We start from the raw sequence: 68,933 nt of genomic DNA on the forward strand, positions 1-68,933 counted from the left end.
AACTATTAACAACCCTCTGCTCGCCGCAATCCAATCATGTTGTTTGGAAAAAGCAAGAGGCCTGTTTCTGGTTGTTGGTATTTTCCAGTCCTATAATTTAGAAGTAAACATACACGATGTTAACATACATATTAGGCAATAGCTCATCAATTTAATGCAGGGCTTTCATTGTTTGTATTCCTTTTCTCCTTACAGATCAAGAAAACGAACATACATGCTATACTTTGCATAGATCGAGAGAGACATGTAGACAGTGCTTAGAAACAATGTTTTCCTAATGTTTCTGAAAGTGCAGTTGCAGCTGTGTGGGCCCTGGAGGCTGCAGACAAGCTTTAACAGTCTTTTAACCTCACACAGGGACGGCAGGCTCTGGGGGCATCTGGGTATTGGTCTCCAGGCATCCATCTCAGAAGAACCGAGCCAGGCCACTGCAGAGAGAGCAGCAGCGCCACCTACTGACTCGCCTGCCTGCCAGCGTCTCCAGCAGACATCCAACACCTGGTAAGGCTGTACTGCATTTACCACAGCTGCATTATAATGAATGAACTGGACTTCACTGGACCGCCGTACATAAACACTTCAGGGAAGATTCAAAGTTGTCTCTGGGTGGGTGTGAAATCATGGAATCGAATGGATGTACTCAGGCAAGCTCAAGAGCCAAGAGTGCTGCTGAGGTGTGTTTCATCTGTCCCACGTAATTGTATAATTTATTTAAAGTTTTTAATTTATTTCAATATAAAGTTTATACTGGGACAAGAAAAATAGTGAGTTGTCTCCATCTAGTGGTGGAAACACTAAGTGCATCTCTTACAGCCCCACTCTTTCTGTGTTCACATAATTTGACCATCAGATAAAAACCTACTGACCCCACATCGTCCCAGACCGCCGTGCCGGACGGGACTGTTCATACAGAGCAACCGGCATGAAACTGCTGCCTCTCTGTGACTCTCAGTTACTCTGCAGCATGAACCAGGTGCAAGGGGAAACTCTGACCCAGGTTGTGAGTAGATCGTTTTCCTGTGTCCCTTTAACTCTGTGTCACATGTAAACAACACCTGTGTGAAACGATGTCTGCGGTGAACTTGTGTGCTCACGGGAACAGCCACAGTGATGCTGTCTGTGACTTTGAAGGTCGTCACAGATGTGCAGAGACCAGACACTGCCGGGGGAAGCGTATAGCAGATTGGAGGAGATGCATCTCTGGCAGCCTGCAGGTGATGCCCAGTATTGAAAGGCCAGGACGTTGAGAGGACAGACAGACAGGGGGCATTTATTATTTTCTGTCTTTGTAACTGAGGGCTGAGAAGAGATGGGATTCAACCACAGTGTTTAAAAACTTTAAAGGAGATTATCTGGGAATCCATGCAGCTAGAAGAACTCTGGCACTCGGGTGGAAACTTGGTAAAAGTTAATTCTGCACTGACACCAGATAACCCTATATATTTTTTTAAATACAGAGCATTATGAATGCATGGAATAAATTACCAGGCCGCACTGTGGGGGCTGATAGGCCGGGATATCTCCAAGTGAAGGCCAGCATTGATGGAATAGCGTGGGGGAGGCGGGGAGCACTAATAGGCTGTGGGGGCTATTCGGATTACATTTTCATTCGGCAAATTAAATGTAATGTAAATTGAAATTTCAACAGGTTCTTCATTTTAATCTTTGTACTATCAGCGGACGTGGGGGAGCTGCTGGAAAATGAATTAAAAGCATGCGTGGGAGTCGGGCAAATCAGATTTTACTCATTGCACCCCCCCGTGGAGATGTTCTCAATCATTGTCTTGATCAACTCCATAGCTTTGAGGAAAAAAAAAAAAGAATAAAAACTTGTCACAAGACCCAGGGTAGGATTGTTTTTTATTTAACACAGACCGTCTCGATTGTTAAGAACAATGCGTGCATTCCAGCTGCAAGAGGCCGTCCTAGTGTTCAAGTGCGTGTCAGAAGGCCGGGACCCTCTGGTCCATCCTGCAGCGAAGTCCCGCATCAGGTCTGGACACAGCTGGCCAGATGTGAGCGCTTGCCGATGGAGTTTGTGTTTAGCAACGGTCAGACAAAAGAAATTCACAGTCCCACACTAGATTAAAAGGTCACAGGCCTGAGCAAAATAAAACCTGATTATGTACAAATATCAGACACAATAAATACCACGCTCTCCACCCTGTGTAGTAGGTTAATGTTCTCCAGTGTTCACACCGCTATTAATGTATCTAGGCTTTTAGGCAAACGCTATGACAGCTAATAGCTTGTTACACATCACTTTCAACTGACACCAATTGCATTAGACGACATTAATTAAAGTACTATTTTAACAACAGCCACGGTGGAGGTACAGTACGTGAGTGGACCACGTTGGCACAGACTGAGGGGGTGTGTTTTGCAAGGGAAGGCGGGGGGGAGGGTCCACGCAGGCTCCAGTAGTGCCCCCCCACCCCCATTCCCTCTGAAGAGCAGCCAACCCCTCCCTCGGCCGATGCCTGGAGCCTTTATACAGATTTAATTTAATTGAACTTCATTTAAATGAAATCGTCGGTCCGTTTTCTCCAGCATCGTAAACAAAAAAAAGAGTCCGTCTTCCCCACAGCGGCTCCGCAGACGAGCTGTCGTCTCCGGCCCGGTCCGAGGGGCGTCTCTGGCCGTCCTCTCCCCCGACTCCTCAGGGTTTGTGTTTAAAGTGCGCCTCCACTGCACAGAGAAGACATGGAGATACATTAGTCTGAGGGGTACAAGTGGCACTTCATACAAACACAAACAGACATTGTGTTAATAACAGACTATCATTAGCCGAGTCCAGTCAATAGGGTTATATGATACTCTGTTGGTATATCTGGGGATATAAATGTGCCCTAACCGAGATATTTGACTCTGGGTTGGTTTTACCTGGTTTCTCTACATAAGTAACAAAGTGACAGAGACTGGAGTCGTTTTACGCCCCCTACCTGCGTACTCCTGTGGGAGCATCGGCCGGTTGATGACTTTCTGGAAAGCAGCGATCCAGGCGCGCTGGTCCAGCTCCGTCTCGCAGGCGAAAAGGAACTTCCTGTCCGGAGTGACGATGGTGATGCCGAACTGCCAGTGCTGCCCCTGCGTGGAGGGCGGGAGGCCGGCCAGCACCGTGTAGTTGTTCTCTTTGCTCCCGATGAACACTTCCCCGCGAGCGTAGGCGTCCTGCAACAGCAAGAACAGCGCTGCGTCTCAGAGCGGGCCCAAACACCGACTGCTTTATTGTACGTTTGTTTGTTAGCAGTCACTCCAAGTGACTTGCACGCGAAACCAAAACTGGGTAAATGTAAAAGCCTAGCAAGAGTTGATAAAAGGAGATGAGGCTACAACAACAGAAACGCAGTGGGGACGGAGGTCAGACCGGAAGCTGTGTGCAGGTCAGTTTAGGTGATTGTCCTTCTTTCACATGGTGACTTACCAAGGGATCTTTGAAGTACATTAATCTTCTGTCATCCATCGTGAACCATCTCTTCTTAAAGCCCTCTGTGTGCTGGAAAGAGACACAGTTACCCAGGATGCTTTGCACTAGGCCATTTGGGGGTCTGGGCAGCTTCATCTCCACAGTACACATTAAGGCTTAAATGTACAAATTGGGTAAGAGGATATGAAATAAATTAAGCTACACATATTTTTCACTTCAACATAGCTTGCTAGATTGTTTGTTTTCAGTCCCCCCCACCCCCCCACAGTGGAATCAGTGAGAATATAAAACATATGTAATGGTATCAAATGAACAAACCTTTGGACCGGTTTTCTCCATGTAACCCTCTTTCAGGAAGTTTCTGGTCAGTTTCGTCACCAGCTAAAAAAAATAATAATAATGTGCAGAGCAGAGTTTGAGAGGAGTTCAGTTAGAGATTACAGAAGCCTCGCCTCGGCCTCCTTAAAGACACACTGAAGATTTACTGAAGAGGACAATAAATAAATAAAACACTACCTGACACTGGGCTCACTGGGGAGGCAGAGCAGGAGATGCATTCACAGTGTGATCACATTAAACTGTCCAATGCTACACGAAAAAATTGTAATTACCACTGAAATTCTACATTGGTTTCGCTCTGCTCTTTTGGTCTTTTTTATCGTTTTGTTTTTTTATGTTGAATGTGTACAAAACATGAAAAAAAAAATACTCCTGATTAAGGCCTGTAATTAACAGCAACGTAAACAAGATTAAAGCAGGCGTTTAGTGTCAGCACTCACGTCCGCATCGCTAGCCCCAGGAAACGCCACTTGTAAGTAGTGGAAACGGGCAGCTCTGATGGCGTTGAACCAGTCGACAATTTCCTGCCAAGGACAGACAAATAAAACGGCATGTGTGGGAAGAAGCATGACAGAACGACAGGGCGATACTTGGCCTACGCACAACTGTCACTGGGAGAGCAGGATAAACCAGCACAATCTGTCCAATCCATAACTAATAATCAACAAATCTCATGCAGCCAGAGGAAGCCACTAGCAGATGTTTATTCCTAGGACACAATCACAGGTGAAAGCCTGCTGGTCTTTGCAGGAAACCTTCTTTCGGTGCAGTGCAGCCTGTGGGCTTTTTTTACACCAGTCAATCTTGCTCTGTTCTTACTGTAGACCCGTTTCCTGCTTCATTAAAGGCCTTTAGCTCCCTCTAGTGCCATGTAACACAGATGGAGGTAAAGGCGTTTAAATTCTCTGGCTGCAGCATTTTATTCATCCTTCGGTCAGGGGAGCTTCTTTGAAAGGGAACGGCTTTAATTTGTTTCTTCTCAGGCTAGACAGTGACAACATAAAACACGTATTCCTACAAAGGAACATAAAATAATAAATGAATGTGACTGAAATCAGTTTCATGCAGATTGTCAATGTCACAGAAGAGCCTCCAGAGGGCGCACTCTGCCTCCTGTGTGAATCACTTCATTACATGCATCTCGGTCTGGAATACATCATTAAAACACAATAATGGATTGGCTGACCCTTGACCTCTGACGCCTGTGATATGTGACTGCACTGTTCCAGAGGGCAGGAACGAAGACAGACAGGCAATAACTAACACAGGCTGCATATTTACAGATATAATAGTGATAAAAGGCCATAAATTATCACTCTGCAACCAGGTCCTTATTTCGCCCCTAAAGGCAGAGCGAACGAGGCCCGAAGGAGCAGTGATGTCATGTGCGGACATGCGCTGACCCTACCTTTCCGTCCTCGTGGTACACGAAGATGTTCCTGGTGCTGTTGTCCTTCAGGTAGGTGATCTGCAGCCCGTTGGCGTTTCCAATTTTGGACGGCAGGAAGGTGGCGTTCAGGCTCTCGATCTTCATGAAGGCCTTCGGCTCCCTGGCCTGGGTGGGAAGCACAGCGGAGAGACCGTCAGCCGCCCGTCAGAGCGGGGGCTGCGGTACAGTGGTCTGATTCAGCAGCGGTGACTAAATACTGCAGCGCCTCAGCGCCAGACTGCACCACACGGCCTCAGACCCTGCGCACGCAACGCGCCTCGTTAACAGCGCTCATCGTTTATCGGTCCTCAGGGACGGGGCGGAGGGCAGAATATAAATACAGAGCAGCTCACGGCGAAGCAATGAAAAGTAACATTTCATACAACAGTAATTATCCCCATTGTGAAATTAGGCCAAGGGACAAAGCATCCCAACTAAGGCTATCCAGATTATGCTTCATTGATCAGGATGAAATACATCCAGGTGTTGGCGATAGAAGGGTGACCACAAAAACCTGCTGGACAGAGGCTCTCAGGACCAGGGTTGGAGACCACGGACCTAAACAAAACCAAAAACACATCTAGAGATTTTCTTTTAATTAATCCAGGGAAATCTCTCTCATGATGAACTGCATCCTTCAGGAACTGGCTGGAGGGGGGTGCCCGAGTGTAACCGCGCGTCCCTCTGTAGGGCCGCCATATCATGCGAACGAGCCGCTCCACGGCTGCCATTGTGTTACAGTCGAGGGTGCGGCCGCAATCAGACCGACACTCATGCTCATGTCTGGCGTCCAGAACGCAAAACAAGACGCACGTCATGAACGCTGACATTTATCTGCTGTACCTGTGGTTTCCTGTTTGTAGTTGCTCAGTCTCAGTGTCTCGGCTATTTAAAACATGGTCTCTGAAATTACAACTTCACTTCAGAATATGTTTTAATTTTCTCTCTCTGCTTGCGTATTTCTGCTTTTGCTTCGTAGACCATTTAGAAAAAGCAAGTTGCAGTTTTATCCTCACTTTCTAAAACATTGATATTATTTTAGTTGAAAGTACCTGAGGCTAAATCTTACTGTTAATGTGTCAGTACATCTTTACATGCAGAAAGTACTTAGAAGTTATTTAAAGTTGTTAGAAAGTTGTTAGAGCTTTAATCTCTTACAATGGCTGGAGTTCTCCATACTGGAGAGATATTATTTTTCATGAATATCTTCTTCAAAACTCAATCTGTTGTTGAAATGTCAGGCTGCAATTGCAATCTGTCCTCGGCTCAGCGACAGATAAGTATCTAGAAACAGGACTTTGTTTGCTCGCCTTGGTTTCCAGTGTTCAGGTCTGCCATCTAAACTGATCCCAGACCAACAGGTCAAACATCAGGAACGGGCACCTCCTGGGCTCACACTGGCTCAAACCTTATTTCATTGAACGAGCCAGATTTCCTAATTTCCCCAGAGCAGCGCTTAAATGCGATTATACAACACCCGCCTGTCAGAGACTGATAAGGATGTCTCAGGGCCATTTCAGTAACTTGTGTAATCTGGTCGTGGTTTGGAGTTTGGCACAGAGTGATTGTGGAGTCTCTAGGGACCTGCTGAGACGATGCTTACGTCATTTTTGTTGAAGTACTTCAAGGCCCCCTCACGCTCGGACAGGATGAATTTTCTGCTTAAAAACTGTCCATTGTCTCGGCCTCGTTTCCACAGAAACCCTTCTCTGTATCCTGCAAGACAATAAGGACGAGTTCAGCCAATCACGAGTTAAACTGCTTAAATGAACAAGCATGGGGCACGTTTAAACACAGAAAAGCAATCTTCACTGTGAAACACCGTCAAGAAAAGAACTGAAAGAAAGACGCTGTGCTGGCAACGTGACATTACACCAAGGTAAACTTCATAAAGGTATGGAAGGTGAAGTAAAACATAAATTGCACGAATCCGCATTAGTAAATGAACATAAATGTGTGACATAAATCATGCCTGCCTTTTTTTTTTTTTTTTGAAGCTGCACCAAGTACTTTCTTAATTAAAAAAAAAAGTGTTGTCCAGAATACTGTGCAATTAATTATGATAAAAAATATATCCCCTGCAACCAGCACACGAGCCCACCTCCCTCAACTGGGACGAGGTCTCTCCTGAGAGAGGATATGAATAATTCACCCCAGGTTACCTCAGCGATCAATACCCTCTTAAATGCTAAATCAATTCTGAAATCAATCCTCTCCCTGGCAGCAGCCTGTGAGCAACTGCCCCTGCTCCCGAGATTTACCTGCGATGGATTTCCTGCTCGCCAGTGACATCACTCTGAACGATGCTGCCACACACGCCAGCAGCAGACCGTTTAAAGTGTCCGTAGTGGGATGGGGGACTGGGCAGGCTGGGTCACTAGCCACGGCAGACGCTTTCTTTCAGGATGGGGTGAGAGTGTTTTATGGTCGGCTGTAGTGGAATGTGTTTAGTGAACTTCTCCGACAGCAAAGGTGTGTGAGATCGCAGCCCTATGGTGCTCAGGAGGGCGGCTTTCGTCGTTTTTATTTCGCTCGGAAAGAGGACAGCTCCGAGGTATTGAGAGAAGAGTTTTGAGACAAATGCGTCTGTGAGGGAAGAACGGCTTTCCTTTCGCTCTTCTGAGGCTCGTTACGGATTGGCGTTAGAAAAGGGGCTGAAGTCATTCTCCACTCCACTACCTTAGTGGCCTGGAGTCGGTCAAATAAACTGTCACCAAGCTGTGGTCTTAACTCTCCAGAACAGGAGCCCAGTTCTACACAGTCCACCGACCACACATGGCTAAAGTGGAGGACACAGAGAAATAACCGTCTGAGAAACACGGGATTTCATTAAAGGTACCGCTGTACACAAACACAGGCCCATCCTCGCCGCCTCACATGACCACATCGGTGCAGGTTCACAGGAGGTAACTCTTTTCCCTCTGCTTGTTCTGGGAAATCATCTCCGGACTATTCATCATACCACAGCCTCTAGTGTGGTCTAAGAGAGGCTAAAGACGCATCACTTAATATGGGTTTGCCTGGAAGCATTCCCTCAGGGTGGGCTGGAGAAGTAACCGTAAACCCCGGCCAGAGTAAATCACGACCGGGAGCTGGTAAGAGGAGACGGAGCACAGCAACGAAACAAATCAATTCACAACCGTGGGCTCAGCTTCCCTGCTGTCAGTGGCATTAATTCCCTTTTAAAATGAAGGATGTGTGAACCTCCCGGGAGGGCTGTTCGCTGCGAAATCAGTTCCCAGAAATGCTGTGTAGGATCCCCCTTCCCATAAAACAATGATGTCATCAGAAACGGGACGCGATCTCGGCCCGTCACGTAATGTCTGCCTCATACATAATGCATGGCCGCTGAGGAGGAAATTGAGCGTGTTCAAGAGAAAGAGCTCATTCCGCGCTACATGAAATTCCGCTGTTTTCCTAGATTAGATTTTAAGGGATGCTGTCAGAGATACCCATCAAAACCCTTCGTCTCGCTGTAATTTGCTGGGGGATTCAGTTTTTTGACTTAATATTCCCGCGCTATGTGGCGTACAGGCTTAATATGTGCCGTGCGATTGCTTATGTTGTATTTATTTTAGCAGTCCCCTTAAATGAGCTCTGGGATTAATCTCAATTAGTTCTGCATTATGAAAATATGTTCATCTACCCTGATAAAACGAACAGCCCGTCCTTCTCGCAGGCCGACACACTCAGGCGATGGAGAAAGGTAAACACCGTCCAGCCACGGCAGCGCATTCATGAATAATTCAGCAGTCACTGGACAGGCTGGAAGAGAGCGGGGGGAGGCTGAGTGGCAGCGTGGTCCGCCCGCTATTAACTGCCCCGTGTGTCTGACTGACCCAGACGGAGAACTAGCGGGACATGGCGCCACAGACCAGAGGCAGCGTCACTGCGTCATTCTGGCAATCTCCGTTCCTCCAGGACCACAGCTGGCTGCTCAGGTCTGAGAGTCGCCACACTTCGGCCACTTACATGAGGGGAGTCCTTAAAACGAGACATCTGAATGTCTGTCTGGCCAATTAGACAAGAACCAACATCAAGGTCCCCCCGTGTAAATGACCTCCAGCCCCACCCGCCTGTAATGGCCAGCAGCATGCATCTTATCAAAGACTGCATTTCCTCTCGTCTCACTGAGCCACTTTCAGACGACCTCTCTGTCCGTTACAGCTGCGGTTTTCCACCTGAAGTGTTCGCAATTTCACATGCATACAGGTCTTATTAAATGCATATCTGTCACCTGCCGGCGGTCATTCCAGCTGGGCTGAAAGGCATTTGAAAGTGTCAGAGCCGGGCGAGGAAAAGTGAAGCAACGCGGGGATTTCAGAAAGTCTTTAGGAGTCTTTAGGATTTGACGGCGTCCGCGGGCGATTGGTTTGCTCAGACGCTTCCATTTGAAGAAGGGATTATTGTGGCTTTTAGGCCCAGGAGCTGGAAGGTTAATTGAGTGGAAAATATTTGTAGTGGAAATAATTACTGCAAACATTTTCGTGAAGGGGAAGCAATATAGAAGCTGTGACAGACCAGGCCGTTTCTTTGGGGCCGATTGGTGCAAACTCAGATACATTTCGCCAGCTCAGCTTCATAGTCTTTAATTGTCCTGTTCTTCTGAGTGACTGCCTCCTTATGTGGGGCATACTTTCATACTACCTGCAAAGCTGTATTTAAAATAAAGATTTAGCGCTTCTTAATTATGCATATGGTTAGCTTAGTAAATAGGGCAGAAAATCATTACTGAATGCATGACCAGGCAGCGATCCTAGCTTTTTCTGCCACTTAGTCTACAAGGCCTCGTTTCTGGAGCCGCAATATTACTATATTGCGTTGCCACATACACCCAAAAGACTGCCATGTCTTTATAATATGAAACATGTCCGTATCCATCTCCACTGGACTCCACAGTGCTCCCCCTACCTGCAGAATAGGGCTCCTGCTTCTCGACATGCACAAACTCGTTCCTCTCGTAGCGGGCCCGGATCCACTGCTCCCGTAGGATTCTGTGAGGAGTAGAGCAACAGAAAACAGGAGGGGAAGATCAGAGATGCAGAGGGGGTGGGTATAAATCAACTAAAATGTGACCACCAAAATTTTTTTTTTTTAAAGTATGTCAGCACCAAACTTCCCAAAAGAACATACAGAGACAAAATTGTAATGAAGCACCTGTGAGACTGAAGGCAATAAAAGTCCTACATGTATGACCTCACATGAGCAATACCCGGGGCATTGTTATCTCCAGAGCAACACCCAGGAGTCAACTTCTGCTGGACAAGACAAACAATCTGGATCCGTTCTCGTCCAAGAAGATCTGCACATCAGCGATCTGATGTTGTCAATAACAGGAAGTGACATAAGAACTTCGCTACAGGACTCCAGGCTGCCTCTGTAAGGGTGCGGGGAGGATCGCGATAAAACATGCCATGTCAAAGTCTCGTTAATGGAGGGAGGCGTCTTTGAGAAGATACACACGGATGCCAAGTACTCGGCACGTCTCTCTGCACCATCTCACGACCGAGTAGACCCGATGAACAAGCAGAGCCGAGTCAGTCGTCCCTCCGGAGTCTAATTCATCACTGAGCAACACAAGACGCTGACCGAATCGCCCATTAAGACGCCAATGTCGTTAACAAGGTTTCTGCAGATTTGTGTAATCTAGATCTCTACATATTGAGCTTCGGGAGACCGTGCCAATTACGGAAGTTTAATTAGGGAGCGAACCCTAAACCCACGCATTTGTGCTCACTCAGTGGGTCTTAAGAGTCTCGGTCTCCTAACTTCAGTGAAACCTACATTTATTTATGTAGGTATTTATTAATTAAACTAAAACAAATCAGTGATTATTCATAGTACATTATAACTCACTCCTATAGACCAAGAGTCTCAGCTCCTTTTGTTTGCTCAGCTTCCCATCTGATTGTAGTTGATGAAAAGCTTGGTATATAATCATTATGATGTATCCGTATGTATATAGACAGACATTACACACTACTTTGTTTTCTAGAGAATCCCCATAACATATTTATTTGTTCTCACAGAAGTGAAAATGTTTTATAAACCCGAATATAAAATCTGTCGCTGGGCCCTTCACATCACGTCTGCCACTTCCACCTCCAGTTGTTATCAGCATGTAACACAATGAGTATCCACCATCACACGTCTACCCTCTATGCCAGATTGACAGAGCGGCGGCCACAGTAGGGCAGGAGTGCAGGGCTCGGGGATTGCACTACTGACAGACCACAAAATTGCCAACCCGATGCTACCGAGAACCGCAGGAAGGAAACCTGCACTTTGCCCGCACTGCTGTTCGTTTATGGGTCGCTTATTTTTGGTCAAGCTGTTGCTTTGTGGCTTGCATATGGTAGAGGTAATGTTGCCATTATTCAGACTACAGTGGCTGTGGCAGCTGAGAAGACCTGGTTAAGAAGCAGCAGCTGTGATCTGCGATTCTTTTCACAGGATAACGAGTTTACTTTAAAACATGTAATAGCCGACACCGAGCGCAGTGCCTTCTGATCACGTGCGGCGTCTGCAATGCATCCGGGGCACTTCGACCAAGGATGGCTTGCCACTGGATTCAAACCTCGTGGCAGCAGTGGGTCACGACATCTGGAGCTCGGGATCGGACTCAGAGAACAGCGGGAGGAGAAGGAATGTGTGAGAACAGGCCCACCAAGAGGTCGTTCGAGCCCTACGCTCGGGGACTCTGACTCTGGCGGATGCCTGGCGGATCTCTGAGTGACCCGGGCTCAACCACGCAGCTCCCAAAACCATCCCAGCCGTTAACCCATTTGTGCGGCAAACAGTTTCCAAGGCATTGCTGGATGAACTGAGGTTTTTCTTTATTATTATGATTAATATTATTCCAGTTCATATTTTGCTTACTTTGGTTAGGTCTCCCCTCAGCTCGTCTAGTCTGTCTTCGTGACACAACCCTGCAGTTTTGGAATAGCTGCCCTCAGCATTAACCTCCCAAGAGGAATCCACATTCCTTTCATGACAGAGTGGTGCTTAGACTCGCTGTGGTCCCACTAGTCTGCGAGACACGACTGACTGCCGATCTCTGTGAATCCCTGAAGCTCTCCGGCTCACGTGGTGCTACTGTGAGTCGCGCCCCGTCCAGGACTGCAGTTGTATATTTAAACCTCACCTGCCGCTCAATGTGGGTTCAGACTCAATTGCCCGGTGCTGCTCTGCTCTGTCTGTACAGGAGGTACCCCCCCTCCCACAGCAGGCAATTCTGCTTCCGCACATGATGGGTTACTCTACACTTTATGATAATATTCATGATTATAATATGAATCGCAGTAGCAGAGTGATGTTTGTAGTGTTATCAGTCACAGTCAAATCATAGGCAATTTCATAAGCAAATCAGAAGTCTTTATTCAATCAACAGCGATTCTACCGATGGGTGCGGAAAACAAATGAACAAGAAAACAAAACACACTGGCTGGGGTGCCCAGCTGCAATATGTGTGGCAGCCATCAGACGGTGCTAGAAAATAAATGCAAACGTCTTCCTAATATTCTTAATACTGTCTTGCGGGGGGTGTTGGTCGGTGTTACGCAGGCTATGGTCTATGGTTGGACAAACCAGAAAACCGTGAGAAATGCATTACACAGCGGTGAGACGTCTGGGAAGATAGAAAACCGGGAGCTTCACGGGTAAAACGTGAGACTTGTCAGGTATGATATATACACAGCATGCATATATTGATATGTGCTACTATGGCATTAATACGGTTCTTGTAGGAATATTATACAATACACTCAATGACAAAAGATGTTCGTTTGGTTGTTGCCTGGTAATTGAAAGTGTCGCTGGGTAAAAGAACTGCACCTCTGAAGCAGCTCAGTCCAGTTCAGCGTTTCTAACTTCCACCCTTACAGAACTCTGTACTCCTTGTAGTCTGAATGGTGAAATGGTCTCTCTCTTTCTTTTGCCATTACTTCTATGTTTATGAGTCCTCTCCTGTGACTGCCAGCACGTCAGCACCACCCCACGCCAGGTGCCCTGCGGGACAGACAATGCATTGTCGCTCCGTGTTTACTGATGTTTACTTTTCCCAGAACTCCGTAAGTGAGTAGTGCTGTGGGAAACGCAAGTCATCTGCCCAGGCCCTGCAGCACTCAGGCGAGCCGTAGTGACGCCTGTTGACCTGAGGGTGGCAATCCTAACCTCCCCCCATCCTTTCCTCAACACCAGGAAAACCGAGCCGGCAGACACGGCAGAATCTACTACGGGCATCTACTCTGCTCAGCTTGAATATGACCGGTCACGCCTCTCACGTGTCATGTGTCACGTGTCCCGCCTGTTACTGGTGTCCTCCCGTGGCCAGCTCTGCCGTAGCACCGCGGGGCACCCACACGCCAAATCCCTTTGTACGCGCTTTCATACTTTCACACTTGGCAAAGGGAATTCATAGTTTTTCTCCGACCAGGCCACGCAAAGACAAGAGCTGAGAGAAAACACAAATAACACAAAACAATTAAACAAACTTGTCACTTACTGGGCGTCGGCAAACGTCGGCTTGTAATAGAACGGGGGCACCTTCTGCTCATATTGAGCCTGAGCCGCGCGGTTTCCCACGGTGGCCATGAACTGTAACAGAAAGCAGCACAGGGTCAGAGGCTGGGTTTCTGCGCTGCCCTCAACAAGGGTGCTGAGTAGAGCATGGGAGGCTGCATTTCAGCTCTCTGCAGCAGGCAAGCCCCGTGGCGAGGAGGGTATGTGTGTGTGCGTGTGTGTGTGTGTGTAACAAGTACTATTCAACGTGTGGTAATCGCAAAGCGGTGTGGGGCACTAAACTGTAAAAACATCCGTTACAAACATCAGGTGCAGAGGATGACAGTATGGCAACCGATGAAAAGGACCCTGATGCCAGTATTGACCAGTGAATGTCTTCATCCAAACAGAGTAAGGAGCATCTTAAAACGGGATGCAGACTGAAGTGAATAATGTTGTAGAGTAACCTGGTAAAAGGATGGATATGAGCATTGCGCGACTCCTCTTTTCGTCTAAGTGATAATCAAGCTCCTCTGAGAATCTGATTCAGCCCAACGTTTATGCCAAGTCATCTGCCCATGTGCTAATCTCGGTGCTGTGTTCACAACAAAGAGGAGGCTCGAATTGGCTCATAAAACCCTGTTACTGCACGGACTTTGTCATCTCGTCTTTAAGATGCCCAGTGCGCTGAGTTTATGTAACCCAGGGTCCATCTTGCATCTTTGCCTACATATTACTCTGGTGAAATCTCTCAAGCGAGGTTTTATAATCGAACCCTTTTCGCAGTAAAGAGAGCTCTGTTCACCGCCAGTTCTCGTTTGCTTCAGGCACATTCAAAGATTACTGGTGTATCAGGTGACTCTACAGCAAGGTCCCAATTGCATCCCACCACCCTTTCCTGATCCTTGATACCAATTAATTATTCATTATGCAGGCGAAGATGGATCACGGGCAGTTAATTATGCCAAGACATTTTTTTAATACATTTTGCCAGCAGTGCAAGCTCTCGAGGATGGGAGTGCGAAAGATTACCTCAACTTCAGCGGTCTGCCAGGCGTCCAGCAGCACGGACTTCACTTTGCTGATGTGGGGGATGTTCCTGTGGATGGCGGAGCAGTTCTGGCAGATGAACACGCCCAGCGTGAACGAGGCCCAGTCCGGACCTGCAACACACAGACATGCACTCAGGCTCGTGGGAAGAAAGAGGACCCAAATAGTCTGCATTGTCAGGATCCAACACAAGTCAATCAGTTATGAACACATTCCCCATTAAGAGCTTTTTGAAATATACTTTTTGGATATACATTCTGCAGACCTGTGAAGGGATTTATAGAGGTTACAGGATTGGCTGTATTCAGAGACAGTGCTAAAGCGTGAAAAGGGTGTAGGCAAAATCAAATGAAAATGGAATCTTTTAGGGAAATGACACGCTATCTAATCTACCAGAGCCAGATCTGTTTGACAAACTGGGAGGAGTCAGTGTGTCACCCTTGCCCAGGAGCTGTGAGATTTCTGAAGGACCACGCTGGGCTGGCACAGGCCCTTCTCACACGCTCAGTGGAAAGTAAAAGGCAGATTGGGATGCATTTCAGCCGAAACACGCAGGAGGCTAAAGGTAAACTGAATCACATTGAAGAGGCCTCCCAGACAGTGTTGCATCATGGATGATTTGTAACTGTTAGCGTTAGTCAGAGGTGCAAAGTTCTAGATGTGTATCAGAAGCTGAACAAGATTCACTTTCCTTCCTGTGGCGGTGGATCAATGCCCCCCCAGGATATCAGTTTGGTGGTTCGAAGGAAAACAGCGAAAGACACGAGTCAGCGAAAGGCACCTAATAAACAGCTTTCCTTTCCCTTTTCTAAAACGTAAATACCAAGACACTCCAGGCAGGACTGGTTCTATTCCCTGGAACGTGTTTAAGACACATTGGTTCTGTTATTGCTGTGACAGAATAAAAGCAAACATATGAAGGTTAAAATCATTACAAATACACAAAATGTGGACCTGATGAAATAATGATTATCCCAGCTAAACTCAATCTAATTTTTTCCTGGTTTGAACTTCCTCGTTGTTCAAAACAATGGGGCTGGGTTTAAAGGGTTAAGACCAACATTTTATTCCATGCCCTAATAAAAAGTAAATATCATATGGCATCTTCGCAGCGCATGTCCATGTCTGACTGATGACAGCAGCGAAACATATAACGAAGTACATAAACACAGAAGAGTTAATATCGAGTGATTTTCTTTCAAGCTACGCACAGCCACAGCATTGCAGGCAATGATGCACAACACAGCCAGCTACCCTGACTCAAGCTTGTGAAGTCACTACTCGGATTGATTGTTAAAACCAGGCTGAAGATTTCACTGCCGTGGATTTATGAGCCAAACAGCAGCTGATGCGGTGAAAAGGACTGAATTATAGCAAAGAAACAAGGGAAACGTACAGAGGGATCGACGGCACAAGGAGTGACAGGTGCTTCTAAGAACAAAACGGTTCTGTAAAATTTTACAAAAGTCGCCCAATAAGAACTATCTATAGAAAATTGATTGTTATGCCACTCAATCGCACATAAAAACAATCTTGCAGATGTAAAGATTATGAAGGCACTGAGGCAGCCTGGAACCAGGGAAGCAAAGAGATGGAAGGTGTCACATGACTCATGATTTTAAAAAGACTGCTTAACTAATCAGGGGGACAATTTCCATTATTAATGATTTCCACTGATTACAAATGTTATTATTGGTTCACAGGGTCTTTAGTTGGATTCGGTGATGAACTATCGTGTCCATTGACTGTCCTGTACAAATATTTAATTAATATTCATCAATATACAGCTCTGGAAAAAATTAAGAGACCACTGCAAAATGATCAGTTTCTCTGGTTTTACTATTTATAGGTATGTGTGTGGGTTAAATGAACTACTGACAACATTTCTCCCAAATTCCAAATGAATGGAATGGAACGGCTGCCATACATGTAGAGATGCTGATTTAAGAAAAAAATTGCAGTGATCTCTTAATTTATTCCAGAGCTGTATAATCAGTCCGACAATCCTTCAAACTGTGGAAGAATACACCGTCATGTGACAGATAAAACCACACCATTGTGTAAAGCCTCAATTTCTCGATATTATTTGGTTTTACATAAAAACCTGTACAGAACAATGTCCATAATGAAACCAAAACGTAAATGAACTAAAAACAAGAGCCCGGCCCTCGCATCTCCAAATATAACCCCTAATTGCATGCTGTGCCCCCTTTGCCTTCTTTAAAATGGATCAACAGGAAACACAGACAGAGCCTCCCGTCGGGAACATCGTTAACTATGGATTTCTGGGCCTTTTTTTGTGTCACACAAGTGACAGGCCTTGCGCAGAGACGGCCTCGCCTGTGGTTCAACAAGTGTGAACATCTTGTGGCTGAAGTGACAGGTTGTGAAAGAGCTTCTGTTTAGATTAACGATTACATCATCAAGATGAATTATGTGAGAACAACAAGTGCAGTCTCTTTTCCCTCCCCTTGATTATAACATTACAAATGGAACAAAGACATATTGCTGCCTAAACAGGAAATACCCTGAAAAGCTCAATATGGTGGTCAAATATAATACTTAAAACAGTGGGGTACTTCAGTGCAAAAGCCTGAATTAAACCTAGACGTCTCTCTCACTGTGACCATATGCAGCGGATCTCTAGACAAGGACTGATCAGCACGACTTTTATAGTTATTCACGGTTATCGATTCTTTTTTTATCATTTGCATTTCAGTCTGAAAATACAGAACCACAATGTTGTCTCTAAAAAAAAAAAAGTTACCACAATTAATCATATTTGAACAGAGAAAAAAAAATCCCCTTTTGCTGTGCAAGGCCTGTAGTGTTTTCAGGGGATGACAGACTACAGTGACCTAAATGCAATATGAGATGAAGGCAGTGTTCAATGGCTCTTATCATTACTTGCAGAAAACACACACACACAGATAAAGTAAACCACAATTTCCAAATCTGGAGACTTTGCCCAAGTGGTTTAAACAAACTACTGCAGTAATTACACGTCTGTTTTTTGGCAGTACTATATTCTACTTTTTAACTCGGCCAAAAAATAAATAAACGGACCACAGCTTATTTTAGAGAACCCAGAAACCCAGAGAAAATCCACCGGGACATTCAGAAGATAAAGACCTGATGTGACCCACGTTTCCCCATTGTTTTTCTTATCCTGCCGTATTGTACATCACCCAGCTTGTAAATGAGCCAGTGACCTGAAGAAATCACCTTTTTCTCTATGAACACTCAGCACTGGGGCCCCTGGGCACACCTGTCTCAACACACAATGGGGCCCCTGGGCACACCTGTCTCAACACACAATGGGGCCCCTGGGCACACCTGTCTCAACACACACACACAAACGGGCCACTGACGCGCCCCCTGTTCCATCCAGCAGAGCTTGTTTTAATGCACATACTCTGACACTGCATCGGGACTGATATTTATTACGAATTTCTACTGTATTTCAATTTCAACATCAGCCCCCATCACCTCCCACAGCAGTTATCATGACTGGGGTGCAGCAGACCGGGGGTGGGATGCGTCACCTCAGACTGCTGGATACCCAGAGTCTCAGTCATTTCTGTGGGTGTTACTTCTGCCAATGAAAGTACAGAGGGGCGTCACACACACCAACCGACAGGGCTGAGGTCTGACACACACTTCCCATTTCTGGCATAATTCTCAGGACATCTTAGCCGTACCACTCGTCCATTTCTTCGTCCTCTGAATTCACTTATATGTGGAGGGAAAAGGCCTGGGAGCAGCCATTGCCAGCGGTGACCCAATTTAAAGAGAGGCTTTGTGGAACTGGTGGAGCTGAGTGTTGTGTGCACCGAGTTAACAAAGCCATTAATTGATTAATTAATGTAAAAAGCTGCACAGATCTTTGAAGAGACAAATACGACAATTACACTGACATGCAAACTGGGTATGCTGGAAACAACAAACTCGACACGATTTTTCCCAGAAATGGCTCTCTCCCCATAGACCTGACTGTATTCTCAATTGGCACACGGTTTTGGTTACTGTCAAACTGAGCTGCTGGTCTCCACTTCCTCGCAAGCCCATTCTCAATTACTCTTATGTTCCTCCTAGGACTTTCCCAAGCAACGATTTCAGGCAGTAGGTTTTGTAAGCGACAGTGAATTGTGATTCGTCCCTTTTCGTCCCCGTGATGTGATTTTTCTAAGAAAGCAGGCCAGCCAAACTGTTTTCCTGCTTCACTGTTTTCTCGATTCCTGTGAAATAAAAATCAAATGGGTCCCTGTGGGGTGAGTTTTCCATTCCTGCCTGAGGTGGTGTCACGGGTAAGACATGTTCAAATAAAACAAAGCAAATATGGATAAATGAACTTCTGAATGAACCCATGCAGCAGAATTACTCATCGCCTACTCCTTTTGGATCCCACATCGAGAGCAGCCACAGGAGCCGTGGAACAGGGTCTCGTATGGCTCCCACTGTACTCTTGCTGCTCACTTGCTTTTGTTTGTAGTTCAGTTAACATGATTACCTCAGTGCATCATGCCAACACTGATTGCATCATTTCTACATAATAACGTTAAATGGCACCATGTGTTTACCATTATTCCATCACTCATTTAAATGACAGTGCATTGTGCATGGATATGTGAAGAATGGACTGCTACAGCATCGGGCCAGTTCGAGGTGAACACAAGCACAGCGTGTCCCAGAGCTCTGGCATGAATTCACACCCCCTACAGATATGATCAGGCTCGGAGTGGTTACCCTACACTGCAGAGAGCAGGATGCAGACGCGTCTGCCAGCACAGGCCACGCCTCAATCGGAGCGGTGTGGCCACCTAGGAAATAATCAGACCTATAAACCTGTCCTCTTCAGATAATACACCCGGCTCAATCATTACTTAATACTCTGCAAGAAACTAAGAAACGTGGCCAAAATAGAACAAATACAGTAGTGTGGAGTAGTGGTTAGGGCTCTGGACTCTGGAGTGGAGGGTCATGGATCCAATCCCAGGTGAGGGATACTGCTGTTGTACCCTTGAGCAAGGTAGTTTACCCAGATTGCTCCAGTAAATGCCCAGCTGTTTGAATGGGTAAAATGTTAAAATAATGTGATATAATGTAACAATTGTTAGTCACCCTGGCTAAGAAATGGAGTAATACAAATATGGACGCAGCAACATCTGAAGAATGATCCTAATATGATGTTTTAACACTGATCACCAGCATTGCTCGGCCGCTATAGCATCAGCCACAGACAGACAGCTTTCTCAGTCAGATTATTGTGTCTGAATGCAAGAGCCCTGTGGCTCTGGTGGGATATTTCACAGCTGGACTGGAGTTACAGAAACGGCTGACAGAAGGATGACAAGCCCAGCTAACCGATCTCAAAGTCAAGATGTGTGGCAAGAGGTGAAAGTCAGGTTTCAGGCCAAGCCAGCAGGAAAGAGCAAGACATGAACTGAAATGTGTGCCTATAGGAAGCATGATGCAAGAAACGCATTGAGGAAACCCAGACTCTGTGCCAACGGAGAGACAACAACCACATTTAAATTTTCTGCTACACGTATTGTTTCAGAGTAAAATCTGTTACTGTGTTACTGGGACTGTAATAAACTAATCTATAATGCTTGGGGTGAAACGCAGGTTGTTAATTGGGGATTGCAATTACACTTCAGTGTGTACAGACAAAAAATGACATTGTCAATAAAACATTAAAAAAAATAATTATATAATATTAATTGCAAACCCAACGATCGTCTAGGAGTGTTTATCTCTGTTTCTCCTTGGTCTTGCTCTTGAATTCAGACAAGTACTCTGCCAGGTCTGGAGACAGACAGCCGTGTTCCTCTAGGGCTGGAATCCACCCTCGGGACTTGTGGCGTTGAGGAGCCAAACCAGACGCTGGCTCGCTCTCGCTGCGGTCTGTCTCCATGGCAATTGTGCACACTTGTGGCATTTCTTTTGAGAACCCAGTTTTGTCCTCCGACCGCTGCATGACTGAACACAACTCCACGGAAGACAATCACCCAAGGAAATTCTCATTCCAAGTACAGGCATCGCAGCCAAGCGGTCTCCCAGCTCTCTGCGTCACTCGATCATATCCCTACGATAACGTACAGCTCTGTGCAATTTTATCAGCGCTGCTCCAGCCAGCCACCCCCTGCTCGACTGCACAGTGGAAGTGTATCAAAGTGCAGTCGAGGATTGTGAGTAACAGGCATAATTGTATTTTACTTAGCAGACGTATTTAAATGCAGAACTATCAGAAAGCTACAGGGTCAGCCTCTTGCACAATCTTCCCCGATTATCCATGATGAAAAAGATTAGAAATCCATTAGAAAAGAATGATACAGTTATAGGTACACAGAGTACCATATGAAGAGGCCTACTGTGTTCAAATACGGACCATCCTCTTCATGCAATAGAGTGTAATGACAATACAAAAGATGCAGGTTGTGAATAACTGTGAAACTGCATTGGAAGTAAACATAAGGATTTGAGCTGCAATGTTTCCACAGCTGTCTTTCAAAAATGTGTTCAATCTGCATTTGTAATACAAATAGATACATACATACATACATACATACATACATACATACATACATACATAAATATCATGTCAGAAAAATAATAGTATGACATTCTTTTCTTCTAATGCAACGTGCTTGTCCATCTTTAAAATTGAAAGTACATCTAATTCATATTAAAATGCAACTGAAGGTATTCGGATTTGGATCATCTTTGAAAAACAGACAGTATTGCGAGTGTGTGAGGCGTCTTGGAAATGAGACATTAAAGCTACTTCCTCCTCAAACTGGAAAATAATTGCTCTAGGGCACCTGCTGCAGCAGCACGGGACTTAACACAGGGTCAAGGCCACCGACACGGGACGGTGCACAATATCTCCCGTCTGCCCCGGCCGTCAATCGGGTTAAAGTCCATTTTTTGCTCAGCCTTTACAAAACACTCTACAGTAGTGTGTTCACTTGTTCAGGATTCAAATGATCGAGTGAATGTAACTGTAGTAGATTTGACCGGTTTCGGTACATGTAGGCTGACGTTTTCAGATAATTTAGAAAGAACATCTATTACTGAACTGTTCCTTCTGTGTTGTCACTTATAAATGAAACCATTAAAATGCATTAAATAGATTACATTACATACATTAAAACCAATCTTCCAAGTTAACACGTCCATAGTTTCAGTTTTCAGCTCAAATGAAAACAAACAAATCTAAAGGTGAAAGTTGAGAGATAACATAACACTTTTCTTTTAGGGGAAGCTTTCTAAAATAATTTAATTCCATGCCTAATTGGTTTATAAGCTACACATGGAAAACTGAACAATATGAATGTATCTTTTTCAACCTTAATAACATTACAGCGGTCAGTTATGACTATGGATTTCTAATGGCTGACTCGCAGGGAGGGAACTCAAATTCAGACAGAGCAGCTCACTTTTGGAGCCATTGAGCAGCTTGATACGAAACAACAATGTATTGTGCTGTAGTGTGTGTGTGTGTGTGTGTGTGTGTGTGTGTGTGTGTGTGTGTGTGTGTGTGTGTGTGCACTTCTATTGTTCTTTTTCCTCATTCTAATGTTGTCAAGATTGGTTTTGTTTCCAAGATATTTCTCTGGCAGGGCTGTGTGCCGTCTCCGGAACAGAGAGTGTCTTTCTGTGGCAGCCAAAAGAAGCTTTCTTGTTTTCCTGCAGAGAATGACCCTATTCAGCCCCGCCAAGCCATATCGCATTCTCCCCGGCCCTCTCGGCTGCTGCAGATTTTCCCTCGGCGATGACAGCCTCAAGCCATCGCCTCAACCCCCCCAGTGACCAAGGCTTCTCACTTCAGCAACACTGGGACACTAAAAAAACTAAACAGCTAACAGAAGGAGTGGGGAGTTTGGGATCTCGTGCCGCCAGATAAAACCTCAAATCGACCCTCTAAAATGTACTCTTGCAGGTCCCTGGAATAACCAAGCCAAATCATTTCCAATTTGGTGGCTCAGCAGCCGTGAGAAAGCAACAGGACTGAGCACCTAGGAAAACTGGATTGTTTCAAGATCAAACATATAAAGACAACCTGATCTGTCAGAAGACTAAGCTCAGTGCCCCGCCCTGCTACACAACAGAACAGTGAATGAAAAATACAAGCATGGTTTTCCTGTCCATCCATTTCCTCATCTAAAGTTGTGCAGCAGGTCACAGCTCGTTGCCCTGCTTCACACCTATTCAATCCCTGGGTCAGACTGCGCTCAGGTCAGCCAGGTAGGTAGGACAGAAGAGTAACATATTCAAATACACGCAGATCTCTTTTTTAACGTCTAAATCAGTGCAGAGATGATCATCATATACGAACAACCCGGTGAGAATAAAGTGCGGCACACTTCAATCAATCAATCAATCAATCAATCAATCAATCACGCCCTGGACAGTACAATGCCACATGCGTGCGTTTCAATATATATACCAGCAATGGCTGCAATATCCGTCAGTGTTAGTGGCAGCTGCAGATGTGCATGTATCCCAAGAGTGTCACTGTAGCCATATACACACTTCATACACACTTCATACACACTTCATACACACTTCATACACACCGTGTCGCTCAGTCGCGCTGCTCGCCACAGTTGCCGGCTACTTCTTGGTGTCATCTTGTAACCGACACTTTCTAGTAAATGACATAAATCCCCCCCATTACAATCACGTGACTGGCTGCAGGCGACAATCTAGCAGGAATGATCTCGCTTTCACTTCGTTAATATATTGGTGTAGTAGTGCATTATCATTGTCATTATCGTCATCAACAACGAGAGGAGCCGCAACACGGACGCATGTGAAGCGCACACACACACACACACACACACAAAGGAAGCATGCACTTATAATCGGGCAAATGTCCAAAAGGAAAGAAGCACATTAAATGCAATCGCTCTCTACGATAGCAGTCTTGGTAAATGTTCACAGCAGGTGCGCAGAAGAGCGCGGCTCCGGGCAGCGGCGCACAGCTCTGCCCATCCGCTCCGCTGCTGAGATCTGGGGCTACAGCTCTCTCTCTCTCTCTCTCTCTCTCTCTCTCTCTCTCTCTCTCTCTCTCTCACACACGACCATGACCTTGACCGTCACGACCATCACACCGTAGCCCAGCTGCCCTACCTGCAGCCCCGCAGTCCACGCAGGCGCCGTTGCCGGGTCTGCCCAGCAGCTCCTGCAGAGCCCGCTTGTTCTTGTCCTGCTCCCCGGCCATGCTCGCTCGGGTGGGGGGTGTAGCGCACCGGTTTTGGTTCAAGTTGTCTTGATGTTGAGCTCAAGGCAAAGACCAATCAGATACGGATGCACTGGAGAGAGAGAGTGGAGGTTCAGCGCTTCACTTCATTGTCTTGAGAAATGCATGAGAGGCGGCGGCTGCAGAGCTCCCTCCAGTGACCCGCTCCTGCTCTCTCTCTCTCTCTCTCTCTCTGCACCTTTTCCGTGTTCGCGCTGCGCTCAGCAAGCGAGACCTCCAGTGGTCACTTCTTCCTCCCCGCACAGAGGAACCGCAAGCCTGTGCAAATCCAGCAGCTTGAAACACTCCTGTGTCGCAAACAAACGCGTCCATTCGATGGTGTGCGCCGTGGGGTGAAATATACAAATGCATACATGCTAATGCAGTTTTCGTTTTGCTTGGTTCTGTTAATAACTGTGCATATAACAGCAGCAGCCTTCATCGATCCACTGCTTTTCCATGCCGTGCCAGCAAAGTTCATTATTTAATCTTCCCATCTACTTCTATGTATTTTGTCGTCCCCTGGGCTCCACTCTATAGCTTTTCTTGTCCATCTTGGGTCAGTTCTTCTTGCAGTGTGTCCTGCCCATCCCCTCTCTTTCAAAGATGTCACACTTCTGTTTCTTCTCAGGTACATTACTTTTGTTTTTCTGTATTTTCTTATTATTCGAAGCCCACACGATATATACACATATGTAGGTTTCATATGTACACATGTATGTGTGTGTTTGTGGTGTTATTTCCTTTCTGTGATTAAACACACCATTTTGATCCAGCAGCATTATTGGAATTAAGCTCACATGAGCCATGACACACACCTGTACTCATATTCCTGGTATGTTATTAACCCTGATATTATGAACACAAATATGTCTTATAAACAATATGTTGCTCTAAAGGGGACATCACAATTGTTTTTGATCCATAAAACACAATACTAATGTGCTGTTTTAATTCACTAATGGACTAAAATACAACAATAAAATAAGAATAGTAACAGGACATTCATCATGGCATTATAGCACTTCTACCATGGTATTCTAAAGGATTGTTTATCATATAGTTTTGGTTTATTTTTTGTGGCTGTTGTTATTACTATTATGTGCATGGATAATAATAGTCTAAACAGGAAATATATGCATGTATTTATTGTCTGATTTGGTGGTGCTGCTTGTAATTCTGGCAGTAAAAGAGCAGCTTCCAGACACAATTTATAACTTAATTTTCATGAAAGGACAGCAGGGCTGAGGAAGTGCTCTGCTTTCACAAGGGCTGCCTCCTGTACAGCTTCTCTGAATTGATCGATTCACTTATTGATTTGTGTCTGGTTAGGAGTAGCCATAATGGAATTGCACCGTCTCTTTCACTGGCAGCCTCGCGCACAGAGCCATCCCTGAGTGCGTCCACTCCACAGAAGTGATTAATACAAAATAAATATTTGCAAAGTAAACAACATCATTGACTAATTTTCAATTAGCCTTTATTGACTTCCCATCTATAGCTTTTAATTGTGGACTGCTGATGCATTTTCAGGGAATTAATCTATGAAAGCACTTTTTTTGTAAACTCACTTATGGTGTATTCAACCCTAAGGGATCACACAGTTTATAGTTTAACTAAACTGTCCAATGTACAAGCACTGCATTAGCCTGTGCAGCACAGCTGCCTCATCTGAATTATGTGGCAGCCCATGCTGGTTTTTTTATCCTGTGCTCGGGGTCTCAAACCAAAGGGCTGCCGCAGAAGACAACACAGACCTCACCAATTTCACACTTTATGCTGTGAGGTAAGTCAGGGCTAATGGAGTATGATTACGATTTTAACTTTAACAACAAAGCTGACATTTTATTTCTTGCAGTGAAGTTCATGTGTATTGTAATCAAAATGATCCCATTTATCATGTCATCCTTTTATTATGAGACCTGAGAAGGAAGAAACTTGAATTTAACAAGATTCTCCTAAAAACTACATCTAAATCAGTTTGCTAAATCTAATGATACATAGTTACTATATATATTTGATATAAAGTGCCTCTGATGCTCTAATTTTCTGTTCAATTTTTGTATTTATTTTTTTACAGTTTGCAGGTAGTTATAGTACATTTGGAAGAAACAGCACACAGTTGAAAGGTAATCTACCCATGTGTCTGAGGGAAAAGTATTCGATCAATGCAGACAACCAGTGCTCACAAGAAAAAACTAAAACGTGACTTCATTGAAAGAGTGAAAGTGTTAAAATGGGCTGCACACATAGATTGTGAGAAGAACAGATCAAAGATGCACAGAGGACAGAGGAGGCTATCGGATGGATCCCAAGAGATGAAAAAAGACCTAGAAGATGACCACATAAAAGATGGGAAGATGAAATAATAAATGCAACAGGCGTGCCATGCAAAAAGAGAAGGTGGAAACGAGTGGAAACATGTTGGGGAGGCCCTCATCCAGCAGTGGATGAATATGTGTATGTGATTCTAGATTATATTCATCTCTTGAATTGACCCTGCATTGAATTTAATTTAATTTGATGGATGGGGATTCCAATTCCAATGCCAGTCTGGGGAGTTACAAGGTCCCGTTTTTATGGGGTCATTGTTGGGAAAGTTCACAGCACAACTGCTATGATGGATTCGTTAAACTAACGCAACCAAACGAGTTTATCTGCTTTTCCATATTCTTGCTTCGCCTATATGCGCTACTGTCCCTTTAACAGTGAATGGATTGTCGAGCGCTCGATCGGGGACCCATTAGCAGGTCTGCCGCTGACGTCACCGAGCGAGCGCTTCCGGGTGAGCAGGTGGAGTCGCGCGGGTTTGTCAGTAATTTTAATTCCGCAGCACAATGTCAACCGCGATGAATTTCGGCACTAAGTCGTTCAAGCCTCGGCCGCCAGACAAAGGCTCTTTCCCTTTAGATCACTTTGGTGAGTCCCGTGTAACAGTACGAGTTATTTCGAGATTAAATCGAGACCAGTTCGCACGTGTGTGATTGTGATTGTGCGGACGCGGTGCCGCCTGTAACATCCTTGCGTATCGATATTACAGTCCAGTGTTGCAGACTGACGTAAGCAGTCTCGTTTTCTTTTTCCAGGCGAATGTAAAGATTTCAAGGAGCGGTTTATGAAGTGCCTCCAGCAAAACAACTACGAAAGCAGTCTGTGTCGGGAGCCAAGCAAGGCATACCTTCAGTGCAGGATGGACAGGTGGGCTTCTCAATAACACAAGTGACAGCAGTAGCATCTGCACCTTTATGACGTCTGATTATTAACAAGACCATGAATTGTACCTTTTCGCTCACCGTACACCTCAGCAAGCATGACTTCTGCTTTCGTCCCAGGCAGCTGATGGCCAAAGAGCCCCTGGAGAAACTGGGCTTCAGAGACGGCGCAGACGCTGCCGGGCCGGGGTCAGAGGTGGGCTCCTGAAGACCACCCACCGCCGGGAGCAGGGGGCCTGGAGTCCCACCCCACACTTCTCCACTATATGTATATAATGTCTTATATTTAATAGCCTATATTAAAAGTGTACATTTTATATTTGACCTTTCAGTTTTGTCTGTTTGTGCCCATTGTTGTGTGCACAGTGAACCCCAATGCCATCCCTCCTCAGACCAGCAACTCTTTCTGTTCCTCCGTGTATCTCAGAGTCTGGCATCTGCTAGAAGACAGATCTCCCTAGTTTAGACAGCTTCCCTTCACACGGACCAGGTCCCCCGAGCTGTGACCAAGTGCCGGGTGGGTCTTGTCTGGCTGTAGTGTCACAGGCCTTTGACGTGTGTTGAAGGATAAACGTTACACTGTCCATTAGACCAGTGGGTCTCAGTCCCGGTCCTGAGGAGCCCCTAGCCTGCTGGTTTTTGTTCCAACTGAGCTCTCAATTACTTAATTGGACTAATAGTCTCTGATTTAGGATTTTTTAAAATAATTTTAAACCGTTGGGGTTTTAAGTTGAGTATAAAAGAACCAACTCTTTTATTACACTTTTGAAGGTCAAATATAAGCAGATTGTTACTTCAATTAAGTAAAAGAGCTTGGTTGGAATAAAAGCCGGGGGCAGGGGGTCCTCCAGGATTGGGAACCACTGCTGTAGACATTACCACCTTGACCCATTCTACCTAAAGGCGTCCTCTTTCATACATGTGTAAGACGAGGTTATTTTGTCATCCTTTTGTGTGAACAAGGCTGAAGAACATCACTGGTGAACAGAATGAGTTTCAGAAAAGAAAGTGTAAGAAGTGTGGCTCTGTTGACTATCCAGAAGCATGGGCACATACCATTTACCAGCCAGCCTTTACACAGAGCTTTGGCAGTGGATTCATGGCATCGATAAACTCACATTTATACAAATGAAATAAACTGAAGGTGAGTGGTAGAGGTGGAGGTGAGAAGTGTGCCATCTGCCTCTGGAACTAGGAACAGGACCAATCCACACAAGGAAGACCACCGTGGATCACCACGATTAGTCTGGGACCAGCGGACACATCTGGAAATTGAATATATGGGACCCTTACAATCTGCACAGAGGGGTCATGTCTGTTGGTAATTGACAGGAAGTGGATGAAGGCCTTCCTCGTAAAGAGGGACAGAACCAAGATTACTGCTATAATATTCACACACAGACCAGTTTACATTTCTCACAAGCACTGCACTGCACGTGAACTACAGATCGACCTTGTGTTCTCGCTGACCATTCTGAAACCATTTCCCAGCACGCTGTACAGTGGTAATCCATCCCAAGACACAATACGTGGGATTGAATTGCAGCACTGTAAATTTAAGTTTCACAGCATCAACAGTAAACATGATTACACATCGGGTTTCATCCTGCTGCATCAGGTCCATTTCCACTGGTAGGACTGAGTAGGTATGCACTCTGCAGTATGATCCACTAACCGCTTGTAAAAACATGTTCCTCTATTGGTCAGTACCCACTGCCATCCCGCCCACAGGCCAGTCACATCCCCAAACCCGGCTTTAATCAAACCGTTCCTTCACGGACGCAAACACTGCCTTGACTTCAAAATAAAATACCAAAGTGGAGAGAAACTAATCCCGTTCTGTTTCAGGATGAAATAGTCAATAATGAAGTTCATTTTGACTTTTCATGTATTTTATTTCCAAAACAAAAATCTCCCCCAAAACAACATGACATTTTAAAAAGATTCTACATCACTAGGAACACTAGAAGAGAGCGCTCCTAGGGGGGTAAGAACTGCAATAACAAAACCTGAAGTGTGTGTGAATGCGTGTGTGTGTGTATATATATATATAAAAAACAATCACATGAGACCTTCGATTATGTACAATACTACGGTACAAAGGAGTCGGAGGAAGATCAAGCCACGGACCCGGTGGTACGACCTGCAGCACCTGGAAACCAGAGAAGCTGGAGATTTTGCTCGAACGAAAGAACCCAACGATGGGAGATCAAATTAGCAGAGTGGAGGTGGAAAAAGCCCTGAAATCACGAGAAGCAAAAGGGGCGTCTACAATTCTCGAGTCCCTATGCTGGTTGTATTAAAACGAGGACAAAAAAAAAATATACACAAAAAAAACAATCTTGAAAGAATCTGTGATCTATTAGCTACCCTGGACGGCCCGTGGTCTGATGCCGAGGTTAACCCCGCACAGTTCTAACCCACGGCCCGTTTCTCGCCGGAGCCGCCGCAGCAGAGAGGGAGGGGCCCGCTGTCTACCGCGAGGAGTTGGAGCTGGAGCGGCTGCGGTGCCGGCGCCGGCCCGGTGACCTGGAGCGAGATCTCCGGCGCACGGGTGAGCGGCGGCGCGGGGAGCGGGACCTGGGGGGAGAGAGGGAGGTCAGGGTGAAACAGACCCTTCATTGTTTACTTGGTTTGTTTTGCTACGTTCGAGATTTGTGAGCCAGCTTCTCAGTGGCCAAAAGGGCTTTAGTGACTCCTTTCATACGAGACACAGCTCGGCTGCTCTCGTACATACTAGCACTTTTCAAAGAGGAGCAAATGACATCACGGCTAACCGACCCTTGGCACGACGACCTCACATCTGGATGGACAATAGACACAGAGATCCGTTACACAATGAACGTAAACGAACGGATCTCACACAGCCCCAACTGATTCTCCGAGCTTCTCGCTTTGGGGCTGAAAGGAGACACTGCAGACAGAAGGGCGCGGGGGGGCGGTACTGACCTCCTCCTCATGCGCGGGGGGGTCCGGCGCCACACCGGGGGCGGGGGGGGCATCCTGCGCGGGGGCGTGAGGCGGCGGGGGGCGAGGCGTAGCCGTGGGGCCAGCACGGCCGTGGCTGTGATCTCCTGGCCGTCGATCTGACCTGCGGACACAGAGGGACACCGGGGTCACGAACCGGCCGCCCAGAACCACTCGGCCAACCAGCACACAACCCAATCACCACTGCTCACAACAAGACTCATGACACACATGCTGCAATCATCTTGATCGCGTATTACAGCGGCAGATGCCTTTATCGACCGACGGCATCGCCGCACACTGCCCAACAGCGGGGCCGGCGGAGCGGCACGTACCTCCATCCATGTGTTTGAGGGCTTTCTCCGCCTCGTCCGCCGTCTCGAACTCCACGTAGGCGTAGCCCTTGGACAGGTGGGGATGCAGCCGGTCCACCGGCATGTCGATCATCTTGATCTTCCCGTAGGTGGAGAAGATCTCCATGATGTGATCTTTGGTGACGTTCCTGGTGAGCCGGCCGAGGTGGACCTTGGTGGGCCGGGGGCTCGGGCTCCTCCTCTTCCTCTCCTTCTCGTCCCTCTTCAGGGACTTGGACCTGGAGACAGACACACACTACTGTCAGAGGCGGGCGGATCGAGATGAGCGGGTGACACAGCTCTAGATTTACTTCTGAACGGCCGCACAATCAATGGCAAGGAGCTCTTGGGTTCAGTGGAACCGGCAGCTGCTACTGACACCCTTCACGCGAACGCGGCGGCGCCGAGATGATCGGAATTCGTACTTTGAGCGCGAGCGGCGCCGGTTGTCATGGCGGCGGCGGCCGGGGCTGGGCGAGCCGGAGGAGCTGCTGCTGCTGGAGCTGCGGGACGAGGAGGACGAGCCGGAGCGGCTGGACGCGGAGGTCGAGCTGGAGCCGCTGGACGAACCCGAGCTGGAGCCCGAGCTGGAGCTGGAGCTGGAGCTGGAGCGAGACCTGCCGCACAAACGCACACTGTGAGGAAGAGGGAGGGAGAGAGAGAGAGAGAGAGAGAGAGGGACAGGAGAGAGAGTGAGAGAGAGGAAGAGAGACAGAGACTGAGGGGACAGAGTGAGGGTTCCCTCGAGGGGGACAGGCAGAGTGTACAGTGAGGGGGAAAACTTAGAGACAGTAAGAGCATATCAGAGAGTGAACCCCCCCCAACACCGCACGCCACGCCGGGCCCGGTGCAGCCGCCCCGCTCACCGGCTGCTGCTGCTCCCTGTGGACGCGCTGCGGCGCTTGCGGCCCTTCTCTCTGCCCCGCTCCTTGTCCCCGCCGGCCTCCTTCGTGCCCGTCTTCTCCTTCCCGCGCTCCTTCGGCTTGTCCTCGGAGCGGTCCTTTCGTTTCGTAGGTGACGGCGCCCTGATGGGAGGAGAGCAGGAGAGGACAGGCACGTTACACGCAGGTGACACGGGAGTCACGCGGAGCAGGACTGCACCGCAATAGTCTGCGCCACAATATCCCAACCACATCAATAATACACCTTCACCATAATCCCTGCCCTGGCACAGAGAGAAAAACATCTATATGAGAGAGAGAGAGAGAGAGAGAGAGAGAGAGAATGCCCTGCTTCTTTCATAGAATGACATGCATTCATATTTTTACTTCTGGGTTTTGTGAGTATATTAATCAGTCAATGGACTAACTAGCTACTGGCAGGTTTTACCTCAGAAATACTGGTGTTAAACTGGAATAAAAGCAGCTAATGATTACTCAACCAGATGCTAATGCAGGATGCTGGGATACACAATAACTTTACACAGTGTGTGTATAAAAAGCCTCTTTACTACTTACTAACGAATGTTTACACCTCATACAGGAATTGTTCTAGAAGCTGCTGGAAAAAGCAGCTGTGATTGCACACACATCTGAAAGCCTTTCTAAGATGCTGTTCATTGCTTTCTGCAACCCCGGAGCTGGCGGAAGGTGCTCTGATCTCAACTATCAGACCGTAAGTTTAGCGCACACCGGTGTAAGAGCACCCTTCGAGGGAGAGATGTGTGAAGTGTGCAAGACACCGCAATGCAAAGATCATTGTTTAATACACGGAGCAAACACAAATGTCCCCAACAAACACAACCATTCATTTACTCCGCAGCGCGTACGCATAACACCCGGTGCGAAACCAGCCTGAAACAGCAGGCACAACCCCGCTATAGCCGCCATTGATGTTTTCATTCAAGTAACATTGGGATCTTTCGCTTCTTGCAACCGCCGCCATCATCCAACACAATCCCTGCCAGAGGATGTCAAATAACGCCTGGCATCGTAAGGCGCGTATCGCACTTAGTGAAAGGCACACGAATCTGTGCATAAAAGCCACAAACAGACAGAGGATGGAAATGGATTTTAAAAACAAACTTACATCTTTCCCGTAGTAAAAAATGATCTTCCCCCGACGGCGCAGGCTGATGACGTTGTAACTGCTGGCCCGGGCTGACGCTTTACGACGCAGCGCCCCTCCGGTCATCCGCGGCATGGCGATGTGTGTTTACATGGTTTTTTAAGTTAGCATTTTATTACAAACACATGCGTTGTTTTGTAGTTACGTAGCGACAACATAACTGCTCACCCCGCTGCCATCACTCTTGTCTGCGGAAGCATAGGAGTAATACTAGGGTTAAAAGGTGTCCATTGCTCCACCAATGGGAGCGGTGGGAATGTGCAGATCTGCGCAGAACTGCAGACATCTGCGCTACACGAAAGCGACCACCCAGTTGGGAAACGGGGAAGCGCTGTCGCCGTGTCCCACAATCCCCCGCTCCGAGCATCGGGCCGGCGAGCCGCGGTAACGGGAAGCCGAAGGTACCCGAATAAAACGCCATTCGCGCGTCTCGGCTTATTTCTGCTGTTTTCGGTCAGTCGGTCGGTTGTTGTTGTTGTTTTTCTTCATGCAAGTGATCAGAAGAAAAAAAGCGATTCACGTGTTTTAATAGGAAAACGGCGAACTTCACATCCAGCTCCCCAGCGCGGCTGTCAGTGTCAACAGACCGACTTAGTGAACTCGCCCCGGGCTGGCGTCTCGGACAGGCGGGCGCAGGGGTGAGGCAGCGCCGGGACGCCGCTCTCTTGTTATTGCTGTTCTGGACGGGGACAGAAAATGTCACCGACCCATCAGATGCACACCGTCTGGAAATGATCATATCGTTTTAAAACTTGGTCAGTGATCGGGGTCCTGTAAACTCCTGATTAATAAGGACCAGTGAACTGTGTGCAATGGACAGCTCCGGGCTCCGTGTCACACTTTATAAAGTGTCATCAGGCTAAATTGTCTTTTTAGGTCACAATACAAAGAGGTCCATTGACTCGGTCTGCCCGGCTGGTCATCGTTATTGATCAATATATATATACACACACACACATTGCCTAATACAGATACGTTAATAAAACAAGATAACCATTCAGATTATTATTTTATTATGTAAGTGATAAATATTATTAGAATCTTTTGCATTTTGACTAGAAATGTTGATTTCCCATAAATGCACAGCTTGGTCATAGGTAACGTCCATAGGATTACAATGTTGTCTGTAACGGCGATGTTACTTTTCTTTGTCTTTGCCAAACTCCATGAGATGCAGGCGGGACGGACATTAATCTAAGAGCACACGATTCGTTCACTGGTTCTGAAGACAATAGGACAACAGTCCACACAGATTAAATAAATACATGACTAAAAACCCAACAGAGCATATATGAGCTGATCATATCGGTGTCATTTCATTTTAGAGACGGGTTGGCCTGACCTGGGGCTGGTAGCTCCCCCACACCTGGGCAGGAGCAGGAGGTGTGACACTGGAGGTTCTGCTGGTGGGGACGGTCCGGTGCGGACGCTCTAGAAGGCCATGGGGCGGCTGGACGAGTCTGCCAAGCGGAGGATCGTGGAGCTGCGTCGCTCCGGGCTGAGCTTCCGCAAGATCAAGGCCATACTGGAGCTGGAGCACATCATGGTTTCCACACAGACCATCTACCTGTTCCTCAAGAAGAAGAAGAAGGTGAAGCTGGAGGCGGGGGAGCCATGCTCGCGGCCGGGGGCAGGGGCAGGGGCAGGGGCAGGGGCAGGGGCAGGGGCAGGGCCGGGGCCGGGGGCAGGGGCAGGGCCGGGGCCGGGGCCGGGGCCGGGGGCAGGCGGGGGCTCCAGCTCAGGCTGGGCGGACCAGCAGCTGTGGAGCCTGATGCAGGAGGAGGCCTCGTCCAGGTTCGTCAGTGCCCAGGGGCCGGGGCCGGGGCAGGGGCCGCTCCCTGTGTGCCCCACAGACAGTCCAGGACAGCCCTCTGGGCCGAGCCATCCCCACGCGGCCAGCAAGGAGCGACTATCCAGGGAGGAGGGAATTCGGATTGTCAGCGTCACCTCCCTGTCCCAGAGCGCCGCACACACAGACGCTCACAGACCAGAGGCTGTAGGGCAGAAACCCGGCCCAGTGGGAGCCCAGTCCACCAACCAAGGTCAGAATTGTTTTCCTCGGTATTTTCATTGTAATTGCTTGGCAGTGCTTTTTCACAGTTATAAATATCGGCACCACAAACACAAGTGTTATTATTAAGCAATATGTGTATTAGTATTGTTGTTATGGTTCTGTCATTTGGTTTCTTTGGTCTCTGCGTTTGCAGCTCTGCCCGGCTGCAGCGTGGTGCCCAATCCCGGAGGCCCTGTGCCTCCCGTCCCCCTGCCTAGAGTGCCTCCTGGAGGGGGCGTCCGCAGACGAGCCCACCCGACCCCACCCAGGAACCCTGTCCTGATCGCCCGCAAGAGACTGCTGGACAAGGCCCTGCTCCACAAAGTCCGGGTAGCCTGTCTTTCTCTCTTTTCTCTTTCCTTTTCCTCTTCTGTTCAGTTTTGGGGTGAATCTAAACAAAGGTACATTTCATAGGGAAGTATCTCAGTGGGGCACAATAGCCCTCACAGCAGTGAACAACATTTGATTTTCTTGCCCTGGCACACGTCTCATCTTGTGCTCAGTTTGCTGATTGTATCCATGCAGTGGCTCTGTGGATTGATTGGATGGCAGAATGTTTTCATTGTCCCTGGCTTACAATGGACGCATATTTAGTGTTTCAGTTGTTCTGCGAATGTCAATGATTCAAGTCTCTCAATACTTTGACAGGTCAGGGAGACAGTTACTCTGGGCAGCCAGCAGGAGGCTCTGTTCCCCAGGAGAGACCAGCCTTCTGTCCCCAGCTCTCCTCTCAGAAAGGTGCCTGCAGTGCAGTGTCCATCCGCTCTGGGCAGGCTTCACACAGCGGTACGTACCTGAGTATTCTATCTCCCGCAGAACACACACGGGCACAGCATCACTCCTGCCCCGAGGGACATTCCCACAGAGCAGATTCATAGACACACAATTATAACTGATCAGTGCCAAACAAAACAAAAATCAAATCAAATAAACCCAACACGTCTGTTTACCTGCAGAAGAAGAGTTCGGGAGGGCAGGCTGCCCCGGTTGACCCCAGCCGGCTGCTCCATCGACGGGGGTGTCCTCCCAACTCCTCCCCGCAGCCACGCCTCCAGACTCAGACTCTGCCCCGCGCCGGCTGTGGCACGAGCTCGAACCTCAGCACGGCTCCAGCCACTCTGGGCCCGGGTCCCACAGGCCCACCGTGCCGGACCAACTCGGTCAACGGCAGCTCGAACGCTGCGGTGGGCCGCGGTGGGCCCTCGGGGAGAGGTGCCAGCCGCGGCCTGCAGTGCCCCGGCCCGGCCCTGGGGACGGGGATCAGTGGCGCCATCCAGGGGCAGCTGGAGGGCTTGAGCGGAGAGCTGCGGACCCTTGGCAGGGCGGTGCGGATGCTGGCGGAGCAGCAGGGCCGCGTGGAGAGGGAGCAGGCCGCGCAGACCCAGATACAGCGGCAGATTCTCAGCACCTTGCAGGCGCTGGCTGCCTCCCTGGTCCCAGCACCCCCTCCTCCACCACCGCCACCGTCCGTAACCAGCACAGACAGCCCGGCGCCGGCACACGCGCCGTACACCCCCTTCAACCAGGACACCTACCAGCCCACCAGCCACTACAAGCTGGCCAATCCCACCGCTGCCACCTGCAGTCCCCGTCTGAGCCCGCCCAGTCCGAGTGGCTACCAGAACTCGGGCTCCGGCCTTCTCGGCACCACACAACACTACTACCCCCCGGTCAGCGCCGACTCCCGCCTCCTGGACCCCCCCCAGCGCCCGTCCGACAGCCACCCCGACTCTGCCGACTCCCAGTTTAACGTCCTAAAGGTGGAGATTCTGTGAGAGAGCGGGACGCACGGCTCCTGGGAATAGACAGGGTTTTCTCTGTTTTTGGACCAAAGCCACTTCTCTCACTGCAGCCGCTCCAGCTGTTACAGACGCGGCTCACGAGGCCATCACTTACATCCGATTCGATTGGCTCATAAACCGATTGCAAAGTTGGTCCTGATAAGCTACCTTACATTTTTTATTACTTTTTATCTTTTTTAGATTTCATACGACCTGCGTTCCAGGTCTCTGACGTTTTAATAATTGGAGGAACCGGAGCATCTTGTTTTGTATTCATGTTTTGCTGAAGTCCCTCCTGAACACTTTAATAATCCATATTGCTATTACGGGTTCAGTTTTTGGTAATTAATTATCGTTACTCCACCCGATTATTAACCAACATTAATGAAGTTCTTTATATAATTCATATTTGAGTTGCGACTGACAGCGGCAGTGCTGTGACTGACCTGTGTCTCGGGTGGAGTTCAGCGCTGTCAGAGTGAGCTGTCTGTGGCACGATGTAATGCATTCACTACCTCCCTCCAGCTGCGCACGGTGCCGCCCGGTGCTTGTGACAGTTTCCCGACCCAATAAAGCAGCCCTTACCGGTCGGTGCTGTATTGCTTTCCAAACTCTCCTTGGTCATTGTGATTTATTTTCGCATTTGTTCTAAGGCATGTGGCTCCATACTTCTCTCTCTCATCTCTTAATTTCGCAAGCAGGTGAGAAGAGAGGAACACACAAAGTATTTTAAGAGTGGGAGGATCTCACTCCACATAGGATTAAGACTTTATAACAATTGAATGTGATGGAAAGGAGGATAAAATTAAGGCGCTCTCGAGGGGAAAAAAAGTGAGTGGTTTGGTTTTGTACCTGAAGCAACTGAAGCGTGGTTTCCACTGTGGCAGACCTTTACAGAAGAACACTTTAAAGAATATAGTATAGGGGTATTGCTACACAGCCGAAAACAGGAAGTTTCAAGTAATATGGATATATGTAGTAATATGCATTTATGAAAAAATACATCTTAAAAAGTATTTTCAGAAATGTCCAGCTAAACCTACACATGTTGTTTTGCAAGATTTGTGCAACAGTGAAGGTCAAAGTTTTATTTGCATTGAAGCACATTCCCCACACAACTAGAAATAGGTCAGAGAACACGTTCAGATTTATTTGATTAAGTTAAATCTGCATAGAAGCATCAGCCTAAACATAATAAAACCACAGCAGCTCAGAATACACCGTGTTCAGAACTTAATTTAGGGTAAATTGTTATCCTCCCCTTTTTTTATATATATAAACTTCTCCCAGACCAGGCGGTGGGAGGGCATTTCACAAGCTTTGTGTAGGTGTGGATGAACAGGAGCCCAAATCCAACCAAACGGGCTGTGAGAGAGAAAGAGCGGATCAAAGCTGGCCAGAAGGGCATGAACAGAAAGCAAACTGATCAACTGACACCCCTCAGAGGAGGAGGTACAAGTGCTGTTATTCACGTGTGTCCACAGTTCCACCGCAAAAGTAGCAGATGAAAAAACATTATTTTATATATATATATATATATATATATATACAGTGAGGGAAAGAAGTATTTGATCCCCTGCTGATTTTGTACGTTTGCCCACTGACAAAGAAATGATCAGTCTATAATTTTAATGGTAGGTGTATTTTAACAGTGAGACAGAATAACAACAAAAAAATCCAGAAAAACGCATTTCAAAAAAGTTATAAATTGATTTGCATGTTAATGAGGGAAATAAGTATTTGATCCCCTATCAATCAGCAAGATTAAAAGGGAGTGCTCCTAATCTCAGTTCGTTACCTGTATAAAAGACACCTGTCCACAGAAGAAATCAATCAATCAGATTCCAAACTCTCCACCATGGCCAAGACCAAAGAGCTGTCCAAGGATGTCAGGGACAAGATTGTAGACCTACACAAGGCTGGAATGGGCTACAAGACCATCGCCAAGCAGCTTGGTGAGAAGGTGACAACAGTTGGTGAGATTATTCGCAAATGGAAGAAACACAAAATAACTGTCAGTCTCCCTCGGTCTGGGGCTCCATGCAAGATCTCACCTCGTGGAGTTTCAATGATCATGAGAACGGTGAGGAATCAGCCCAGAACTACACGGGAGGATCTTGTTAATGTTCTCAAGGCAGCTGGGACCATGGTCACCAAGAAAACAATTGGTAACACACTATGCCGTGAAGGACTGAAATCCTGCAGCGCCCGCAAGGTCCCCCTGCTCAAGAAAGCACATGTACAGGCCCGTCTGAAGTTTGCCAACATCTGAATGATTCAGAGGAGAACTGGGTGAAAGTGTTGTGGTCAGATGAGACCAAAATCGAGCTCTTTGGCATCAACTCAACTTGCCGTGTTTGGAGGAGGAGGAATGACCCCAAGAACACCATCCCCACCGTCAAACATGGAGGTGGAAACATTATGCTTTGGGGGTGTTTTTCTGCTAAGGGGACAGGACAACTGCACCGCATCAAAGGGACGATGGACGGGGCCATGTACCATCAAATCTTGGGTGAGAACCTCCTTCCCTCAGCCAGGGCATTGAAAATGGGTCGTGGATGGGGATTCCAGCATGACAATGACCCAAAACACACAGCCAAGGCAACAAAGGAGTGGCTCAAGAAGAAGCACATTAAGGTCCTGGAGTGGCCTAGCCAGTCTCCAGACCTTAATCCCATAGAAAATCTGTGGAGGGAGCTGAAGGTTCGAGTTGCCAAACATCAGCCTTGAAACCTTAAGGACTTGGAGAGGATCTGCAAAGAGGAGTGGGACAAAATCCCTCCTGAGATGTGTGCAAACCTGGTGGCCAACTACAAGAAACGTCTGACCTCTGTGATTGCCAACAAGGGTTTTGCCACCAAGTACTAAGTCGAAGGGGTCAAATACTGATTTCCCTCATTAACATGCAAATCAATGTATAACTTTTTTGAAATGCGTTTTTCTGGATTTTTTTGTTGTTATTCTGTCTCTCACTGTTAAAATACACCTACCATTAAAATTATAGACTGATCATTTCTTTGTCAGTGGGCAAACGTACAAAATCAGCAGGGGATCAAATACTTTTTTCCCCCACTGTATATATATAAAAAAATAAAGATAATCATCCGACAGCGGAGCTGCACCCATCTGCTGGAACCAGGCTGAGCAGTAACACACTCTCGCAGGGGGGGCAGCGTTACGCCCTGCTGACAGCGCACAGCTGGTGGGGCATGGGGTTGGTGATGAAGCCCACATCGGGGGTGAGATCCAGCTCAGACACTGCCGTGCCTGGTGGGGGTGTGAAGGTGAATCTCTGCAGCAGAGAGGTGAAGAACAGGAACAGCTCCATCCGGGCCAGACTCTCTCCCAGACAAGCCCTGGGCCCTGGGGACCAAGTGAGGGCCACAGGGTCAGTCAACCGTATTATTGTGACACAGTGTGTTGTGTTGTGCAGTCTTGCACTGATAATGATAGGTGCTCCGTACCTGCAGAAAATGGCATGAAGGCGTCCCTCTTCAATAGCTTCCCCTCGGAGTCCAGGAAGTGACCGGGGTTGAACTGGTGGGGGGTTTCCCACTGAGTCTCGTCCTGCAGCACAGAGGTCAGAAAGGGCCACACGGGGGTCCCCTGCGGCACAGCAACACAAACCAACCCGTGAGGCTTCTTACTCACCGCACCCCCGCACTCAGTGCACAGAGCCGAGTCCACAGACACCTCACTGTGTCAACAGCCCTCAGAGGGGCTCAGGCTTGTATAGAAAAGAATCCTGTGTGTAATTTTACTTCCCCTGCTCAACAACGATGAGAAGAGGCAAACCACTTGCAAAGTTAACAAACATTTACTTAAATAAAATAAACTTATTTTCCGTGATACAGAAGAAAACCATTGAAAAATCCCCAGTTCCTAAGTAATGTCTTTTTCCATCGATTTGTTTTTAAATAGCACTGTGCCTTGCCTTTCTGATGAAGTAGCCCTGGAAGTGCACATCGCAGGAGGTGGCGTGGGGTAGGTTGAGGGGGAGGATGTTGGCAAACCTCTGGACCTCGTGGATGACCGCATCTGTGTAGGCCATGCCCTTCCTGTCCTCCACCCTGGGCGGCCGGCCGCCAATCACGCGGCTGATCTCTTCCTGCACCTTCTCTGTGTGGAAACAAGAGCACAGGGGCGTCACTTCTCATTTACCCACTTGGTCTAGCGGTTTCATCAGCTGCATGTGTATTGGGTTTGTTTGGGCTCCCCATCCTCAGGCCCACCCGCCTTACCCTGGATGTGGGGGTACTTGGCCATGAGCAGCAGCCCCCAGCGCAGAGTGGTGCTGGTGGTGTCGGTGCCGGCGACGAAGAGGTTGGACACAATGTGGATCAGATTGAGCTCATGGAAATGCGAACCCTCCTGCCCAGATTCCTGATGGAAAATATTAATGGAAATGAACAGTGAAGAGCGACGCAGACAGAAGCCCCTCTGGTGGGCAGCAGGAGCTCCTCAGATCTTCTTACCTGATGATTTTCCCATCAGGGAGAATAATGTCCTGGTGAAGTGGAAGGAGAGGAAGCAAGAGGCAGCCCACTCACTTACCTGTTGCTGCCGGATCAGAAACGAATCGATCAGCCCCCGCTTGTCATTCACGTTTAAGGACATCTGCAGTTCCCTCACAAAGCCTCTGATATTGGCCAGGTTTTCCTTAACGATGTTCCGAAATGCCCTCCTGTCTCTCAGTAAGAACCCCAGGAAGGGGAAGGCATTGTACAACTACAACGAAAAATAAATAAATTAAACAAACAAATCATTATAATACAATAATAATAATAATAATAATAATAATAATAATAGTCCTGATTTTATATACAATATATTTTATAGATTTAAAAAAAACACCATGATATTCTTATTAAGGAAAACAAAAGTAAATCAACTGCCTTTAAAAAAAGAGACTGCCTTCAATGATCCTCCTGTTTTGTTTCTTTACGCCACGTGTTATGAGACCCACTCCTTCACCGGGCAAGCTTGGCCCACACACGATTCGAAGCGTGCGTCGAGTTTGAAGGAATTTGTAAGCTTCACAAATTACAAATTGCTGACTGAAAAGCTGGCTAATAGATATATTTTATAATAGATCAAACCATAAAAGTCATATTATAGATTTACTTGTAAGTACAGAATACTGGCAAAAGGAAGCGTTGTGTTACAATGGTTTACCTGCATTTGAGGTGACATCGAGAGACTGACCCTCTCATTCGCTTTGTTAACCATGGCCTGAAAAACCGGGTCGTCATAATCAAACCTGGTGCCGTACACTATGGACGATATAATGTTCGAAACCGCACGATTCACTGGGTCCTTCACGTCAAATGGTTTGCCTGCCAAAAGGAAGGGAAATGTATAAGACCCGACTTCAATCAGGTTGATTGTTCCCCCAGAAAAGCCCTCGACCTTTTGCACAGATCTCTTCAAATTGCAGACCTACAGTCCTGTACAATAGGATGTGTTAGCAAGCCAGCAACCTCATATAGAAGTGGCATCGTTTACAAGGCCAGATGTCAATAGCAGAGTGTACATGTGCACACGCAGCGAATTTGGGTATCTATGAGTTGGACATAGAATTTGAATGTTTCCACAAGCAGGTCTTACGAAGAACTCAGTGACCGCTAGGATTCATGTGACCTGGTGGAGCAGGGTCAGTGCGTCTGCGCAGCGCATGGCTGTCTCTGTGCAATTGTACACGCTCAATGGATTGTTTAAAAACAACCACAACTATACACATTGTTTCTTGAGATTTGTATACATTAGTTACACTTACTATAGGATGTAAATATACAGTGAGGGGAAAAAGTATTTGATCCCCTGCTGATTTTGTACGTTTGCCCACTGACAAAGAAATGATCAGTCTATAATTTTAATGGTAGGTGTATTTTAACAGTGAGAGACAGAATAACAGCAAAAAAATCCAGAAAAACGCATTTCAAAAAAGTTATAAATTGATTTGCATGTTAATGAGGGAAATAAGTATTTGACCCCTTCGACTTAGTACTTGGTGGCAAAACCCTTGTTGGCAATCACAGAGGTCAGACGTTTCTTGTAGTTGGCCACCAGGTTTGCACACATCTCAGGAGGGATTTTGTCCCACTCCTCTTTGCAGATCCTCTCCAAGTCATTAAGGTTTCGAGGCTGAAGTTTGGCAACTCGAACCTTCAGCTCCCTCCACAGATTCTCTATGGGATTAAGGTCTGGAGACTGGCTAGGCCACTTGTTGATTGATAGGGGGTCAAATACTTATTTATATATATTTATACTTAATATAAATAAACTATCCATATAACGTGCACTAGTTTATGATTATGATTTGCAACTTTTCCCCCTAAAGGGAGTCCATCACCATAATCCAGGTATATAGGCTAATATGACAGTATGAGAAATTTAATACTGATGGCAGTGATAATGAATCTGTAATATACTGCACAAATTAATTTGGGGGTCAGTTCATGAAGCTGCCTTAAAAAAGTTCAAATTCTCACAATTGACAATACAGTTAAAGTTTGTTAAAGTGTGAGTTTGCTAAATCTAAACCATGTTTATTGCATATGAATTGATAATTTAATTATGCTCTTTTGGGTGAGCAGCAACATTCCCAGGTTAATCTTGTATTGTCCACGGTACAGTATAATGATGTTTCACAAATATATATATATATATATATATATTTATATTCACACTATTCACATTTATTCACACTACATTTTATTCATTTGGTTTTCACGGTTTTAAATTTGTCCCTAGTTTTGTTGAGCCTAAGAACTCTCATTTAAGGTTTAGTTTTAAGCATGAGGCAATATAAAGGTTGCTGATGAAGTGGGTGCAGTATAATTACATCAAAATTCATATTTGTGAATTTCTACTTCCTCAAGGTTATTGGGAACATATCACTCTTGAATCTTGAGGTGCTGGTAAATGTACCGACTGAAAAAATAAGTTAAAGCACCTATGCGATGTACCCTAGTTTTCTAATCGTTATGTACACAATATTTGGGACAATATGTCCTTCTGCTGTGTGAGAAAAGAAAACAGCAGTGCACTGTTCAAAGTCTAACAGGATGTTCATGCCAAGTCCTAGAGTGCCAAGTTAATTTGCCACATGTATTTAGTAAAATGTATTTAGAAACATTGACCAGAATTATACTTTGGTGTTGGTCTAGATCAATCCCACACACTTGTGAATATAAGATGTGAAGCTGTTACCTCCCTGTTGTTCAAAGACCTCAGACAGGTAGTTCATTTCTTCCATGATCTTTTCCTCACTTCCTTTCCTTCCCATCCCGAAATCCCGCATATTAGACAGAGAAAACCTCCTCATCTCCTTCCAGGACTCCCCGTTTGCAAAAAGCACACCTGTATCGAAGCGCCACAGAATCACACATTCAGATCATCACTGTTACGTCAAAAAACTGAAACCGTTACATCACTGTTTTTTGACTTGTGAAATTCAGACGCACTGAGTTTATATTGAAACTGTTTAATTCATTAATGAATTACCATGTCCTTCACTGGAATCATAAAACACTGGCAGCATGTCTCTGTCCCCAAACTCCTCCGCGTGGTTAATGAGCACGTCCTTCACGGTTTCGTATCCCGCCAGAACCACCACCTTCCTCGGGCCCAGGTGGATAGTAAACACACTGCCGTATTTCTTAGACAACTGAAAGTATAATAATAATAATATAATGCTTATTAGACCAGCCAAACAGTTGAACAATTTCAAGTAACCATGTTGCACTATTACTGACATTGAAAAACACACTGAACTTATTTAAAGACGCTCTTCTGGTCTGACTTCCTGAAACACTATACTTCAGAAGCAGCATTATCAGACACCAAGCCAAGGAAGACAGAACAGGACAGGGCAGCGGTTTCACTAAAGGCTGATTAGGATAACGGGCAGCTGAAGGGTAGTTTTGTCCTACTGATGAACATATACAAAAATAGAACACAAACCACAACATAAAAAACATTAGAAGTGTTCAGTGTGCTACAATGTGAAATGAGTGTTTAGATGTTACTGAATCACAAGAGCTCAATGTGATATGACACTGAACTTTACCTGCATGAGGGACCTGTAGGGCCTTTTCAAATCCAGCTGGTGCAGATTCCCTATGATGGGCAGCGGAAAGGGGCCCGGGGGCGCTTTCAGAGCAGACGAGCCGGCCGCAGGGAAGACGTGGATCAGGACATGGATCAGGACCAGGACCAGCAGCGCCGCCAGCAGGGCTACACTGACCATCTGGAGCAGACCCTCTTCAGTGGCCATGGTGGACAGCTGTCTGACCTCCCAGCGTTTTCTGGGAACTGCAACCGACTTGTTTTGATGCACGGACTGTTGCTCCTCTATGGCGGATGTTATCTTTCTGTCAAACCACCTAAGCAGACAGTATACGGGTCCTGATACACACAGATCCCAGGGTGAGAGCAAGACAGACACAAGTCCAACCCCTGAGCAAATATCACAATCTTAACAAAACATAGTAACTAGTGCACCAATCAGCAATCTGCCTCTTTTGCAACGTACTGCAGTGAGGGATGTTCTACCAGCGGCAGATGAAAAGGGAGAGAGCGAAAACTGTGAGATAAACTACACCCCCATGGCTACATATGCTACTAGAAATAGGTTAGTTGAACATTATGCATATTAAAAAGCAAATTTGTGATTATGTGTTGATGTGGGCATTTGAATGTTGGGGAAGACCAGATGGTGTTGGTGCAGAGAATTTCATCTGAATTTGAAATTAATAAAATAATAATAATTTATTAAAACAAATTATAATAATTTAACATTTCCAAACCTTATTTCAATGGGATTAGTGGTTGGGGGGGGGGGGGGGGGGGGATTGCGTTGGGGAACAGAGGGTGTCAAGGATTTGTGAAGCGATTTGTTTTTAAGATTATTTGAAAGAAATCCACATAATATGTAAAACTTAAACATTTAAACACATAATCAAAATATCACATGTACAGTAGTTGACATTTGCACAGTCTGTAAGGTTTCCAGTATAGTGACAATTAGAAACAATACAAATCTTGGTTCTAGTTTATCACAACCACAAATGATTTAAGTACAGCACTCAGCTGTCGGCAGCTGCATCATATCTCCTGTGTTACTGAATCCATTTTACTTCCTAGTATAAATACTGTATTTTTGTGTGGAGCTATCAAGTTTTCCAAACCATGTGCTTATCTCTTTGTCCAAATTAAATAACTATTATAATATTAACATGGTCTCAGATATTACAGAAGCTCCCTCAACAACATTGCAATTGTGTTTATTTGTATTTTACTAATTAATGGACATTCATTGTCCTAAGGATATTTTTCCTTTAGATAAACCGTCATCCTTAATTATGGATTACATCATTCCATCCTTATTATACAAAAGGTAAACCTTGTGATGACTGTTGTACAAATCTCTTAGTATAAACATTATCATTTCCCAGAAAGTTAGAAACAAACTGGCACTGCCCCATAGACTTCAGTGTGAATGGGGCTTTAGTTTCATTATTACTTTTTGCCAGTCTTGCCAGTTTTCTCACTGCATTTCTGAGCCTTTCATCGTTCACATCTCTACCGTGTTCCTGACCTTGCTTAGTTTTCTTGTTGCTGATTTTGGATTTTCCCTTGTAGCCCAGTTCGCCTGATCGATGGACCTCTCGCTACCCTTCGACTACGATTTCTGGATTTTTCCGTCAAACCTGTTTGCCTGTGTGTTGCCTTCCTCCTGTTCTCTCCCTTCTCCTCTCAGCCCTGCACCTGGATTCTCCATTTGAATACGACGGACCCATCAGAGGCGTCACAATCTGAACAAACTCCCCAGCGATGTGGCTGAAGAGGCAATTTGGGAACATTCAAAAACAGACGGGATAGGATCCTTGATCACTTAGTTATTAATGGACACCAAACGAGCACGATGGGGCGAATGGGCTCCTCTCGATTGGACACTCTCTTATGTTCTTATGTCCTGTGACGCCATTATGTCAATCCTGTCTTTTGCCAACGATGGGTCTAATGTTGTAATGCAACAGTCAGGAAGTTAAATCCTAATACGGTTTTCATTCTGCCTGGCAAAGTTAGGTATCTTAAGAAATGAACACATCAGTAAAGAAACTAAAAACATGTCAGAGCAGAAATTATTTTTCTCAGTCCCTCCTGTTCGCCAGCTGACCGCAAGTCATGAGAGTCACAATCACATCTAAACCCCTACTAACATTTTGAACTCTTACCGGACGGGCAAGGGCCCTTTGCCAGTCCTTGGAGTTAACGATCTCTTTCCTGCACGAGTCTGGCCACTGAGTCTCCTATTGGTGGAAAGGATCCCAGACCCTTCTGGTCCGCCCCCGCCATTGCACACATCGCGTCTACCTGCCTGGAAGTTGCAGGAGCAGATGCTGGTCAGTTCCAAGTGGACTGGACGATGTCCACGTAGTCCTCAAAGAGGGGCAAGGCTTCCGAGGGTTTACTGGCTTTCTTTCTCATAAGCCTGTTTCTTGGCACCTCCTCCTGAGGGGACCAGGGAATCTCTACTGCCTCCGCTGCCCTCCTCATCAGTGCCTTGAACTCGGTCTGTAGGATGGGAGATCCAAAATGTCGGAGCGTTACGCCACGTGGGAGAGCGTCTCTTCAGGCGGTGGTGGTAGTTGGGGGGTAGCGGGGGCTCCTGTTCTGATGGCATCCGGTGCTCCGCCCACATGGTGCACTGCTGACTGGCCAAGGCATCCGACACTTCCCCTGCTCAGCAGAGCATTGTGGTCTTAAACCTGTCATCCTCCTCTCTCCAGGAAGAAGATGCCCCTTGCCCCTAGAGCTTCTACTGCGATGACCCATGGAGGCCCTGGAAGAAGTTGGGGAGCTTCTGGCCCTCTTGCGGTGCGTGGCCTCCGTGAAGGCTGACTAGTCCACACAGTCTCTGTCTCCTGTTAGTGCCTGCTGGGCGAGCTAAGTGCCAATGCATCCTACGCATATATCATGCCCGTCGTCAAAGGGCAACTGGAACAACGGTGAAAGGCGCCCTTGGGCTTCATTCTGTCCTGATGTCCTCCTCGTCCAGACCTTCGATTTAAGTAGACAGTTGCTGGGGCAGGAGGACTTCGCCAAACCCCTCACAGGATATGCTGTCTAGATCGATGTTTGCGTTGACGTTGGTCGAGGGTTGTCCAAAATAATGATTTATCATAAGAGGGCCAAACACAATAACTATAATGCTGCTACTACAATAAATCTCAGCTTTCTTGTAAAAACAGTTAAATAAATTGCTCAGGTGTACTGTACTCACTTTAGAGGACACAAGCCCAAGTACATACTAGTACAAATATGATGAAAATATGAAATATATATGGCGTAGTTCCAATTCAACTAACGTTGAGGAACTGGACTTGAAATTACTGATTGGCTAACATGCATCAACAAACTGTCTGCCATCTTACTGGCATACTTAGTTATTCAGTATTCAGTATTTATTTAGTCCCAAAGGGCAAAGGTATGGAAAAGGAACAGCATACAGCATGTAGTACAATTTCAACAACAGCAAACACATAGTTGTATAAAGTGCATAATAATAAAAAGTACTGATGCTATGGTGTAATGCGGTCAATTTAATAAGTTGATGGCTGAGGGGGTGCATGAATATTTATACCTATTTGTTTTAATCTTAGGCAGCGGGTACCAGAGGCAATCGGTACAGAGTACACATTATGTAGGCTGTCACGAAAAACAAAATAAAAATGTGAGTGACAGACAAAAAGACCAATAAATGAAGGAGCAATGATGGAGTGTGATGTTACGGCGGTCAGTCCGTTAATCAAGGTTTCAAGTCAGTCCTTCAGTCCAGCAGCTAAGGTAAGATAATGAACTAGCTAGTCAGGAGTAGTGAGTAGGGGTGTATATTTTTAAATCGAAGTCGAAGATCGAGCAAAACAAGCATTTGATTTCGACCATCAAATTTAAGACGGTGTTGCGATTGATTGATTGATTTATTTATTTGGCTTCATCAAACCAAAATTAATTCAAGTATCAGAAAAAACGAAACTACAGCAGACAGTAATTATCTCTGCGTGTGTGAATTCTTCCGTGTCACTTTATATTTGAATTAAATACGGCATTTCAGCTGTGAACTCCTCTGCTGTAAGATAGACTGAATATAATATAGCTGACAACCTGGGCTTTGCAATAGAGAAAGAGTGAAAAGAGTATAGAAAGAGTTATAATCGTGTTGATTCCTGAAACGTAATTTCCTAAAAGCCACTTATCCATATAGTATTGTCATTATTTATTTTATTAGCAGATTTGTGTCACAGATGGTGACCGCTGGGTTTTTCACTATTTAGTTTTGTATTTGCAATTTCTCACTTTCTCATATATATTATACATATTGTTTTATTGTGCATCAAATTATTCACTTTACACTTAGTTTGTTTTGTTAATGACCCTAATTATTTGCACGTGTGTTTTCATCATTGCTTTATTACCCAGCGAGTCACTTGCCTCCTTTGGGACACCTCTGGACCTCTCCAATCGTGCCCCGACCCCCAGCTGGATGAAGGCTGAGTAGTTGAGTAATGGCGCACTGGGAGGTGGCGGCTCTCTGGCAGTAGACGGGGCTGGGCAGCGCAGGAGGAGAGGACAGGGAGGAGAGGACAGAGAGGAGAGGACAGGACAGAGAGGAGAGGGAGGAGAGGACAGAGAGGAGAGGACTGGGAGGAGAGGACAGAGAGGAGAGGACAGGGAGGAGAGGACAGAGAGGAGAGGACTGGGAGGAGAGGACAGGACAGAGAGGAGAGGGAGGAGAGGACAGAGAGGAGAGGACAGAGAGGAGAGGACTGGAAGGAGAGGACAGAGAGGAGAGGACAGGGAGGAGAGGACAGGACAGAGAGGAGAGGGAGGAGAGGACAGAGAGGAGAGGACAGAGAGGAGAGGACTGGGAGGAGAGGACAGGACAGAGAGGAGAGGGAGGAGAGGACAGAGAGGAGAGGACAGAGAGGAGAGGACTGGAAGGAGAGGACAGAGAGGAGAGGACAGGGAGGAGAGGACAGGACAGAGAGGAGAGGGAGGAGAGGACAGAGAGGAGAGGACAGAGAGGAGAGGACTGGAAGGAGAGGACAGAGAGGAGAGGACAGGGAGGAGAGGACAGGGAGGAGAGGACAGGACAGAGAGGAGAGGGAGGAGAGGACAGAGAGGAGAGGACAGAGAGGAGAGGACTGGAAGGAGAGGACAGAGAGGAGAGGACAGGGAGGAGAGGACAGAGAGGAGAGGACAGGACAGAGAGGAGAGGGAGGAGAGGACAGAGAGGAGAGGACAGGACAGAGAGGAGAGGACAGGGAGGAGAGGACAGAGAGGAGAGGACAGGACAGAGAGGAGAGGGAGGAGAGGACAGGGAGGAGAGGACAGAGAGGAGAGGACAGAGAGGAGAGGACAGGACAGAGAGGAGAGGGAGGAGAGGACAGAGAGGAGAGGACAGAGAGGAGAGGACAGGGAGGAGAGGACAGAGAGGAGAGGACAGGCGACAGAAGGGGGTGAGTGACCAGGTGGATGGAAGATGGAGAGCAAAGGTGGGTGTCTGCCCTGACCGTCCGCTTAGAAGCTTGTGGCAGCGCGGGCATAAGATGGGCAGTCCCAGGGCTCCCGGATCCCGAACATCCACTCGGGTGCCCCGGACGGACGGGGGGAAGGAGTCCCAGACCCCTCCGGTGGGTGGCAAGGTTGCGCCATGGAGCGGACTGGAGCCAGGGTGAGGGCAGCAGCGAGTGCATGGCACTGGGATGAGACGGCAGGTGAGGGCAGGTGGCGGCCGCGGCAAAGACGGCTTCCCTGGCATAACCGATGGCACTCCCGCGACCAGATGACGGCAATTCCTGGTGAGGGTGGGCAACGGCGACGAGGACGGACAACCCGTGGTCGGGAGATGGTGGTTCCTGACGCGGGGTGGAGGAAGGGAAGATCTTTGGACGAGATGACAAACGAGGTCAAGAGGGAATTTGCTTGCGGAGGGGAAATCCCACAGAGCCCGGGTCACGCGGTCCGCGGGGACAAGCCGACGGTGTAGTTTTGGATCTTTTAGTGGTTATATTTTCTTTTCTATTTGTTTAGATTAGGGTAGGGCTTTTTATAGTTATGGCCTGGCCGGTAAGGCATTTTAAACCGGTTTTAGTTCAGGTCGTTTCCCTGTTCATTGATGCACCGCTGTCCTGTGCGGGGAGGCGGCGGGACGAGTTCTGTCCCCGTAATTCCACCCAGTGGCGCGATCTGCGGTTTAGTCAGGTGGGTGTTTTTCCCGCAAAAACGCAATAACATCATAGGATTCTTTTCACGAGCAGGTCTCGCATGTTGGAAGTTTCCTGGTGTTGAAAGACAAGCGCCATGACGCCACAAAGGAGCATGGATCATCTGATTGGTTCATTTACTATCGAAACTAAACCAACCTTATCTACAGCAAAAAGACACACAATACATATTTGGTTTAATATTAAAATGGAATAAAATAAAAATTACTCATTGATTGTCAATTACTGTGAAGAAAAGGATTAACGATGTAATTTTGTGAAGTATGCAAAGCAAATAAAAAGTTAATCCGTTAATTGTCGTAATGATTGATGTACCAATTTATTTTTGTAATAAGACGGGAAATATTATTATGTATTTCTTAGCAGACGTCCTTGTCCAGGGCGACTTACAAAATATAAGAGCAATACAAATACGAAACGAAACAGACGGGGGCAACAGTGATGACTTCTGCGCCCTCTTTCAGATCCTTATTTGTCGGATTGTCTCAGCGGGACAAAGTGGATTCTAGTTTTATGTTCTACATCTTGCAAACTTGCAGGTAAGATGAGCAAAGTCTACAGTTTTTGTTTGTGCAGAACAACTCTTCCCACTCCGTGCTCTTTTTGGATTCTGCAGCTTTTCTTTTACACTCACTTCTGGGGTGTTTCCGTTTCACATCCCATTTTTCTTTTTAAGATTAACTTAATATTTTGGACTACTATGTCAATTGAGATCAGAAGCGTTTTTACTTCTACTGTGCCAGAACAGAAGTGGCTGATATTTTATTTATTACCATAATTTGTGTCAATACTCTCTCTGTAATCTTATTTTGATTTGCTTTATCTTTTACTGCATTTTTCCCTTCTCAAATGCAAAATCACACATGAAATGGAAGTAATAAGTGTGCTGCTGCAATCCTATGATAAATGGGCCTGATTTGGGGCGAGACATGTGAAGGGCAGAAGGTCAAGGACCGCTTTTCCAATGCTGGACCAAGCTACATGATTGTAGCTAATTTGTTCTTTTTCTGTTTTTAACAAACCCAGTGTGTTTTGTTGGTTTTTGATTTGGAGTTTTAACCTTTAAAGGCCATGCCTGTTGTGGTGTGGACCTGAGGATAGTTTCTCCATTGCTGCCCCTGTTGAATAAAAACATTTACCTTTTGCACCAAAGTTCTGTGTCAAGTTTCATTATTGCCACCCATCCAGTGCTCAGCTGAAAAGGGGAGGGTGACACTGACCAATCGGAACGAACATACATTTGACCAAGGAGAAAGATCAAGACTTGACGAATCGGGATGAACTTGCTCGTTTGTCCTGGCAGGAGAAACTCGTGGCACAGTGGTCATCCGAGCCAGCAAAGGAACAGGCAGAATGAAGATTATGCTGCCCTTGATTATATGTACTGAATATAACTTGGCAAGTTAAACACCTTCTGTTCATCAGAACTCTGGAGATAGTTATCAGTTTGTCCGCAGGTTTATTGATTAGAAAAAGGGTGAAACCGAGAACAGACCGAAGGCATAAATCAAAACTATGCATACTGTAAATACCTTATACACTGTAAACCTACTTTATCATCAACTAAACTCTCCCTTTTTACTCTTGCATGTTTACACATGCATTGCAAGTATCAACCAAGTAACCCATAACAGTCTACTTTTAATATGTTGTTGATTTCTGTACTTGACTATGAACTCCTAATGACTATAGATATAGCACTGGTTGTAAATGAAATCAACCCAGAATAGCTTGATAGCCTTTTTACATCAACCTTCACAAAACAATGTTTTTTTATACCAAATAATGAATTACAATTATAGATAGAATAAAAGGTGATGTTACATACCAACGATGCTATGAAAAGCATAAGATGCGTGCAGATGTTTACTGATACAACAGGTAGAAAATTGTTGTTCTCTCTTCCATGAGTAATTACTTCCTGATTAAAGTCACATGGGAACTTAAAGGTGAGTCTCTGTCACTTATTATCTGCATTTCTTAAAGGAACCACTACCCATCATAGGACATTGTAACAAACACCTGTAACAGAACAAAGATCAATGAAGATTTTGATTGAAGCACATTCCACACAAAAAATAAAATGATGTCTTAGAACCCATTCAACCAGATTAGTTTTATTGTAAGTTAAATCTGTGTCCACCTATAGGTAAAAAAAAAAAATCACAGAAGCTCAGAATACACTGTTCATTTGGGTTAAATGCGTTACGCCCCCTGTTGACAGTGCACAGCTGGTGGGGCATGGGGTTGGGGGTGATGCCCACATCGGGGGTGAGATCCAGCTCAGACGCTGCCGTGCCTGGGGAAGGTGTGAAGGTGCATCTCTGCTGCCGAGCGGTGAAGAACAGGAACAGCTCCATCCGGGCCAGACTCTCTCCCAGACAAGGCCTGGGCCCTGGGGACAAGCGAGGGCCACAGGGCCAGTCAGTCCCCCAGCATTGTAGGGGGCGCTGGCCAGGGCCGGCTCAAGCCATGTGCCACTCTAGGAGAAATATACTGTACCGCCCCCACCCTTGAAATACCGGTAGCTACTATTAGGTCTACACATGCTGCAGTCATGCACATAGGCCAGCGAGCTCTCGCACAATACGACTTAGTAAGCAGCTATAGAGGATCTAGTTTCTAACGCCATCCACTAGGACACAACACATGCCCATTACACAATCACGACAAAACTATTTCCTCGACAGTCCCTCTATAGCAGGGGTCCCCAACCTTTCATCATGAGAGCTACTTTGTTTTGAGGATCTCCGCAGCAATCCCTGGTTCCGGGGGGAGGGGGGTACCGATGGTAGTTTGTCCTCGGTTTGTGTGGGCCTATGTTATTTTGTGTGTATTTTCTAAATCATTTGGCGAGCCCCTCAGAGAGCAGCGATCGACCTGTTGGGACCCCTGCTCTATAGCATGCCAAATAAATCCACCATTATTTTGCACCTCGGTACCTTGAAACGGAACAGCACTGTCCACTGGTGCACCCGAGAGGTCATCATGTCAGTGCATTGAAAAGGACATCTGCGGTTCTCTCACAAAGCCTCCGATATCGGCCAGGTTTTCCTTAATGTTCTTCCTAAATGCCCTCCAGCCTGACTGACTGACTTGAACTTAACAATATTCACGTTCATGATGCGCAGATCTGCGGAATCCCTGCGATCCCACTGGTGGAGCTGCGCAGAACTGCGGACATCTGCGCATCACGAACACGAGCAATACTTCACCTGCAGCGTTACCACATGAGCAATGATGACAGAACAGGACAGGCAGGTTTCACAGAGGGCTGATGTTCAGTGTTGATCACGGGCATGACTTTGAGGCAAAGCCGGTAAAGCCGGCCGTGTATAAAAGGAAAGACCAGTGAAGAGGGGAGGTGACGTAGCAACTGAGAGTTCTGAAACAGATGCGTCATTTTTCTTTCTGACGCAGTTATGACAAAACCACGCACCGTTTCCGCTGGGGGCGGGTTCTAGCCTTACGGGGCCGCGTCATTGGTCAACAACTGACTGGACAGACTCGGCGGGACGCACTTATACGAGTGTGAGGTGCAGTTTGTGAACGCCCCGGGTTAAATCAATCGAACAATCCTGTCTCGGTCTGCATTGGTTGTTTTCGTGTCACTGTATCAGTGAATGGAATGGGACGGTTTATCGATCACCTGCACGTCTGTTCTGATGGTCAATAAGTCCGACTCATGTCTGGCTCTGTCGATATTTGGAAACACAACCAAATGCCTGGTTTATTATTGCCAATGAGTGTTTCACCTCATAGCGCCCTGGCTGTATGGGTGTAGCTGCAATGGTTTCGCTACGGTGTCCTAGTGACGGTTTAAAATAAAATAAATGGTACATTTGCCTGCCCCCCCCCCCCCGACAACCGTTACAACTGAACTTTTCCTGCATGAGGGACCTGTAGGGCCTTTTCAAATCCAGCTGGTGCAGATTCCCTATGATGGGCAGCGGAGAGGGGCCCGGGGGCGCTTTCAGAGCAGACGAGCCGGCCGCAGGGAAGACATGGATCAGGACATGGATCAGGACATGGATCAGGACCAGCAGCGCCGCCAGCAGGGCTACACTGACCATCTGGAGCAGACCCTCTTCAGTGGCCATGGTGGACAGCTGTCTGACCTCCCAGCGTTTTTAGCCCTTCAGACGATTGATATTAGCTTTCTGTCAAAGCACCTGCAACCATGATTGTTTTAATTGATTTTGTGTAATTAGATGCACGTGTGGCTTAATTAGGGAGGGAGACAAATTTACAAAACAAATTACATCACTTAAAGAAATGGTATTGAATAGGTTAGGTAAGTTAATTTCCAGATATCTGCTGCCATTTCAGCTAGTTTCCTTTCTTGTTCGAGCAGCACCTTTACAAAATTGACAAGTGTATGGCTTCTCCCTGGATCCCAATCTCGATTAATATGGACAATAAGTTAAGTTTCCCAGATATTTTCCATTATTATTTCTCTGCGGGAGAATTAAACTGCGTTCCAGCATTAAGTGCCCATTTGTGTTGCTTAAATGTGTCCTGTGTAGCCATGTGTGTATCAGTATGAAATGCACAGTGCTGTGGACAGAGCTGTAGTATCTTGAAAAGAGGAGGCTGCTCACAATCTTTAAGTAGTTTTATTCATTTCACTGGGTCACACAGCGCAATCTCTAGGTTGCCTTAACAGCATCTATACAGTAAGAGAAAAAACAGTGACCCCTAGTGTAACTTCCCATTCTTTACTCTAAGCCAAGTCATATCTACCACCTCAGCATGTTCATGGCTTTCATGTATTTATTTACCCTGGGCAGGTCCTGGAAATAATGCAACTGCAAAATACAGAACAACATTAGTATGAGCAGCAGCACCACAACAGTATCATGGTTTTTATTTGTCCTCACTTCCCTGTGAGATCCCGGCCCAATCTAGCCTTCTACGCTAACAAAGATCTTGCATCATCTAACAGAACCCCTCCAGTCTGCTGGAGATTTCCTCTCTCGATTGGATCCCCGCACTTCCACTTGCACGGGGTGCACAGTACTTTCTGTGCTCTGTCACAGCAGAAGCTCCAATAGCCTGATCTCCTGTGCTAGGCATTGTGAAGAGACTGTATTATGTTTTATATTAATAATAGTATGCAGACCAAGCAAAGTAGATTTATTAAGATAGCAACAACCACTAAGTACGGTGGCCCTGAAGTGCAACTGCTGAAAAAATAAAGAAGCTGCTGCAGCATTTTCAGAAGCAATTACAGAGAGGGAGGAACATTGTGAAATATATTTGACTGACGCCAATGGACAGCAAGCAAGTCACGTGGGCCCAGCAGCTTCTCAGAAGAGCCGACAGAATCTGAGAAACGGAGCACGAAGTGTCATATTAATATTGCTGTGTCTTCTGCTCTCTGTCCACTGTGGTGACATATTAATACTGCTGTGTCTTCTGCTCTCTGTCCACTGTGCTGTCATATTAATATTGCTGTGTCTTCTGCTCTCTGTCCACTGTGGTGTCATATTAATATTGCTGTGTCTTCTGCTCTCTGTCCACTGTGGTGTCATATTAATATTGCTGTGTCTTCTGCTCTCTGTCCACTGTGGTGACATATTAAGAGTTATAGGGCTGTCCTAGCATGTATTAGAATTAATTAAAGCTTATGGAATCACTAATTTAACTAAACATGTATATTTCCATATACATTTACAGTACTCAGCCTATATGTAAACTGTAAGAAGTGAAGGTTATAATAAGAACCTTTTTGGATTCCAGGGTTGATACTGTGGAGGAACCTGGTTCTTATTAGACCCTTTACCAAGGTTCCCTGCAAACCAGGATCCTTAAAGCAGTTGAATGTGTGTTAAATCAATCGCGATCATGATGAAAAGGCTCTTAAATGATCGCTTGTGACCACGGAGCTCACAGGTCTTAAACGAACCCTTTAACCCACAAACAACCCAAAGGGTCGACAGAACCGCTGAAGAATCGTGCATGTATAGAGTCAGTATGTGCTCGGTTGGTGTTTTTTCTGTTACAGTTATTAATTTACTGTAGAAGCTTTATTTTCTGTTCACTGTATTTGAAAGATTTTACGTTTAGTAAAAGTAAAAGTAAAGTAGTCCTGATCCAATGTAAATTACAATGTCTGGTCACGCATAAGGGGGCAGGCTAATTTGAGAGCAATTCCAAAAGATAGAATAACACTCAATAATAATAATAATAATAATAATAATAATAATAATAATAATAATAAAATAAAATGTTGATGTTTATATCAATTAAATATACTTGTATGTGTAAATGGGTTAATGTGTGTGTGTGTATATGTATATGTGTATGTGTATATATATATGTATATACATTGTTTGCTTTATAATATATATTGTGCAGGCACATTTGTAAATGGTTTATTTGAAGTAGACAATACAACAAAGGTTAAGGTTCCCAACATGTTTTGTACAGAGCACTACAGACAGGACATGGTTTTAAAGCAGAAGAATTAAGATAAGTTAGAGAGACAATGCAAAAGTCCTTAATGAATTAAAAATCCATCTATTTTCGAAGCCGTTCAACCTGGTCAGGTGGCGGGAAGCCCGTGGCGGATCGGCAGGGACACAGGGACACAGGGATACAGGGACACAGGGATACAGGGACACAGGGACACAGGGATACAGGGACACAGGGACACAGGGATACAGGGACACAGGGACACAGGGACACACCAGGACGTGACGCAGCCCAGTGCAGGCAGTTTATCTTTGCCGATCAACGTGGCGGACGGTGGGAAGAAGCGGGAGACCCGGGAAACCGCGCAGACAGACACCGTGCCGCCCCAAAATAAAAATACTATCTTTTATGAATGTATGTTTATTATTGTTTCTTAGTTTTTTGGAGATATTCATATTTGTTAAAGCCGTCTCTCTAATTTTGCATTTCCCAGATTAGCTCCAGCTCTTGTGTATTAAATCCGTAAACGGCTCCTTCTGATGGAATTGTTAACGGATGTTTTCTGTTAGTGCTTAAGAATAATAAAGCACTGTCACACTGCCTTGTAATAATGAAGTACAGTTGTTAATTTAGTAAATATAGCTACTTTTAACCCCATTCTGTCTCCTACCTAAGCTTTCATTAATTCTAAAACATGCTAGGACAGCCCTATAACTCTTAATATGACACCACAGGGGACAGAGAGCAGAAGACACAGCAATATTAATATGACACCACAGTGGACAGAGAGCAGAAGACACAGCAATATTAATATGACACCACAGTGGACAGAGAGCAGAAGACACAGCAATATTAATATGTCACCACAGTGGACAGAGAGCAGAAGACACAGCACTATTAATATGACACTTCGTGCTCCGTTTCTCAGATTCTGTCGGCTCTTCTGAGAAGCTGCTGGGCCCACGTGACTTGCTTGCTGTCCATTGGCGTCAGTCAAATATATTTCACAATGTTCCTCCCTCTCTGTAATTGCTTCTGAAAATGCTGCAGCAGCTTCTTTATTTTTTCACCAGTTGCACTTCAGGGCCACCGTAACTAAGGCAGTTGTTCAGGGCATACTCTCTAGACATGCCTGTCAATCATTAAAGGATCAAACAAGAGAGAGAGAGAGATCCCACAGCTGTTTGTTAAAAGTTTGTTTGTGGATTTAATTGCTTTCCCAGATTGGCAGGAACTGTTGTTAATGATTGATTAACAGTTGTTAATGACGACTGTGGGATCGGACCTTTTGCAGTATAGTAAAGGAAGCCATTTGGTTTCCGCATCCAACACATCCCCCCAGGAAGACAACCACAAACATTCAGAAACCTGACCTCGAGGCAAGTTTGGGAAAGCTGTGACTGACCCTGCCCACAGACCCACATGTCATGCATTGTATAAAAGCTGTTAACTTTTGCTGTTCAGAGAGACTCCGCTCAGGTGGAGAGCTTCCATGTCAGGGGCCTTACAGGCCGGGCATGTAAAATAAATACATTTATTCTCTGTGCATCAAGACTGGGTTCTTCATATTGTCTCCTGCGATTCTGCAGGACCACAGCTCGAGTTTACACTACTGTCCATAAACTTCTCAGGAACTTAGGCTTGAATGGAGATATGGGAAGGTTCAGTCACTTGTGCTGCCTGTGAACAATATGTCCATCTCCCAAAACAACAGTGTAAGATACTGGACCTGTGATTCTGTCAATTACCACTGGAAGTTCAGAACAAACACTGCCTCTCCTGGTAAGAAATTGGTATTTTAGTCGTGACACTCCTTCAGTTTCAGCTGTATGTAATCTCCTAACGGGCACAATGAGATCTAACACCAACCTTAATTTCCTGGCTGGTGAATAGTAGACAAGCATGTGCCGATTGCAGTAAAAGCAGTTTCTTGAGCTTTAGTCCTCTTGCAGAAGTCGGTGCAGCGGTACTAGAAGCGTGGCTAGATTTGGCAGAAATGTATTCAACAAGCCCAAATATGTCTTCAGTTCAGTTACATTAGCTGGGGCTGGGTAGGCAATGGAGAGCCAGGGCAGGGAGGGAGACAGACCGGCAACACAACATCAGTATTGTTCATGCTAATAGGGATGTTCATAGTTTACAGTTTAAATGGAAACTCATTGTTGTCACAGGGGAGAGTGACTCTATACCCCAACTGCCTATGCCACCCCTTGTTCAAGTGAGGAGGGGAACCTCAATCCTCACCCTACAGGTTTCCCCACATAAGATCTCTGGCACAGATACTGGAGTACCCACAAAACAAAGGGCAGGGCACAAAGTGTGCACCTTTCACAACTTTCCCCAGTGTCATATCTAAGCAGTGCTGGACATAGATCTCTTCAGACCGCCCTGCCCGCATGGACCCCACACCACCAGGGCTACAAAGTAAGTTAATGGATTAATTGTGTGCCCAATAAAGTTTCCTTATTAACTTAACTTTTCTCTCTCTGCACAGGTGGGTCAGCACCAGAGGGCAACCCAGTCCTCCACCAATTAATGCTTCTCTGTTATATTACCAAATGTCATATTGTTAAGATATTGCTTAACCATTTCTAAAGGTTATATCTTCATCAAAATGTATTTAAAAACATGACGAGCACTTTTCAAGCATTGTGTGTGTGTGTGTGGAGGGGGGCGGTGCATGACAGTTTAAACATTTACAAAATGTAACTAAATGTAATATCCCTACTAGCTAACTAGGCTAACTAACTGTCCCCAGAGACAGAGTGGGACTAAAAACAGCCCCGGACTTTGACCCAGACCGGCCTGCGGATACTCAACCGCCCCGCCGACGCACGTTCACACACCAGCCCGACATCAGCCCCTGACATCAACACCGAGCTGCGTCTCCGCTGCTGTCGGACACGAATGCACTAATACTGTAGCTACACAACACACACACTCTAAACTTTTATGACATTGAACCAGGACATTGAAACTGTCGTCACACTGGGACGGTTCATTCAAATCCAAGACTTCATGAGAAATGGATGCCGTGAGTGAGCAGGCAGAGAACACAAGACAATCATTTTTCAACGGCTGTATCTTGCAATTGTCATGGATTCTAGAAAAAAAAAAAATCACAAATTCATCCAAATTCAAGACACTTCTAGACTCTACACTCGAAACACACAGATCGTTCGGTCTATCATCCGCGGTGGATCTAAGATAGGCAGCAGGACTCACTGGGACAGCAAGTAGCTTCGCATTAGAACATCCAAAAACCAAAGCAATCACCTTTCTTAAGACTATTCGCTAAGATTGAGACCTGATTTGCTCACCTGTAACAGTTTGGCTGCTTCCAAAAGTGATGTGCTGCCGGAGAGTGAAGGTCGCGATCGTGTAGCGCAGTTATCGTTCAATTCGAGATCACCGCCCAGCAGGAGGAGTTCAAATTCCATGATTACCTCATACCTTTTTTTTTTTTTAAACTGGGGATGCATACGCAGCTTGGCGATTTCCACAGTTCTGCGCAGAATTCCACCGATCCCACTGGTGGAGCAGTGCAGAACTGCGGAAATCTTGCTACACAACCGGAGTTCGCCAGCTTTGCCGCTTCATTATTAAGCCAGTGAAGCGAGTCCGTCCCCTCACAGCGTCGTAATCCCCTGCTGCCCTAATTTTCTCTTGCTCTGCAGTCACCGAAATTGGGCCAAGCAGGGTGGTCCCCTAGTCCCGCCCCTTGGGTGGTCCGCATCTCAAAAAGCCTCCAGAGGAAGATTTGCTAAGCAGGACAAGCCCTTTATATTTGCATAAAGCATTTTTAATGACAAGAAAACAAATACATGACAGATACAGTAGACAAGGTTAGTTCAATAGTACAGTACATTAGTTTACAACATCGTAATTCCCTTTTGTTTTAATATAGTACACCGTTGGTTTCATGACCATAAATAGTTCAAGTTTTCTTGATTTTTACACAATGCAAGTCGGTTTCCTAGGTGCAGGTCTTGGGAATATCCAGTATCTGTTTAACAGAGAACCACGCCCACCATGAAACTCCACACAAGGCCCCTTAAACACCTGCTCCTTTGGGGAGCCCCTGCTTGGTAGGCAACTTGGATCCCCTTACTGACAGCAGGAACAAAACACCCCGTAGCATTGAGTTAATTAGTGATCAGCTGGGAACGCTGCAGTATCGCTCAATTTGGAAGTGTGGGGAACAAAGATAAAAGCATCACATGTGTGTGTGTGTGTGTGTGTGTGAGAGAGAGTGAGTGAGAGCGTGTGTGTGTGTGAGAGAGAGTGAGTGAGAACATGAGTGAGAGCGTGTGTGTGTGTGAGAGAGAGTGAGTGAGAGCGTGTGTGTGTGTGAGAGAGAGTGAGTGAGAACATGAGTGAGAGCGTGTGTGTGTGTGAGAGAGAGAGAGAGTGAGTGAGTGAGAGCGTGTGTGTGTGTGTGTGAGAGTGAGTGAGTGAGAGCGTGTGTGTGTGTGAGAGAGAGTGAGTGAGAACATGAGTGAGAGCGTGTGTGTGTGTGAGAGAGAGAGAGTGAGTGAGTGAGAGCGTGTGTGTGTGTGTGTGAGAGTGAGTGAGAGCGTGTGTGTGTGTGTGTGAGAGTGAGTGAGAGCGTGTGTGTGTGTGTGTGTGAGAGAGAGTGAGTGAGAACATGAGTGAGAGCGTGTGTGTGTGTGTGTGAGAGTGAGTGAGAGCGTGTGTGTGTGTGTGCGTGTGCGTGTGTGTGAGAGAGTGAGTGAGAACATGAGTGAGAGCGTGTGTGTGTGTGTGTGTGTGTGAGAGAGAGAGAGAGTGAGTGAGTGAGAGCGTGTGTGTGAGAGAGAGTGAGTGAGAGCGTGTGTGTGTGTGTGTGAGAAGGAGTGAGTGAGAGCGTGTGTGTGTGTGTGTGAGAAGGAGTGAGTGAGAGCGTGTGTGTGTGTGTGTGAGAAGGAGTGAGTGAGAGCGTGTGTGTGTGTGTGTGAGAAGGAGTGAGTGAGAGCGTGTGTGTGTGTGTGTGTGTGTGTGTGTGTGTGAGTGAGAGCGTGTGTGTGTGTGTGTGAGAGAGAGTGAGTGAGAGCGTGTGTGTGTGTGTGTGTGTGTGTGTGTGTGAGAGAGAGAGTGAGTGAGAGCGTGTGTGTGGACGGATGTCTAACGTTCAGCTGCTCTGCAGGAATGGGATCAAGTTCCCAGTAGATGGCCTGGTCTGCACAGGAGGGGCCCATCTGGGGGCCAACAATCACAATATAGTCGAGGTACATCCCACCACAGTCACACCTGCTTACTTGTGGCTTCAGCAGCTCCTGGAGAGAGTGGGGACGGGGGACGGTGGCAGAAGCAGTAATGCTCGTCTACAAAGCACCTCCTTCGCTCGACACGACTCCGCGCTCTCTACGCTAAAAGACTAAACGATAACTAGACGTTCCTGTTGGTTGGCTGTCTGGCAGGCATCGGTCTTGTGCGTTCATCTCTCATGCTTCACACAATGGATGAAGAACTGAAGGTCACCATGCATTTTCTGTGCCGAGTCCGTGCCTCTCGTAACACGGGCCGACTTTCATACTATTTACATTTTGGAATCTATACACTTCGTAAAAAACAGAAAACTGAGATTGGGACGGGCATGCAAACTCAGAATAGGAGCACAATCTGGCAGAGCAATACTGCCCCCCTCAGAAGGAGATTACATCTATGGTTTAAAGTACCTGACTTGAGCAACGCCATTCCCCGTTTCAGTTAATCGGGGGGATGGGGGGGGGACCCTCTCTACTCTCCTGAGACTGAAGACCACAATAAGAACCAGATGGAACCGCAACAAAATATTATTAGGTTTTTTTTTTTTTAATGTACAACCATAAAATAAAGACGTTCACAAATGGACCAATGAAACACAGAGACCCTGTCAGTCAGTTACAGTTATAGGCTCGAGTGTCTGTCCTCTTGGACTTCAGTGATAAATACCGAAAACTCCAGAAACGAAGGTGCAACAACGAGAAGTCAAACTTGGTACAGAAGAAGGTGCAAGTCCCAGGACATACCACACCACCCAACGCCTCTCTGCCGCTCGTCTGGTCCGGTATGTCTTGTACAAAGTGTTTTGAAAGCCCTGCCGAGAGCCTGGGGTCATCCCTGGGGGGTTCATAGACCTGAGAGGAGAGTGTAGCTGCCTCCCGGGCGGGCGGGCGGGGGGGGAGGGGGGCCCTGCGGCTCACTTCCTCCTCCCCTCGGCGCAGTGCTGGAACTGGGCGAAGCTCAGGAACACCTGCTCCAGGGAGATCTGGCTAACGCAGTAGTCCTCGATGCCGTACTTCTCTTTGGCCGCCTCCATGGTCCCGAACACCTGGGCGAGAGCAGGGCACGGGTCAGAGCGCCACCAGCAGGCGGAAACAGACACGAAAACAACGCATAACCGAGTGGAACAGAAGAAGGTGGTTACCTGTGCCCAGGTGAGGGCCTTGTCAGTCAGGTGGTAGTGGACCATGCCCTGGTGCTCATCCTTTAGCATGCTCCCTGCAGGACACAGCACAGCGTCAGAACAGCAGCCCCCCACACCCCCACACCCCCGCCGTAAGAGTTTAGTCTTGATCAGCAACTATATTGAACTTATCCAAATTAATTCCTTTTGGCTCTGTCCGCGTCTTGAGACGTTTGTAGCCGACAGAAGACACTCGGTTCCCATAATATTTGTTTCCCTGCCTGGACACTTTCGGGGGACGAGTTCAAAATGGCCGTATTGATAACGAACTGTGCTGTTGTCTGAGAGTCGTCCACTCGGTCTCAGAAGTGTGGAGGTGGAATTGGACCAGAGGGTTTGACAGATCTGCTCATTAGCGATAGTGTTGATTATTCAGTAGCCAATATAAAGTCAGTCTTGCACATGAATCGGTATTTAATGCAGATTCATCAATTTGTCCCAATTCTTTCGCGCTGTCGGCCCCCCTGTCGGCCCCGCCGTCTCTCACCTGGGAAGGTGCTCTGGATGAAGTCCTTGAAGGGGAGCAGGTCGGCCTCCTCCAGGTCCACCCTGACCTTGGCTAGCAGGGTGTAGCCGCTGCCGAACTTGCTCTTGAGGTGCTGGGGGCTGCCCAGGCACTTGAACTGCCCATTCACCATCACCGCCAGCCGAGTGCACAGCGCCTCGCACTCCTCCATGCTGCGGGGCGGCAGAGACAAAGTTAAACGCACAGCGGGGTGGGGGGGCTGACGTAAGAGGCCGCCGCCGGGCCCAGATGTGCCACAGACACGGCCGGGTCCTGGACGGTTGACCCTAAATCACAGATTTCTATAAACTGGAAACTCGTGTTGGGAGGCACTGGTACCTGTGCGAGGTGATGATGATGGCCTTTCCAGACTCCCGAGTCCGGGTCACCGCGTCCCACAGCAGTCTCCTTGCAACCGGGTCCATCCCCGTGGAGGGCTCATCCAGGAAGATGACTGGCGGACCCCCGATCAGCGCCATGCCGGCACTCAGTTTCCTCTTGTTTCCGCCACTGGGGAGGGAGAGAGAGAGAGAGAGAGAGAAATGGGAATGTGAAGTATTCTGTACCCTTAGTTGGTGTGGGGGGTGTGTGTGCTGTACCTGTGATTGGGGCAGGGCAGTGGGCAGTACCCGTATCCAGGCAGGGCAGTGGGCAGTACCTGTGTTTGGGGCAGGGGCAGGGCAGTGGGCAGTACCTGTAGTTGCGGACCAGCCTGTCGGCGTGCGGCTCCAGCAGGAGAGAGCGCAGCACGTTCTCCACGCAGCCGGCCACGTACTTCTCCGGGATGCCCCGCAGCCGCGCGTACATGCTCAGCGTCTCGCGGCCCGTCATGTGGTCGAGCAGCGCATCAAACTGGGGGCAGTAGCCAATCCGCTGCTGGACCTGGGGTGGGGGGGCGAGAAACACGCGTTTTCAATTCATGAGAAAAAACAAAAAAACGTACAACTTCCTGGATCCAAAACACTACAGCACAATGAGCAACACGATCCCCACACGCCGCGATGAAGCCACAGCCCCCTTCCCCCTCCGCCGAACCTTCTTGATGTCCCTCAGGATGCTGTAGCCGTCGATGTAGGCGTCTCCGCCCGTCACCGTCTCGTCCCCGGTCAGCATCTTGAAGGTGGTGGTCTTCCCGGCCCCGTTGAAGCCCAGCAGGCCAAAGCACTCGCCCTTACCGACGGCCAGGGACAGCCGGTCCACCGCCAGCAGGCCCTCCCCACTGCTGTACACCTGAGGGGGTACACAGAGACTATTGCTGAACCATCTCTCCCATCGCAGACACGCAGACTGACAGGACGGTCCCGGGAATCGTCTCCTCTCTGACCCCATCGTCTGGGGGGATGCGAGAATTCGAGGATACCTTGCTCAGCTCTTGCAGGATCAGCGGGCTGCCCAGCATGGACTCCACCGCCGGCTGACACTCCAGCACACGCTTCCTCTCCTCTGCCACGTCCCGGTCCTCCGGCTGCAGGGCGGCGCCGGTCACGTCGGGCACCTGTGTGCAGAGGACTCCGAGTCAGGACAAACTCTCGAGGACAAACGCGTGCGGGGAAGACGACGACATCGAGCGGGGAGAGAAGGAGCACAAGGCTGGGATCGATTTATGAATTGGGTAGAAGTCGAGGGAGCTGGTGCCCCTGGCCGGTACCCTCACCTTCTTGCGTCTCCGGCAGAGGGTGCCACAGAGCCGGCGCAGGGTGCGGACGATCTGCAGCTCGATGACGAAGAGGAGTACAAGGAAGACCACACCCTGGATGGACATGGCGACCAGGAAGCGGCCCGCGCCGGGAGCCTCCCAGGCAAAGTAATTCTCCTGGTAGGTGAGGTCTGTAAAGAGGCAGAGACACCAAGGCGGGCCCTGGGCTTCAGCAAGGGCAGGGCAAGGGAGGCGAAACAGACACTCTGGCCCTGTAGGACAGGACTGGAAGAAAACTGGTCCCGATACTCACTGTAAAAATTGCAGATCATCTTCGCCATGGAGCTGGAGGTGCAGAACTCCAGCAGCTCGTAGTTCTGGTAGAACTCGCTGAAGGCCATGCCCAGGCAGTAGTTGGGAAAGATCAGGAACACTTTGTCCAGGATCTTGGAGAGGTGCACCAGCTTCAACTCTGAAGAGACGAGACAGACAAGGAAAAGCTCAGAACTGACCATCACCCATCTCCCTCCGTCTCTGTCCCTGTAGCAGGCCCCCACCCGGCTCGCTCTCTCACCGGGGATGGCCATGATGGCGACGGTGAGGAAGGTGGCGGTGCCGCTGATCATGTTGAAGATGGTGAGGCGGGTGTAGGCGGTGGCGGCTGTGGAGAACAGGAAGCTGAGCAGGTACATGAGGGGGATGACCGCCCAGCCGTACAGCAGCAGCATCAGCATCACGTCCACCAGGTGGGTGTCCTGCGTGAAGGCCTGGACTCCGAATGCCCTGAATACCACCTGTGAGGGACGGGTGCACACAGCGACGGTCAGAGAGCGTGGAGAGACACACACAAATCAACCGGCTGAGATATCATAAAAGGAATTTAAAAAACTCTCCTCGTTTGAAAAGACACGCATGCAACCTGTGGGGGGGACTGACCAGCATGAGCACGCAGGGCAGCAGGAAGTTGATGAGGTCCCACAGCAGGGCGGAGAACCAGAAGTTGGAGAGGTAGACCCCGCTGACCTGCTGCACGTGTTTGGACTTGAGGGCGCGCTCAGTGACCAGGAGCAGGGCGAAGGTGCTGGACAGTGAGGCCATGCCGTACATCAGGTTGATGGCAATGGCGAAGCCGGTCTGTCCCCTGCGGAGAGGAGGAGGAGACAAGGTCAGAGAGGACCCCCATCTCACACTTCGAATACACTGTAAGCACCGAAGTGTGAACCAGAACTAGCTGGCAACACCAGGCAGTTAACCCTTAAAGACAACACAGGAAATCCGAGAACCCGGCGTCCCGTCTCTGAGCCCTTACTCCATGAGTTGGTCACGGGCGGTCTCGGAGACGTTCCGGGGCATGGGGTGGTTCTGGATGCTGATGGAGGCGTTGGGCCCGGCGACCAGCCTGTACAGGGCGTTGTCCAGCAGCTGCAGCGCGGTGGCAGGGGTGTGGTAGCCCTGGTTGTTGAAGAAGGCCGTGGCGTCCACCTGCAGGTCACTGCCCCCGAAGGACACGCCCACCACGCAGTGCTCGTTGAAGGCCCCACCCTCCGCCTCCGCAGCGTTCAGCACATACCTGGGCAAGTCTGCGTGGGGGAGAGGAGGATGGGAGAGTAGAGAAAGTAGAGAAAGAGCAAAAGAGAAGAGGAGGGAGTTAGACAGAGAGCAGAACAGAGTTAGAGAGAGAGAGATGAGGAGAAAGTGAGATGGTAAAAAGAGAAGACAGAGCGAGAGAAAGAAGATGAGGGAGTGAGAGAGAAGAGTGAGATAGAGAGCAAGCAAGAGAGAAGAGGAGGAAGGGAGATAGAGAGGGCAAGAAAGAGAAGTCCTGGCCCTTACTGGAGACGTTCTTGAACTGGCCCTTCACGGCTGGGAGCTGCTCCACATAGCTGCCAGCCAGGGCTGCAGCCAGGGGGCCGGCACCGGGTTCGAGCGCCACGGGCACGGTGGTGAAGCCGTAGTGGTCGAGGGACAGGCCCAGCGGGGGGGAGTCATGTGGCCCGGGGAAGGACCGTGCCACAATCAGAGCCAGTACCGTGAAGACCAGGGGCACCAAGAACTGGGCCACCATCACCTTCCAGTTCCGCCAGCTGTACAGAGCCCTCTTCAGGAACATGGCGTAGAACTGCTGCAGGTACAGCCGGGCCTGCGGGGGGGGAGCAGAGCAGTCAGTCTGCGGACAGTCAGGGTTGAACGCCAGCACTCGAACGATACGCGACACCATCACACCCAGGGGTTCCCCGGCCGACGAGAAGGCCCGGCCCAACTCACCCCTGTGTTGAGCTTGATGCTGGAACAGTCCTCGGAGATGAGCGTGCCGCTGTCTGTGAAGTCTGTGACGTCCGTCATGCCGCTGATGCTGCTGGCGTCATCGGTGCTCCAGTCGTGGGAGCGGCGCTCGTGTTGGTACTGCAGTGCCGGAAGCTGCACGGCCTGGATGTCCAGACTGGAGTCCACCAGCTTGCCCACCCTGCAGAGCAGAGCTGAGCTCACAACTGGACAACGACTCTCCATTTCTACCCCTCCCAGCCGCTAACAGAAAACGAGAGGAAAATGACTCCTTCTCTACCTGAGGAAGACCTCCTCCATGGTGGTGACGGACGCCCCGTAGCTGGCGATGCCCAGCTTCTCCCTGTTGATCTCCAGCTCTGCGAACAGCAGCTCGAACCTGCGCACAACGAGGGGTTGGTTAGACAAACCCAGACACGCAATAAACTAGGCGTCAATGGGACGAAGTCAGCAACACACGTGAGCAGAGCGCTCTCCCCCACGCACAGCTCGTCCACACCAAAGGCTGTGTTGCGTTTGCGCAAATGCGTCTGGAGCACGGTTTTGTTTCTCTACAGTGAAGCAGCAGCAGCAGTTATATGAGCTGCAGAAAGCTCCTCTACTTCTACGTAATAAATTTATATAAATCACTTTGCCAAAAAAGAAAAGCCGCCCGTGTAAAAATAGTCCTATTGATTTTGCAGTGGGAGGCGCTGGCCTGATCGCAGCTCGGCTCTGTGCCCGTCTCCCGGGCGTGCGATCATCCCTCGCTCTGCCAGTCTGGCCTTTCTGAATCGGAGGCAGTGAATCAGAAACCATGTGAATCGGTCTGAAGTCTCGTGAAATAAAAAGAAAACGGGAAGGAGCGAGCCACTATGTGAGGCCACGGCACCCAGCCCCCCCATCTCTCAGACCACTGCTCGGGTTTAATCGAAATTTAATCTCTC

General features: G+C 47.4%; 6 protein-coding genes across 9 annotated transcripts in view; 2 read left to right on the top strand and 4 right to left on the bottom strand.

The window, feature by feature from the left end:
* Positions 1-1,843: 1,843 nt before the first annotated feature.
* Positions 1,844-27,353, bottom strand: LOC136712293 (arf-GAP with dual PH domain-containing protein 1). Of its 3 annotated transcripts, none has more exons than XM_066688775.1 (11): positions 27,273-27,353; positions 14,727-14,857; positions 13,699-13,790; positions 10,107-10,189; positions 6,799-6,911; positions 5,175-5,321; positions 4,207-4,290; positions 3,746-3,808; positions 3,425-3,496; positions 2,943-3,171; positions 1,844-2,688 (listed from the first exon to the last, which is right to left on the bottom strand). In XM_066688775.1, the coding sequence occupies exons 1-11, from the start codon at positions 27,301-27,303 to the stop codon at positions 2,660-2,662; spliced, it is 1,074 nt and encodes a 357-aa protein (XP_066544872.1). In that variant the 5' UTR covers positions 27,304-27,353; the 3' UTR covers positions 1,844-2,659. The 3 variants fall into 3 exon arrangements, with proteins under 3 accessions (XP_066544872.1, XP_066544871.1, XP_066544873.1); XM_066688774.1 differs by lacking the exon at positions 27,273-27,353 and adding an exon at positions 23,883-24,250; XM_066688776.1 differs by lacking the exon at positions 27,273-27,353 and adding an exon at positions 23,327-23,458.
* cox19 (cytochrome c oxidase assembly factor COX19) lies at positions 26,764-27,527 on the top strand. The gene is made up of 3 exons (XM_066688779.1): positions 26,764-26,910; positions 27,078-27,189; positions 27,324-27,527. Exons 1-3 carry the CDS (start codon positions 26,829-26,831, stop codon positions 27,409-27,411), a joined length of 282 nt encoding a protein of 93 aa, XP_066544876.1. The 5' UTR covers positions 26,764-26,828; the 3' UTR covers positions 27,412-27,527.
* Positions 27,528-29,035: 1,508 nt separating this feature from the next.
* On the bottom strand, positions 29,036-32,748 carry rnps1 (RNA binding protein S1, serine-rich domain). 2 transcript variants are annotated; one of them, XM_066688777.1, is made up of 6 exons: positions 32,552-32,748; positions 31,390-31,548; positions 30,949-31,158; positions 30,506-30,762; positions 30,153-30,294; positions 29,036-29,783 (listed from the first exon to the last, which is right to left on the bottom strand). In XM_066688777.1, coding segments are annotated over exons 1-6 (876 nt in total). In that variant the 5' UTR covers positions 32,554-32,748; the 3' UTR covers positions 29,036-29,677. The 2 variants fall into 2 exon arrangements, with proteins under 2 accessions (XP_066544874.1, XP_066544875.1); XM_066688778.1 differs by having other exon boundaries at positions 30,949-31,140; positions 32,552-32,740.
* Positions 32,749-34,319: 1,571 nt separating this feature from the next.
* On the top strand, positions 34,320-37,035 carry LOC136712374 (proline-rich protein 36). The gene is made up of 4 exons (XM_066688923.1): positions 34,320-34,632; positions 34,798-34,973; positions 35,292-35,429; positions 35,600-37,035. Exons 1-4 carry the CDS (start codon positions 34,362-34,364, stop codon positions 36,416-36,418), a joined length of 1,404 nt encoding a protein of 467 aa, XP_066545020.1. The 5' UTR covers positions 34,320-34,361; the 3' UTR covers positions 36,419-37,035.
* A 2,409-nt stretch (positions 37,036-39,444) lies between these two features.
* Positions 39,445-52,647, bottom strand: LOC136712373 (cytochrome P450 2K1). The gene is made up of 11 exons (XM_066688922.1): positions 52,547-52,647; positions 46,138-46,267; positions 44,496-44,811; positions 43,931-44,093; positions 43,637-43,786; positions 41,600-41,760; positions 40,979-41,152; positions 40,666-40,807; positions 40,359-40,543; positions 39,889-40,030; positions 39,445-39,787 (listed from the first exon to the last, which is right to left on the bottom strand). Exons 2-11 carry the CDS (start codon positions 46,206-46,208, stop codon positions 39,600-39,602), a joined length of 1,692 nt encoding a protein of 563 aa, XP_066545019.1. The 5' UTR covers positions 46,209-46,267; positions 52,547-52,647; the 3' UTR covers positions 39,445-39,599.
* Positions 52,648-62,930: 10,283 nt separating this feature from the next.
* abca3b (ATP-binding cassette, sub-family A (ABC1), member 3b) overlaps positions 62,931-68,933 on the bottom strand; it is a 19,643-nt gene continuing 13,640 nt past the window's right edge. The window contains exons 17-31 of the mRNA XM_066690387.1: positions 68,288-68,386; positions 67,990-68,188; positions 67,558-67,864; positions 67,034-67,304; positions 66,661-66,865; positions 66,299-66,518; positions 66,038-66,196; positions 65,743-65,915; positions 65,449-65,583; positions 65,124-65,318; positions 64,783-64,970; positions 64,428-64,598; positions 64,071-64,261; positions 63,545-63,618; positions 62,931-63,448 (exon numbers count right to left, since the gene is read on the bottom strand). Of these exons, the coding sequence (XP_066546484.1) occupies positions 63,317-63,448; positions 63,545-63,618; positions 64,071-64,261; positions 64,428-64,598; positions 64,783-64,970; positions 65,124-65,318; positions 65,449-65,583; positions 65,743-65,915; positions 66,038-66,196; positions 66,299-66,518; positions 66,661-66,865; positions 67,034-67,304; positions 67,558-67,864; positions 67,990-68,188; positions 68,288-68,386 (2,719 nt within the window). The 3' untranslated portion in view covers positions 62,931-63,316. The remainder of the gene's footprint in view (positions 63,449-63,544; positions 63,619-64,070; positions 64,262-64,427; positions 64,599-64,782; positions 64,971-65,123; positions 65,319-65,448; positions 65,584-65,742; positions 65,916-66,037; positions 66,197-66,298; positions 66,519-66,660; positions 66,866-67,033; positions 67,305-67,557; positions 67,865-67,989; positions 68,189-68,287; positions 68,387-68,933) is intronic.

Source organism: Amia ocellicauda, chromosome 17 (genome assembly GCF_036373705.1).
Source record: "Amia ocellicauda isolate fAmiCal2 chromosome 17, fAmiCal2.hap1, whole genome shotgun sequence".
Taxonomy (NCBI): Eukaryota; Metazoa; Chordata; class Actinopteri; order Amiiformes; family Amiidae; genus Amia; species Amia ocellicauda.

Coding starts and splice junctions, on each gene's coding strand:
- LOC136712293 (XM_066688774.1), bottom strand. CDS start 23,973: ATGGCCGGGGAGCAGGACAAGAACAAGCGGGCTCTGCAGGAGCTGCTG. Junction 14,858..23,882: donor CGTGGACTGCGGGGCTGCAG/GTAGGGCAGCTG, acceptor TGTGTGTTGCAG/GTCCGGACTGGGCCTCGTTC. Junction 4,291..5,174: donor TGTACCACGAGGACGGAAAG/GTAGGGTCAGCG, acceptor TGTCCTTGGCAG/GAAATTGTCGACTGGTTCAA.
- cox19 (XM_066688779.1), top strand. CDS start 26,829: ATGTCAACCGCGATGAATTTCGGCACTAAGTCGTTCAAGCCTCGGCCG. Junction 26,911..27,077: donor TTTCCCTTTAGATCACTTTG/GTGAGTCCCGTG, acceptor TTCTTTTTCCAG/GCGAATGTAAAGATTTCAAG. Junction 27,190..27,323: donor CTTCAGTGCAGGATGGACAG/GTGGGCTTCTCA, acceptor CTTTCGTCCCAG/GCAGCTGATGGCCAAAGAGC.
- rnps1 (XM_066688777.1), bottom strand. Junction 31,159..31,389: donor ACAGGGAGCAGCAGCAGCCG/GTGAGCGGGGCG, acceptor TCTTCCTCACAG/TGTGCGTTTGTGCGGCAGGT. Junction 30,295..30,505: donor CCTCAAACACATGGATGGAG/GTACGTGCCGCT, acceptor CTGTGTCCGCAG/GTCAGATCGACGGCCAGGAG.
- LOC136712374 (XM_066688923.1), top strand. CDS start 34,362: ATGCAGGAGGAGGCCTCGTCCAGGTTCGTCAGTGCCCAGGGGCCGGGG. Junction 34,633..34,797: donor AGCCCAGTCCACCAACCAAG/GTCAGAATTGTT, acceptor CTGCGTTTGCAG/CTCTGCCCGGCTGCAGCGTG. Junction 34,974..35,291: donor CCCTGCTCCACAAAGTCCGG/GTAGCCTGTCTT, acceptor ATACTTTGACAG/GTCAGGGAGACAGTTACTCT.
- LOC136712373 (XM_066688922.1), bottom strand. CDS start 46,208: ATGGAGAATCCAGGTGCAGGGCTGAGAGGAGAAGGGAGAGAACAGGAG. Junction 44,094..44,495: donor CCTACAGGTCCCTCATGCAG/GTAAAGTTCAGT, acceptor TTATACTTTCAG/TTGTCTAAGAAATACGGCAG. Junction 41,761..43,636: donor GGTCTTTGAACAACAGGGAG/GTAACAGCTTCA, acceptor TCCTTTTGGCAG/GCAAACCATTTGACGTGAAG.